This window comes from Anser cygnoides, chromosome 1 (assembly GCF_040182565.1).
Source record: "Anser cygnoides isolate HZ-2024a breed goose chromosome 1, Taihu_goose_T2T_genome, whole genome shotgun sequence".
Taxonomy (NCBI): Eukaryota; Metazoa; Chordata; class Aves; order Anseriformes; family Anatidae; genus Anser; species Anser cygnoides.
In genome coordinates, this window is record NC_089873.1 from 34461994 (window position 1) to 34534082 (window position 72089).

Consider the following 72089-nt stretch of genomic DNA (forward strand, 5'->3'; position numbering starts at 1 on the left):
AATATATGCAGTTGCAATTTTTTTGTTTGTTTGTTTTTATTTTTGTTACAACTTGATTCTATTGCCTCTTACCCTATTAGGCAAGGACACTTATTTGTACATCCATGAGAAGAGTATGGCTCTACTTTTTTCTTTGAGGCAGCTGAAGGCAGCGATTAGGTGCCCCCCATGCCACCTCTCCTCTGTGCTGAACCAGCTCAGGTCATTCAACCTCTCCTCATGGAGCAAGTGCTCTAGCCCCAAACAGCTTGGAGGCCTCTAGTGAACTTGTTCCAGTTTGTTCATGCCTTTCTTGTGCTTAGCAGCCCCAAACTGAACCCAGTAGGACAGATGGAACCCTACAACTAGTAAATAGAGAGGAAAAGTTATTCCCGTGACCTACCGGCTGCACTTTTGCTAATCCCTTATGAGGCTGACCTTCTTCACCACAAGGACATGCTGTCCACTCTTGTCCATCAAGACAACTTGGAGGTTTTTTTCTTCAAAGGTGTTTTCTAGCCAAGCACTGCATAGTCTGTGTTGTTGCACAGGGTTATTTCATTCCAGGAGCAGGAATCTACATAGGTTGTTGTTAAAGTTCATGAGGTTCCTGCCAGTCCATTCTTCCAGCTTGTTGAAATCTCTTTGAATAGCAGCTCTGCCCTTAAGTGTGTCAACTGCTATTCTCATTTCATGTAATCCACTGTCTTTTTGATGGTAGATTCTACCACATTGTCCAGGCGAAGACACTAAATAGTATTAGCCCCAGTATTAACCAGTCATGGCCAACTATCAGGCAGACTTCAAATGATTGATCATTACCCTTGAAATCTGAAGGTCTATGCAGCCACCTGTCTTGTAGCTTACCCTTCTAGTGTACGCGTCGTGAGTTTGGCTACAAGGAATTTTGCATCCTTTCACATAAAGAAGCCTGGCTTCAAGGGGAGGAATGGAAATTTCCTCCTTCCTCCTTTATTTCTCCTGTTCCTTTGTCTTTTCTGCAGATCTCTCACTGTGTGTGTGTTGTAGCCTCCTTTGCTTACATAAAAGGTGAGTGGCAACATAGATTTTTGTTATAATTTTTGAATGAAAAAGACTGTTATTCTAGGCTGTCGCTGCAAATCCAGGGAGGTCTAAGTATGCTTGGTGTAGTAAAGACATCTGCTTGCTGTGCTATATTTGAGCTGGCATTGAGGCTCTCCCACGCATTGAACATGGCATTGATGCTGAGGCTTTTTCTCTCTCTGATAATTTATGTCTGTGCATGGATTCCTACTGCCTAAAAACAGATTGGACATCACATATTCCTGTTCCCAGCACACTGTCTGTTTTCCATCACCACTCTTCCTTCTCTGCTGTCAGAGATAGATGGGGGAATCTACCCTTGATTGACCATCCAGACTGGAGAACTGTCTGGAAGCTACTGTCTGTTCCTTTTGCCCATGAATCTGACCTGAGTTTCCTTTCCACAGGAAGAATAAGAATTGAGATGGGAAGAGAAGAGGGTGTGATACAAGCACAAGCCAGGAAGGCAGCGTGTACACCAAGACAGACTGCTACAGGTACACTTAATATCGGTCAAGGTGACGTTCTGCAGGTAACACTGCAGATTGTTTTCCATCTGCAGTCTCAGTATTAGCACAAGACTTCACATATACCTGGTCTACGTGCTGGAGACTGCAGCTCTAGCAATCAATCCAGTATTTATGCAGTTAACTATGAAGTAGTCATGAAACTTGCTCTCAGCAAGTGGTGAGAGATCAAGTTTTGAATCTTTGTATTCTGTCACTTTTTTCCACAGCTTTTCATAGTAAACAAACACCTATGCCAGCAAGTGCTTGAGGTGACTAGTGTTTCCATCTTCTTGTAAGTGTTCATTGTAATGCACGATTTCCCCATGCAGACAGTGTTTTCTGTGCTGTTTATTAGTTGAGTATACACTGGTGTGTGTCATGTCTGGGAAGCATGAAGAGAAAAACTTCTAAAATGATTATTAAAAAGCGTAGAATGAGGCACATGTTAAGTGGCACTCCCTTGAAGAAAGCACCACCCACCATTTTGCTTGGCTGAACTTTCTGTCTCTGCCTGGGATTTGCAATCAGTTCCCTGCTAAAACTCAGTGCCTTTAAAAACCCTTTATAGGTACTGTTTCTCTTTCTAAAAAGAAGGCTATGAGAGTAAGACATCTCCTTTTGATGTGGTAAATAAGACAACAGTCAGGGCAAACATACTTGGGATAGTATAAATCTGAATACAAGTTTTCCACCTGTCAAAGTTTACTCCTGCTGTACCCAACAGACAAGAGTAATCTTCAGGTGGCATGAGAAGGGTGGCTCTAACAGTATGTTTTGTTGAAGGTGCTGCCCTTTGCATGCAAAAATATGAGTGAAATAAATTCCTATTATCCTATAGCAGAGGAAATTTGGGGCATCTCAGTTCCTGTCTTAATATAAAACAGGAATTTTATTTTGAAAAAAAAAAAAAAAAAGACCTTTAACTAGATTATACAAAGAGGATTTTTCAGAGGGATTTAAGAGCCTCAGTCCTAGGATGCTCTAAGGCACTGGCTTGAGCTATAAGGATGGAGAAAGAAACTTTAATCAGGACTTCCTATTTGGATTCTTATCCATTGGGGTCTTAGGGAGCACACAGGGTCTCCAAGTTTTTCCCCCGAGGTATGGTTAAACTAAACAATCAGGCCCTATTGAAAGGAGAGACAAATATCCCCAACTAGTTTCAGTGCAATTAGGTCGCACAGATCTACACTGTCTAGGTTTTGGTGGCTCTGTACATACCCAGTGCAAGGAACTAAAACACTCTGGGCTTTTGGCCCTCCAAAAAACCTCTCTCCCCATAATTGCTATGTGTGGAGGAGCCAACATGTCTTATGACTGTTTATGCTTCCTCCACCACTGAGAATACACATATATCACAACCTTCACATCACCTACACACTGCTGAACTTACTGAATGTACAACAAAATTATTTCAATAATTAAACTGCAAAATTATTAAATTACTTGAGAGACTCCAGCAGGAATATTAGAATTTTTATATCTTAGAATATCAAGTCCTCTTAAATAAGAACATATAACAGCAATAGCTGTTGAGTACATCGTGTCTCACAAGCGCAAGTTGTACCAGTAAAGAAAGCCAAGGGTAGAACTGTCTGAAAAGTAAAAATACAGGTTTTGTTTTTAACCAAGTTTACTTTCAAGGCCTGGGCTTTTGGGCACACTTCACTATGCTCAGCCTAATTTACTTTTATTATTTTTGTTGCTATTTTTGTGTTGTCGGGTTTTTGGTTTTTGTTTTTTCTTATGGTCATTTTTCGCCCCATTTTATTTGTTATAAAAGTGTTTGTATATTTCTTACTCTTAAAGATGATTTAGAAAGAAAACAAACAAACAAACAAACAAAACCCTACAGACTACAAATGTAATCATGAGGCTGGCAATCAGGTTCTCCTGACTAGAAATTCCTGACTGTGTTTTTCTTTTCTATATCAGTTTTAATGCTGGCTTTTGCAGCACAGCCTAGAAATCAAGCAGAAAGTCACCATGTACTTTTTGGTGTGAACACACGTTCTATTAACCTCATCTTTTAACCATCAACCTTTTTTCTTTGGCATGAAGACCCCTTTGGTGGAAGCTATTTTAAAAAGCAATTTATTGCTTTGCTTTTTGTCCATTTATGATCACAAATAAAAGAACATTTTGAGGAATAGCAGTACTGCTTTTGCTTCATGTCATGAACAAGAAGACTGTTGCGTGAAGTCCAAAGAAGCACGGAAGAATCATGAAAGATTCATACTTGTCATGTTTTCACAAGGTGGATTTAACTGAGGAAAAGCCATTCCGAAACCACAGAAGGGAAACGTGTGTTGCATATGCTATTGGATACACTCAGATGGTGAGAGGAATGTGTGACATGCTGCTCTGTGCTTGAAAGCGGTGTTTTTCATTCATTCTTTTTGTTTAGCAAGCTCGGCTTTCCACAGGAAGAATTACTGTGAATTCAACAAGTGTGGAGGTGGACAAAGTCAGACACTAGTCTGGCAGCCAGAGAGGATGGTGGGCTCCTGGTGCTCCCTTGTACCCCACCAGTATCCCCTTCCCTCTTTGCTGCAGCTTGCCATGGCTGCTGCTCGCCATGCACAAGGCTCTACCCTCTGAGAAGTGATGCTGCTGGGTTTCCTCCAGGCCCTCTTCTTTGGGCAAGGTGGAATAGGGAAATTTATGAAAGGCATTTTTCAGCCCCCGTGCAGCTTCCTTCCTGCAGCTTTCTCTCAACCTGTGCCTATTTTACATAACATTCATTCTTGCGGCATGTCTCATTTAGCCTCTGGGCTAAGTGGAGTGCGTAATGGTTCAAGCCAGTTGAAGATTGTTCCTTCATGCAATGAAACTGTGTTTGCTTCATTTGCCATTAATGATAAGCAAGAAGTTCTGTAAATCAAACAGCCTTTCTTTTACTCTGCTACAGAATTATTCATAACAACAATTTCATTTGGCATTCTATTAAAAGATTTTAATTTCTCCAGATGGAAGTCGATTTCTATTCTCTCTTTCCCATTACTTTTATTTATGTTAATATTGTAAGGGCAGTCTGACACGGGGTCTTTCATTTAAAATGCATAAAAAATAAGGAAACTGTGAACAAAATGATTTCTTACCAGTGCCATTTTCTAGCTATTATGTTGCAGAATGTAAAAACTCTGAAGAGCATGATGTAATTTTGTTTTTGACTCTGCTTATAAAAGAAGGGATGGAAATACAGAGCCATCTTATTTGCTGTCATTGCGGAGGCGGTGAGCCAACCCATTTCTCCCGTTGTGTCTTTTCCTAGAAAAGGACTCATCCTTCCTCTCCATTTAAATGCTCCTTCATCTGAAGGCACTCACACACACCTCCAATTACACTAACTCCACATGTTCCTGCTGTGCTGGCTGTTCCCTGCAACGTTTTCCTTTCGCTCTGCCCTCAGACATTACTCTCTTCTTGGAAGTGGTGTATTTTCAGGCAAGACCCAAAGTCTGCAGAGCCTCAGTGGTTTCACCTATGCAGCTCACAGCAAGACACTCACCCCATGCTGCTGCTGCAGCCAAGCACCGATGCTCTCACTGCTTGCAGGCTTTCTTTTAACCCCCAGCATTGGTGATTCTCAAAAAGGCTGTTAAACAGAGCTCCTCTCTCCCCGTCTGACTGACACCAGATGTGCTGGGTTTGGCTCAGCTGGAAGCAGTTCTTCCCATGTCTTTTGAGGTGCTCCCACAAAGCCCGTGGCTTGTTCATTAGCAAAGCGTTACAGCTCATAGGCACACTTAATTAGTACTTATGAATAAAAGAAAAGTAAGGAGGAAAATCAGGGGAGAAGGAACAACAAAAATGAACTGGAAGAAAAATAATGTAAATCCATAAGAGCAACTCACCCCAAATGTTAATAAAATGTATATTGATGCTGTAGGTTTTATAATGATTTTTCATTCCCAGCCTCTCCAACATAAAGCAAATGTTGTGTGGCATGAAGTCCAGCCAAACCAGCACACACACACACATGCATATCGGTCATACAGGCACCTCTCTGGTGCCAAATAGCCAGGAAACAGAAGACTACTTCAACAAGGAGAACAGAATAACTGTGTGCGTGGTTGTCATTAATGCCATCATGAATTTTTTAACAACCAGCTGAACTGGAGCTACCAGGCTCACTTTACTTGCCTTCCTATGGCTGCAACTCATTGTTAAGATTTATTTTTTTTTCACAACTATATTATAAAAAGCTTAAAAACATGTACTGTGCTGCAGAAGTGACACTTTACTCTCTCAACAGCTAACTACAGGCACCAAAAGTCTTCCTGGAAAAAAGCTATAGTCTCAAAAAATCCATTGACTACAGGAGAATAAATATATTCAGAGCCTCGCTGTTAGAAGTAAGTAATTTGGTGTAGCATGTAACTAAAGATTATACCCTGGTATAGAAAATACACATATAGGCTGAACAGAGGTTAAGTATCACTTTGGGCATAATTAATGTCCCAAGCCTTTTGGTTGCTTGACAGTGTGATTCTACTCCAACTCTTTTAAGATGGAGAGCTGTTTCTGTGGTTGTATTCAAAAGTGGTCCAGTGGGCTTAGCACAGCCAGTGAATCCTACTTATCCACTAAGCAATACGCACACTTTACATTTTCTAAGAGAATGAATCAGTGAGCAGAAGAAATCTTTTCATCAGCTATCAAGGCGTCTCAACTCTTCCAGGATAAATAAGCCCAGAAAAAGCAAGGAGTTGTAGCAAAATTTGCTATTCCTGTCGGAGCAGAAGGTCGTGACTCAAACTTTTTTATTTCCTTTGACTCCGAATAGCGCCAGTGAGTCATTTCAGGGGAGAGAGGCTGCCCGTGAGCCAAGGGTTGGCCACCACTGTCTCCTTCTATCTGTCTGTTTATTCTGGGTTTTCACACCCTCTCCGTGTGCTACTCTTTTTAATAGCAACAGCAATGTCCCAAAACACGTTAGCCTGGAAGACCTATTTCCAGTTTGTGCCCTAGCTGTCAGCAGTGATCATTTTCCACCAGAAATTTGATTTTATGGCAATTCTGTGTAGCTCCAAAACTTCCTGTCAAAACTCGCCTTATCAGCAGGCTGTCGGGTAAGGAGGGGAACCGAGCTTCTCATTTTTAGCATTAGGCTGAAGAGAGAAAAACAACCATGACAGGTCAGATGATCCAGGTCTGGGTAATAGGAAACAAACATTGGGTTGGGACTGAAATAATTGAAGAGCCAAAGGATTTATTTGCCAGCAGAAATAATTCAGTGAAGATAAAGGCCTTGTGCTCTCTTTCCCTTCCAGCATATCTTTGCCCCCAAGCTGGGTCAGACTCAAAGCTTGTCAAATAAATTAAACAAATCAAATACAGTCCATAGCTTTCCCTTCACAAAATTCACTTTATGAATAGTCTGTGGATATTCTCAAATCATTATGCCAGCTCTGTAATTATAAAGGGAAAAAGGATATTTCATGGAAATTTCATCTAACACAATCTTTAATGAGTAGCACTCAGCACATGAGCCCTAGAGTTGCTGTAAGGCTTTTTCCTTCCTAATTTGCAGTTTTCATCTAGCTTTTTCAAGAACCTCCTGCCATCTCAAGAGGTGCAGCGCACTCCTGCACCAGGGAGTTTGCCCCCACTCCCCTGCAAACAGAGCTGACTTCCCCATCAGGAGAAAGCAGTTTTACTTTCTCCTGCAAATGTTGAGGCATAGGGCAATTCTCAGCATGGGGCAATTCATTATAATCATGGAAAACAATCATGGAGAGGCTTGAGCACATCCCTTGCTTTGTTGCCTTGTTCCTTTTTCCCCTTCTTTCCTGAGCAGTCATTAGTCCAAGTGTCCCTGCAGTCAGCAGTAAAGCTGGACCTAGTGCTACTCCAGTAGGCTGCATCACGCTGATGCTTTGTTTCATGAGATTCAGAGCCATTTGGGCACCTTGTGTCTTTGGAAAACTCCCAGAAGATGCTCATCAGTTTGGAATAACCATCTTGTTAACTTTTGAAATTTTTCAGTGTACAGTACTATACCTGAGGGCGTTCTGTACACATGGAGGTGGAAGACACAGAGGCACCTGAAAACACTGCTTTAGTCTATTGTTCAGATTTAATTTGCTCCATTCAAAATGTCCTTCAGGTCTTGTTCTGACAGACACATGGGCTATACCCAGGCAAGAATTGGCAATGAGAGCAAGCACAGGCAGACTGAAGGATGGCAAGTATCAGCCCAGAGGGAATCAGCAGGGGAGAAAGAAATACGGATTAAAACAAGTTCTGTTTCATGCATTAGGCAACTGGAAATGATAAGCTTTTTTTCTCAAGTTCTAAGGTTTGACTGACTTAGGATGAAGAGCCCTACATTGTTATCCTCAGTGGCTGACTAGAAACAAACAAGACCCCTAGTCTGAACACAACGGACTTTAAAGCTGATCCCTACAACGCTATTTTGCATCAGCATTACAGTAACTAGAGAATGAAGCCTTATTAAATGCCTTGAGACTAGATCTCTGGCTGTATGGTACCATAGCTTCCTGTTTCTATTAGTGCAAACCCTATAGGAAGACAGCTGAAAACTTCTCTGGGTGTTTTGTATGCAGTATGTGGGTATCCTGATCAAGCCAAATTTCTTCTTCACTTCTGCACCAGCAAACTTGTTCCGACCACGGCTGATAATGGGAACACAGACTGCAGGAATCTGTCCTTAGTACAGCTTGCTTCATAAAAACCTCATATGTAACAGACAAGAGAACAAAAGGACAAAGTCAAGGACAAAATGTAATTCTTAGAGAGGAAAGCAAGTTGAAGTTATTAAGACAGACTGAGGGCTCAAAGTGTGCTAGTGGGGTTCATTCGGTTCCTACCTTCTCCAGATTTCATGTTAAAAATGTTCATGAAAGTTTAGATTCTATTGAAATAGATGTGTTGAATACTGAAGTTGAGACTGAAATATCAAAAGCATTAAAAATGCTGATTTTGAATCTTGTGAAATGGAAATTCATGTCTCCTATTCTTCATCCCTGTCGCTGAGTTCCTGCATTACACGGGAAGGAGGGAGCTGACACTCACCCTGGTACAAACACATCTCTCCTGCACCCCACGTGACATGCTGTGCCAGCTGGCAGCCCTGCCTCCACGGCAGCTCAGAGATGTACCACCTCTCCTCCCTCGTAGCTGAGCAGCCGAGTCCTTCCCCGTCCACTTCAGGGAAGAGGCATCAGCTTCACCTGGCTGTAAATGCCAAAAAGACAACAGGAAAGCAGGCTCTGTATTTCAAAGTACACAATGCAGTTTGTTTGAGCACAGCATGCAAACAGCTGATCAAGCTACAAAGCATTTGTTTAAGCCAGAAGTTGTACTTAAAATTGAAGACAGAATGAAAGAAATGAAACAGAAATTTTGCCTCTCAGCTCCTCAGAAAGTCTCCAGCCAAGGAAGTCCCCTCTTGCTGTCATCAGTACCCATTTTCAGGCAGTATCAAGTCACTTGCAGCAGTTTTTCAAATGCAGCTGAGGTGGGACATGGGATGTCTCAGAGGGCAGAGCCAGTTTGACAGCTTCAAAACAGCGTAAGGGGTCAATCTACTTCTAGCTGCTGCTTTTAACTTTAGGGTTCAAACAAATTCATTGTGGCCTATCATCATCACTGCTGAAAGAAATAATTCAGGTTTCAAAAGCTACCTGAATCCCGGTGCTGCAGATACATAAGATCATTTGATACAGCCTGAATCCAGGTCAGGAGGAAATGAAAGCACATAGGCCAGGCAATGAACGTGCTCCTGAGGGCACAGCACTGCTGCCGCACTGTGCCGTTTCCCTTGTTTCAGATGAGCTTTACCATCTCTGCTGCTCAGGTGTCCTGTGCTCCAGCCTCAGGTGTGCCACTGAGCTGAATGAGGCACGCAGAGTCTGGGACCCAGAGAAAGTGCAGAGACAGAACTGGAGTCCTCAAGGCTTGTGTGCTACATGGTGTAACACACAGGCTTCGGTGTACAGCAGTACCTCATTACTTTACATTTCAACAAAGTGAACTTCAGACTCTTCCAGAAAAAAACTTGCAGCATTTCCACCTCCCAACCAAAACTCCACAGTATGCTTTTCTAAAGAGAAAGTGTGATTTTTCCAAAAGTAATAGCAATTCATTACAAATCAAGTTGAAGCATCACTTATCAAACTGAGTACTACGCCTGGTACGGTCACAAAGACATTGGATTTTGACTTAAGAAATACAAGTACTATTCTCACATCAGAACCACAGCTGGGCAAGCCAGCCATTGCCAGTTGTTCCTTTCCTAATCTTTAGTAATATTGATTCTTTAGGGAGGAAGCTGTCTCTGTGTACGTGTCCTTGCAACCTGGAGTACAAGCAGTCATTCTTGCAATATATATTATATATACACATTTTCTTTTTGGCTGTTTTCCTCACAGAGACTGATTTACTGCTCAGATCCTTGGGTCAGACCTGTCCAAGAACGTAGTTACAAGGCAGGAATTTGACAATATATATACAGAATATCAATTTGTCCTATCTCATCAGGTATCAGGACAAAGACTTTTGCATACTCAGTTGTTTGTTATCATAATTAGTATTTGTGCCTAATGGTTCACTTCTTGCTTTAAAGCCCAGGTAGAGGTTTTGTTTGTTTGTTTTTTGTTACAAATGGACAAGAAATCAAATTTATCTTTTCCCCTGTCACAATAAACTTTATAAATTTAACAGCTGCTGGAAGAGAACAATAGCTTGAAGATAAAAAGAAGTCTGAAAAGCAAACATTGCTTTCTAAATACTAGCAGAAAGTAAAGGATTCCAGTGTATCCAACCACAACTGAATTTGGCAACCACTTGAATAGGAAGCAAGAAAAAAATAAATAGAAGGAATTTCCTTAGTTTCTGTGCTGTACCTCCTTCACTTTATAAAGCCAGACACTAGAGAGAGATTCCTACAAAATGGAGTCTGTAAGCAGAGCTATTGAAAGCTTTCAGAAACAAGACTTGAGCCAAAATTTTTAGAAAACTAAAAGGAGACTTCAAATGATACTTGTAGGGGCTAAGCTGTTTGCAACTAATTGCAGGAAAGAAAAGGCAGTGGAGAAGAATGTTTGAACCTGATTGAAAACAGGAAGGACGCAGTGAAAACAGACTGAAATTTGGAGAGAGGGATTCAGAACAAGGTGTCACATAACTAAAAAGATCTCATACAGAGAGTTTAGGTGAAATAGGACAAAAAGGGAACAGACGTATAAAAACACATGCATCTTCAGCGCTGCAATCAGGCTGAACAGTATGCTCAAAAGATGCTACAACAACGAAAAACAATTTCACCTTTTATTCTAAAATTCTTATTTTCCCTTTTCCTAATCAGAAAAGCTGGTAAGGCCAGACTAAGCACTAATGTAATTCCAGGGTCTTCAGCTGTGGTGGTTTTACTCAGGTGGGCAGCTGAGCTCCACAACTGCTCTCTCACTCCCCCTTTTCAAAGGGAAAGGGGGAGAAAATGTGATGGAAAGGGGTCAAGGGTTGAGAAGGACAAGGAGATTGCTCAACAACTATCATCATGGGCAAAACAGACCTACCACAGGGAGATTAGAGAAATTTATTACCTATTACTAACAAGGTAGAGAAGTGAGAAAAAAAGGAAAGAAACTAAAAATACCTTCACCCAATCCACCCTCTTCCACCTCCTCCCTCCGAGCAGCACAGGGGAACAGGGAATGGGGGCTGTAGTCAGTCCCTGAAACTTCATCTCTGCCGCTCCCTCACGGTCCCTCTCTGCCCCTGCTCCACGTGGGGTCCCTCCCACGGGATGCCGTCCTTCCCGAACTGAGCCTGCGGGGGCTGCCCACAGGCAGCAGCTCTTCAAGAACTGCTCCCACACGGCTCCGTACCACGGGGTCCATCCCCCAGGAGCAAACTGCTCCAGCACGGGTCCCCCACGGGCGGCAGCTCCCCCCAGACCCCCTGCTCCTGCGTGGGCTCCTCTCCACGGGCTGCAGCTCCGGCCCGGGGCCTGCTCCTGCGGGGGCTCTCCATGGGCCGCAGCCTCCTCCAGGCCACATCCACCTGCTCCACCGGGGGCTCCTCCACGGGCTGCAGCGTGGAGATCTGCTCCGTGTGGGACCCATGGGCTGCAGGGGGACAGCCTGCTCCACCAGGGGCCTCACCACAGGCCGCAGGGGAACTGCTGCTGCGTGCCTGGAGCACCTCCTGCCCTCCTGCTGCACTGGCCTTGGGGGCTGTATGGCTGGTTCTCTCACATTTTCTCACTCCTTGCTCTCCAAGCTGCTGTTGTACAGCATTTTTTTTTCCTTTTCTTAAATCTGCTCTCCCAGAGGCACAAACAACATCACTTATTGGTTCAGCTCTGGCCAGCTGTGGGTCCCTTTGGAGCCAGCTGAAACTGGCTCTTATGGAACAATGGGGCAGCTTCTGGACTCTTCTGACACAGGACACCCCTGCAGCCCCCCAATACCAAAACCTTGCCACGTAAACCCACTACATTAGCAGACTTGCATCTGCGAATGTTAAACGAAGACTAGATTCAAACACAGGATGCGTTCCTGAGGGGTCAGGCTAGTTTTCTGCTCTCTCAAGGATAATCATCAAGACCAATCAATCACTTTTGCAAGGTAACTCTGTACTTTGAATAACATAACCCTAAGAAATACATGTTAAGGAAGTTCCCAGAAGATCATGCAAAGGCAGCAGTTATTCAAGTGCAGCTCAGAACACCATTGGTTCTGTAGGATCAGAGAAGGAAAAATAGCGTGATTGATAGCTGCTATGAAAAAATCTACAGGGCGAGTTTTGCCTGAGGAGAAGTGAGAATCAACAAATATGCGGCGCTGTATTAAGGCCCTTGTTGCTCTTCTTAGAAAAGCACTAATTTGCTGAAAGAAATCTAATGACAGAAGACTCACATAGTCCCCCTCTTTGCTAACATTTGTTACAGTTGTCATCATATAGGACAGCAGGAGAGGAAGAGGGGAACGTATATTTAATACCCTGAATTCTAATAGTGATGGTAAAGTGATTTCAAGCTGCCTAGACATCACAGCACCCGAGCACAACTTCAAAAACTTTATACACTTAGTCTGCCTCTTCTTCTGTTTTAACGCTGCTCAGTAAGTTTTCATGGGAGGAAATATCTCTCATAAGATACCCAGCAGTTCCCAAATAAATATCAAGATAACAAGCTTAGATTATGTCAATGGAAAGAAGTGATAGCAAGTGTAAAAAGGGACAAGCCTAACCAACAAAGAGCTCTTCACCAATCTCAGAAGAGAAAAGCATTCAAGTAATGGAAATTAGGACAAATTATTTAAGAATTAAGAGCAACAAGAAAACACAGGCACAGTAACAGAACCAAAAAAAAAAAAAGGAAAAAATAAAAAGCAGTAGACAAGAGATTGCTCTGTAAGTGCATTTGCATAAAAATAAAAAAACAAAAACACCATCAAGGGAAGTGTTAGTTATGCAAGACGAATGAAAATGAATGAACAGTTTGATGGCTGTTTCCATTTCAGTTTTCCCTAGTGATGGCAACTACAAGCCACTGTATCATTGACAAAAAAAGGTCTAGTAAAAGAAAAGAACATAGAAGAACAAATGTAAGTTTCCTGAAGTTAGATTTTTGCAGATTGTCTAGGCCCCAAAAGACTTCACTATAAGACAGGCTAAAAATTGGCTGAGGCAGCATCAAAAGCAGTAGCAATAGCTATATTTGAGAACTGGCACACTGACATCATCTGTTTTTAAACAGAAAGGCAATGGAGAAGAGAAGCAGTGAGGACTTTTTGACCAGAGTCAAGACCATTAATTCTTAATTCTAAAAAAATATTTTGGAACAAATATCCAGACTATATTAATTTATGCCTTCCACAGTAACTGACGTAAGTTGGCCAAGAATAAGTTATGTTAAAACCCTCTTTTTCACATTAGTCTAATGACAAATAGTAGATGAAGTATCTTGATGTCTGATTATCACAGGACATCCTTATAAACAAGACAGAGAAACATGGCTCACATGAAAATACTACCGTATGAATGCAGATAGCTAGAATTATCAGAAAGAATTAAAAAAACAGTCTACTGTGAAAACAGAGAGCTGTAAGAATGTTTTGCAGAAATGTCCTAGGATCAGTTCCACTGACATTCTCGCTCTTCACCTAGGTGATAAATAGAAAATAATGAATTTGGATATCTTCCAGATCTACTGGACGACAATATTCAGAGTAAAAATGATAATAGCAAGTGGTCTAGAAAACTGTAACATTTAATACTGAGAAGAAAAACGAATGATCAGCTGTACAGATTCACCTCACACAACGAGATTCAAAAGTTAAGTCTGAATCAGCCAGGGCAATAAATATGACCTCAATTTTTAACGCCTTAAATGCCACAGCATTCAAGCATAGCACTGGGACATAGCTATTCCATGGTTAAGTTTCTATAAACTGTTGACCTTAGACTTTTTCCCCCCCGATATGACAGAAATACAGCCACTAAGAGGGTGTTGAATTAAAAAATAATAAAATCTTGCTCCCTCCAAAAATAATTATTTACTTGATTTACTTCAGATTTTTGAATTTCCTCCATTTTTCATTAAACTCTTCAGTTCAGAGACTTAGTAATACCTATAGCAATTTAGAAGGGAAAAATACTGCCATCTCCTGGAGGAAGTGAAGCTTGCAGCTCTCTTAACGTGTTCATCTTGCATGCTTTCTATGCATGGAAAAGCAACCATCAGATCTTGCATTTAGAGATATAAGCAGAAAGCTAGGGTAGAGTGCAATACGCAAGGTAAATCTTGGTGGCCTAAATTCAGTAGTGGCATGAACCAGGTCCACCCATCCACCCCAACAAATTCTACATGTGTGAACAGCTTCCTTTCAACCAGCCTTCTTCTTCCTCATGTACAAATCCTGAAGATGAAACTATATAAAAGTAGGAGTGGGACCAGAAACCAAACGTTGCAGTTTGTTTTCATTAAAAGCACAGCAGACTGGATGAGGTAGAGTTAAGCGACTCCTGACCTACAGTTTTCATATCTTTCTGTTATCATCTTGCTTTTACTGATCTGCATTTGAATCACCTGTTTTTCTCCAACAGCCTTTAAGCAGCAGCTTCTGAGAACATACCAAATGCTCTGAGTATAACCTAGTCAGGTATACAACTGTGTTCTTGGGTCACTGAACAGATTACACAACAAAAATAACAGTCCATTAGAGGCTATTTTATATCTACAAAGGTGTATAAAATTACTTTGGTAACTACTTTTTTTAAAAAAACACATCTATTAGCTACAGAAGTATCTCTGATACATTATCAAAAGTGATTTACAACAGGGAGTGTGGGGGGGGGGGGGAAGCCAGTTATCTAGTAACTTGGGACACACCTAGTAATAACAGTTCACGTGGTAGGTAAGCTGCAAACAGCATTATATAAAGGCTCATTCATTTCCCTAACAACACTGGCTGTTGTCCTAGTGCTAATTCTGTTCCAGGGCTAATTCAGAGCTACATTAGGAATCTACTGCTCTATTCATGTCAGCTACTTCGAGCCAGCCTGAGAATGTAGCTCAGTTATGTTTCTTCCCTGGATTATATCTGAAACGTTACACAGCTGTGAATGTTTTAAAATTAGTTTTCTAACACCAACTACACAGCATGTAATATTCATACCTTCTCCCATTGATCCCTCTTTGAAGTTTGAACTCTCTTTTTAATGCTATGTTTAATTATTCCTCTGGAAAAGACCACAACTATACCAAACAAAAGCAGTAATGTCAGAAGGCTTCCACAGGCAGAGAAGTATTAGGAAAGCACAAGGTTTGAATGAAAATAAGCTGACAGAATGTATCAACAGGATGAAAAATACTGGTCAAGTCTACAACACAGACCAATTTTTGGCAGCCATTACTTGAATAATACAATTATGTCTTAAAGTGTATTTATAAGTGCTGTTACTTCCTTCTTCTGGTCATGGGAACAGTTTATTACGCATTTGCCTGATGCTATTTCATATCTAAGAAAATGATGTGATTTCATGCCTTTGTCTTCTTTATACTGGAAAGATATTCTGCTCAGCTTTCTGACACTTCTTAAGAACTGTACGCGGATAGGAAAAAAAGACCCTAAAAATAAATTTGGTAAGATTATTGTAAAAGTACTCTCCAAAGACAAAAGTGTTTTTCTCTATACTTTTTAATTTCATAGTATTTGACTTTCTTCTATTCTGCAGTTACAGTTGAGGTTTACAGGAATATCTCAGCTGTTAATGCTTTTGGATAAGCTGAAGTAAAGGAATTCTGGAATTTTTTGTTCATTGTAACTCAGGTTCTCTGCATATTATGCGTTATGGCGTGGTCTGTCTTGGAGAAGAGTGATTTAGGCACTGGAGTTAAAAAACTGACATATTTGGTATTTTCAACTCAAAGTTTAGTTTATTTTCTAAAAAAAAAAGAAAGAAAGAACAAAACATGCAAGTTTGTAATATACACCGTTTGATTCTTACCAAAAAAAGATGTTTATAAATATACTTTTTCTTTCTAATAGAGATCTCCATCTGTAGTCGTAATCCTGAATGCCAATCCATCCAATTGTTTTTTTAGGCAAACTGATTCCACTGAAGTATGTAGATCTGTATTGTCTCAGGTGCTGGAAAGCAAACATGCCAGCAGAACCCGGTCATTCTTTCTCCAGCTACTTGCCATTCGGTGAATCAAGTTTAAGAATTTCATCACTTATACAAAAGCAACAGAACTCCAGTCCTTATAGGCCTCTTCAGCTGATTTCCAAATGACACAAGTGTGGAAACAGAGCAATTTACATGCGTAATGTCAGTGAACTCACTAAGAGAAAATGCCGTACTTCTTCTCCAATTCTTCAACCTGAGTATCTTTCAATCCCATGTGTTTCACATGACTGAACAATACCTGTGTAACTGTAAAAGAAAATCCCAACAGAAACCATTATTTTTGCAATTAACAGTCAGAATGTAAATTAGTCCAACTCTTTCCTCTGTAAGGGTTTTCAGCGTTGTACAGCTGAAATATGAGTAAGTTTTTAGAATTACTCAGAGGATAAAGAAAAGTAGCAAAGTGAAGCCCTCTGTTTTGATGCTCCTGAATTGCCTAACAACATTTCCTTAAATGTATATACAATACTGACAACGTAAACAGACAGATTTTATTTTGTTTACTATCTTGGCACTACACCATTAAATGCGGGAGATAAAAGTTAATGCCAGATGGCAGATAAAACTTACATCAGGTTATGGTGTGAAGGCAATTCCTGAGTGGAACTGACTTGCACTTCAGTAAGTCAAACAAGTAATTTTATTTTAAGGAGATTCACATAAAATTTTCAAATTATAATGGTTATTAGTGAAACTCAGTTGTAGATTTACTCTCTAACATTACTTGTTCCTAAAGAAAAGTTTAGCTTGTGAGTGTCTCACTGTTACATAGTCTGTCTGGTGTGGTAAATCAAGAAATGTTTGACATGAAAACCACAGTTTTATAAACCTGCAATTCAAGCCAGTGTCAGCCTGGATTGCAAACTAATCTAAGTGACGCCTCAAGAACAGGACAGAGGCAAACAGGATCAGAGGTTTAGAAACACTTGCCTTCTTTTTGCCAACACTAAAATCATAATTGCTGAAATGGTCATAGTTGTGAAAATGCTGAAGTGGTCATAGCTATGAAAACTGTAATTGGTATACCTTGACCTGAGATATAAGCCTTCATACAAATTCATAAATTTGTAGCATTGCCAGCTACAAGCTGAAATGGTAATGAGAAGTTATTTTATCAGAATAAAAATGTGGTGGTATTACTGACAAAACCAGAAGGATTTAGCTGTATTTTTTCAAGTTTTTATAAATGATCAAAAGATTAAGAAAAATAACATTTTCATATTGGCTTCTAAAGCAATCAAAAATCATTGAAATAGACAAGTAACTAATTTTAAATTATTATTTTATGGAATAAACAAGAGTAGCACTCTTTTGCACCTTTCTTGCAAAATACAGTATCAACAAACCAAGTTTTAGAAGATGGTACTGAACTACTTACTTTTTTTCTCTGAGCCTGACATAAACATTACTGCCATATCAAATCTTTTTAATTCAGATAGCCTCTGGAGGACTTCAAGGATGAGTGATGGCTCCTCTTTCCTGGAGAAGATTATTAGAAACATAAAAATAACTACTGTTGATTAGAAAGATTCAATAGCTGCAAGCAATATTAAAGACTTCAGGAAATGAAAGGACCAATGGAACTCCTTTCCCATTCTCATCTTTCTTGTTCATTCTTCCACTGACTTAGCAGAGAACCAAAAACACAAATATTTATCCAAGCATCCTTTTAATACAGATCAAGAGCAGAGAAGTACAAAAAATGGACTGATGCAAAATGATTGCTGTTAATGTACAGAATAGCTATTAAATGATTTAATGCTTTCACCTTGCCATAACAAGCACCTCATTACAGCTACTAACGTTTTTATCTGTATAGGCCAAAATCCCAGATTTTGTTCATTTTACATTCTTCTGGACAAGAGGCAGTAGTAAGCAGGCACCATCTTTACTACAAATACTAATAACTAGAAGTGTTTTTCTTTCGTAACTTTTTCTGTCACCCTCCAGAACAAATGTCTTTTACCTTACTGCAAATAATTTAAGCTTCCTAGCCTTTGTAAGTCATACCACAAATATAGGACCATACCTCCTCACACAAATGATGTGTATTTACAGAAACTGAGAAAAAGCCTAGTATTCATTTACATTTACCTTTCTCCATAAAACAAGGACTTATCAGCATTTTGAATGCATGCTCGCAGCGTAATCCATGTAAGTAACAAACTGCCTCCAACAGGTAAATGATCTTTAAGAATCAAATGGTAGCACAGATAGAAATTTCAGAACAAATTGTCACTGCTTTCATATTAGAGCTTCTAGCTCCTATACATTTACTACAATCTACTGTAAAATTCTAGCAGATAGTTAAGAATTCAGAGTGTATCACAATAGGCATGGCATAGAAGAATTAAACCTCATGCATTTCTTAGCTTCAGGAACTTAATAATAGACAAAGTTAATATCGTGCAACCATATGTGATAATGGGACATACATAGTAACATGAACGAAAATTATTTCATTCTAACTGAATGTTACTAATAGGTAACTAGGTCTAGGTAGAGGCTATTTATTTCCTCACTTTTCTGACTTTTCAAGATATGTTTAATTTCTTAATAAGGAAGAATTAAATCATTCCAAGTATTGTACCCTGACTCATGTAATGCTACATATTCTAAATAATTTTGTAAGCCTAAAGGTGAGGGGAAGGAGGGGAATAGCAACAAGCAATATACAACAAAAGAGGAGCTTAACTTACGTAATGTAGAAGTCATGTAGAATTTTCAGTATCTGGTTAAACAAGTCTGGATCTAAGGATTTCTGGAACAGTTTCGGATAAAACGAAGGCTCTATTTGCTTTGGGAGAATTAAGAAAGGTATTTTATTTAGGCAAAAGAAATACATTTGAGTCATAAGAATTATAAATAAATATTTAAGATGTTTTGGGCAATGCTGGAAGTGCATGAAAACAAAGACAAATTACTGTTTATGACTTCTGTCTGGTTTTAATTTTTTCTTGAGAAGATTATTGCTACATTCTTTTAAAAAAGAATTCTAAACAATTTTTGGCAATATATATGTGTGTATATATATATATTTATACACACACACATATCAGCAGAAGCAGATATTAAGTAGATTGATGTGTTTCAAGTATTTTTTCAATTTAAAGAGAGAAGAATTTTGCTATGTCTGATTACCCTAGAAGCATTCACTTGAAAAAAATAGAATTTCACTTTGCTACTGACATATTCACGTGTTTACAGACTTAGGGCCTATGCTTAAAAGAAGACAGATTATAGAGGGACTGTACTCTACATGAGGTAAGTGAAAAGTCAGACACAAGAGGAGAACTATTCAGATGCAGATCACACTACTTATAATTATGTGAAGGCAATTAAAGAAAGGGAGTATTTCACACTGCTAAGACAATCTAACATAGCTACCCTTTTCACCTAAGTTGATGCTATCAAAGCACTGTCAGACAACACTACATTTCATACCTTCAGGTACAAATACAGTTTTTCTGGGCAGTCTTTCAGCTTCCTGAAATCAGATTCAAGCTGGAAAGAGTTTGCAGGAATGGCAGGGACTGGAGAAGCAGATCTATATGATGTTTTGATTTCTTTTTCTGCCTGCTTGTTCATAGTGAAAGATGGATGCAACACTGAAGAAATTCCTTTCACACTAGCAGGAAGCCTGCAGAGAGATTTCAAAATATGTAATCTAGAAAACATTTAAGGAAATCTTGCACTAAGACCTAACAGGAGACCTTTAAAATCCTAAAAGATCTAAAATACCATCAAAATTTTACACATTAATGTATTTTAGTTTAACCAAGTATCTAAAGAAACAAAAAAAAAATCAAAAAATAATGCAGCATACAAAAGATACTTGATTAATCCTTTCTGAAAAACTACAAGTACTTATAAATACACTCAGCAGTTCTCTCTTCCTGGGAATAAAGAAAGAACTTTCTGCATTTTATGGTACAGATTTCCACCATATGCAGCTACAAAAAATACTACATTTTCTGCAATTTTATAATGCAAAACAATAACCGCATGTCCTGGGTTTGGCTGGGATGGGGTCTATTTTCCTCACAGTTGTTTGTATGATGCTAAAACACATTTAGGTTGAAAATTATGTTGATAACACACTGAAGTTCTAGTTGTTGCTGATCAGTAATTGTAGAGTCAAGAACATTTCTGCATCTCATGCTAACCTGACAGTGAGAAGGCATAAGGAGATGGAAAGGGACACAACCAGAACAGCTAACCCAAATGGGCGGCATTCTCAGCAATAAAACTGAGGGGCGCTGGCCAAGGAGGCAGACATTGCTTGGCTACTGTATGGGCACTGGTCAGCTGGTGGTGAGCATCACTTGTGTTTTTATATTTTATTTTCTTCTGTCTTACTAAACTGTCTTTATTTCAACTTATGAGTTTTACCTTTTTCAATTTTCTTCCCCATCCCATGGAGGGGGACAAGCAGCTGGGTGGCGCTTAGCTGCCTGACAGGTTCATAGAATCATAGAATGGTTTGGGTTGGAAGAAACCTTAAAGACCATCCAGTTCCAACCCTGCTGCCATGGGCAGCCACCCACTAGGGATGCCACCCACTAGATCAGGTTGCCCAAAGCCCCAGCCAGCCTGGCCTTGAACACCTCCAGGGATGGGGCATCCACAGTTTCTCTGGGCAACCTGTTTCAGTGCCTTACCACCCTTTGAGTGACGAATTTCCTCCAAGCCTCTAACCTAAATCTCCCCTCTTTTACATTAAAAAAATTCCCCCTTGTTCTGTCATTATCTGACTGAGCTGAAGGTTCATCTGAGGTTAAACCACAGTCCCATGGCAAGTGAGCGAACTGTTTCAATTTCAATACTGGTTACAGTGGAGCTATTTTTGTCCTATAATTTGTCAGTTAAGTCCATTTATTTTTTCAGAAATTATAAAATGACTAAGAAATTTACTTTTTTCTTCAACACCTCATAGTAAATCCATCTGACTGAGCTGAAAAAGGAAAGTGGAAACGGTCCTCACAAAGTCTTCAATTAGGATTCCATAAAAGGTACCAACTATTAACACAATGGGATTAACAATGGTGCATACACACCTTTCCTAAGCAGAAAACAAGTAGAGTTGTGACACAGTTGGAGAAAGCTGGGCTAGCTGCTTCTATACTTCAGCCAGACTTCAGTTTATCCAGCTAACATAGTGGAACTCAGGAACCCTGAGCAAACCTAAAGTTATCAGCTATCTGCTCAGGAGAGTTGTGACACTCTTGTGACACTGTTGTGACCTGTTCCTTTTCTCTCACATAACTGGTGTCCAAAGAATGTTTGAATTCTGCTTAAGAATCTATTCTAAAATATTAAAATACAAGCCACAGAAAGGAAAGATACAGTGCACAAGGAAGTGAACATGGCATATGGGAAAATATTTCAAGTTTCTTCCTTTCTGAAATGTAAGAGCAACTACGAGTTTTCCATATGACACTAATAAACCATACTTGTTCCTACCACTACTTGATCAAAGAGACAGACGTATAAGAACTGCATGTTTCTTTGCACATTTTTTTAAATTCGAATTCCCCAAATTATGTTATATATCTCATCACATGCAGAAATTTGAGAATGAAGATTATATTTCAACTACATCTACCTTTCTAAAAGAGGATCAGAATTTTCATACTTACTTTAATGGTGAGGTATCAGTGATTTCTTCTATTTTCAATTGCTTTGCTTTTGGAATGTCCATTGTAGTTAAGTGATCATCCTGATCCAGATTCTCTGTTGCTTCAATACTTGTCAGATTTGTACAGTTATTAACGAAAGAAGTAGTGCTGGGGAAATCGCTATTTGGCATGTCATCATCAACTTCTTCAATGGGTATTGTTCGCAAAGGCTTCTAAACAGAACACAAACCTGATGTCATGCATGTAAGCCTTTGTTTCAGTGTAAATATACACTGTATTGGAACTAGATAAACTGCTGTTTATAATTAAACGATCTCATCATAACCAGTTTCATGTTTGTTGGAACACATAGAAGACGCTTTCAGTAAAGACAAATGGCAAAAAAAAGGAAGCTTCATGACATTCTACGGGAAGTCTTATATGATCATTTGCCCAATTTGTCATAAACCAGCGTACCCCTACAGTATCTCAGAATCTGTATTTTTTTTTCCAGTAAACAAAAAAAACACAAACAAAATTTTTTGAGGGTTTTCCCCCCATCTAAAAAGCTTGAGTGGGCAAGGGTACCATATATTTTGACCAATGACCTGATCAAGCTTTGTAATTTAGCTAAACAAAGAAGTACCCATAAACATATGCCTTATCTCTCAACTTCATATTTTGAGATGATAAATATTTGTAACTCAGGCCTCCTGGCTGACCAAGTTACATACAACACAAGGTAATTAATCCTACTACTGGAGAACATGCTGAGTAATTAAAATGCTTCAGCTTGTTTGTTTCATCTCTGCATGATCACCATTATTTCTGATCATCACCTACCACCACCTTCCTAGGTCTTATGAGGCACCAGTTAGTGGAACTTTGGAATTCTTTGCTGAACATGAATAGAATCTAAATTGCTCTACGAATATCGATGCAAATATACATGGTTAAACTAAACATATTCAACAATTTAAACTTTTAGAGATGGCAGATTTCTCTGCCCAGCTCTAACATAATCCCTCTGCAAGTCTTCAAAACAATTTGCAAGCTGCTTTAAATTATGCCCCAAAAACCCTGTATGGTTGGTACGAACAGACAATATATGGTTTGCTTTGACAATATGCCATCTCATCATTGTGCTAAGAGTGCCTACTGGATATGAGACACAGTTACAGTTCTCCCTTGGGCAGTACAAAGAACACAGATACTTAATCTGTACTTGTTCTACCTTTACAGAATTACACAAAAAAAAGCCACGTAGTATCTCAACTTAGCAGCCAAACTGAAAACTGAATATAATCAGTTGTCTTATTTCAGCTACTTCACAATAAATTAATTTAGGTTTTTAAAGATAGTAATAGTATATGTATTTAATATAGTATCTGGTTATAGAAAGCATATAATACTTTAAAGAAAGGTATCAAAATAATCACATATTTCCTACTAAAACTAGCCACACATTTTGAACACACTTTGTATTTACACAAGAATGCATACTCTGTATCATCATATTTTATCATATGTAACCCATCAGTGGTTATAGTCAGAATGATAATTCAGACTTTAAAAATGTTGCTTCTTGACCAAAAATAATCCAGCTATTTCCCAGCATACATGGATGAAACTGTACGCTCGAAGCTATTGCAGTAGCCCTGAGTGATACCAACATATGAAATAGGTATGCAACATGCCTTGTTACTACAGTAGTTGCTATAGGAACTGGAAACAGCTGATAAAAGAAAGGGGACCGTTACCCAGAGCTTTCTCAAGTCTGCAGTCAAACATGAGAGACTGACCTGTCACCCATTTACTCTCAACTATAATGTTAGGACTCAGGAGAGGGTTGTGGAGTTGTCTCCTCATTTCATACTATTGATATATACATATACTATGTTTCCTGTATAGCACTGTTTACACTATGGATACTGTTGAACACACACAGAAACGCAGAAGTTACATTCTTGAAAAAATATCACAAAAGTGAATCTCTGAACTTTTGATATTTCCACATGCAGGATATATCTATCAGAAGACGCAAGAAGCAGATTGTAACTTAAACTCTACTTTTTCCATCATTATAGATAGCAGTTCACAAAGTTTTTTAAAAAAAACTCACCGTTGATTTCAGGAGTAATGGATCATCAATGAGTTTCACTATATTCTTTATTTCTGCTTCTTTTATCAATACTGCAGGATATTCTTTATATTCTTGAGCTAACTGTTCTTTCTCAGCTAATTCCTGGAAAAAAAAAAAGTAATTTTCCCAGAAAGACTGTAAGTTTCAGAAATAATTGCTAAAATGTACATAATAAAGAATGAAAAAACTATTACTGTAGGTTTACATAAAAAAATCATTGGTGTACATACATTTCTTATTTTAGTGAGTTCATTTATTGCTTGTTTATTTCCAGGTTCCAGCTTCAGAACAGCTTCAAAATCTGAATGAAAAACAACATATGGAAAATGTACGCATTTCAAGTTACAAATTGAAATTTGTGAATTCAATTTTTCCAATGGCAAATCTTTATACCTCCCATCTGTTTTCATAGCTATAAAATAATTAAAGACAGGTAAGTCATCCTAATATCTATCCTAATCTAGTTTTAAATTAATTTTTCAAGCTATTACTATTAAGTAGCAATTGTTGTAGTTTCACACAAACCTGTCTTGCTATCATATGAATATCAATATAAAAGGTTTTATACATATTCAATGAAAAACAAAGCCCATTCATCTTAACTTTTGCACTGAAACCTCAGTTAGTTAGCACATTATTTAATTGCTATTTGAAGATTAAAAACAAAAATCAGGACCTCCTTTTACTTATCTACTTATTTTCTACTTACATCCTTCTACCCATCACACATACTAATTCAGAGTCATACCTTGCATAGCTTCTGTTAGCTTTCCAAGAGCAACTCTTGCAGCCCCTCTTCTGGCAAAAGCTTTAGAATAGGAGGCATCTAACAGCAGAGCTTGCGTACAGTCGTTTTCTGCCTCTTCATATCTCAGCAAAAGAATAATACAAAATTAATAATCTGTTTCAAAATAAGTAGTTTCAACTTAAAAGGCAAATCTACACAAAAGTTAAAATATGAAGACCTTAATTACCTATATACAGATAAATATCTACCACTGAGCCAAAACATAAAATAAAAAATATAAAATAAAAAGTGAGCATATGATTTCTGATATCATTAAGAACAAGTCAGCATATTCTTGTATTAAGGTCATTTGCTTTCACTGTAAGATCAAATTTCGTCATTCCAGTTATGTTTGATCATGACTCTACTGTGTGCATATTAAAGTATTTTCGTTCATTCCTCTTCTCTCCTCCTTCAATCTATCATTAAATTTACAGAAACAGTACTTTTTGCAGCTCTCACAAACCTATAAAATTGATGAGAATACCAATGAGCTTTTCTTGCATTTCATGTTTGGGTCCTCTTTGAAGTGTAAACAACACACCGATTTATCTCACACTCTGTTTTCTTTGTGGCCATTCAAGTACAGTATCACTTCCTCTGATTCTCTGACATTACTCGCATTATGGTATCCTCTATAGCTTCAACAGAAATAGTACCCATGCAGCCTACTTTATAATTGCATAATTTGAGATCAGTGCATTGTCTGTACATGGTCAGCCACAACACATTAGAAAAGGTGACTGATAAAACGTTCAGCTCTCTGCTTCTCATACTATCATCAATTTAAAAGGTTTAAACTCCCATACCAAGAGCGAGTCAAAACAAAAAAAAAAAAGCAAAATTCAAAGACTACAAAAATGGTCATATGGAATTTTGCTCATTTGGTAGAAAGTATGCATTTCCTACTGGTTACTGGACTATGTGAGAAAAGTTTAATGAAAATTAAAGAAATTACATGTACACATCATTAGAGAAATATTTTTATAGATGACTTTTTTTAGAAGCGAAAGCTCCTACCCAATCCTTTTCAATTTAGTAGTTGCAATCCACTTTTTCATACTGGGCAACACTTCAGTAGCTGACTGTTTTTACAATCACAAAAGACAAAGGGGTAGGTCCTTTGAAAGAGGTAAATATGTAGAATTTTACACATGTGAAAGAATGAAAAGTCAAACTTCAAAAAAAATTCACTTAGGTTTCACTATAATTTCAAACTGGTGTTATTTTATTCTCTCAGAACTTCTTTCCTATGAAATACGTTGTAAGATCCCACATATTCAGTTGGTTTTAACTCCCATATTGTATGATTTATTCTATACTGAATCCTAGAAAAAATTAGAACAAGTGACTACTGAAACTTGGGTGAAAACCCACTGGATCATCCTTCCTTCTAGTTCAGAACCAGATAGAGAATTTCTTATATTAGAAATAAAGAAACAGTATAGTACATGCAATCCTACTTACTTTTGAATCTTGAGATAGGCCATGGCTCTGTTTGCTGGCAGAAGTGCATTGGTGCCATCTGCTGCTATACCACGTGTATAACATTCTATTGCAGCCTCATACTTCCCTTCTTTGAAATAACCATTACCCTGTTATATTTAGGTTAGGAAAAAAGGTAATGTTGAGAAAAACCTAGTGCAATTAGCTGTTTTTACTTTTTAGTAGACAAGGTCACAATATCAAGAAGATGGATCACAAAGAACACACATTTCAAGATAGGTATTTATGACTTTTTTTTTGTATCTAAGCTTTTTGAAGGCAGACCACAAAAATCTCTTAATTTTTCTCCAGTACTTCAAGGATTAAAAAAAAAAAAAATGCTATCTGTACAGTTTAAGGTGATTGGTAGGAAAAGAATGAAAGGATAGATAAAGTAGGCAAAAGGAACAAAAAGGTGCCACAGTAAAGAAATTTTAGACTAGTACAGTGTGTTGTTGACAGCAGAGTTGAATGACTGTGGGGCTGTTCCTGGCAACACTGTTCCTGTTGAGTCCAAATTGCAGACTTTGATTTTTTTTTTTTTTGCCAATGAGGAAAGTAGTAGCAGAGAAGATGACAAAACTATATTATTTCTTTACTCTTGATGTGCACTATAAGCCACACTGTACCCAAAGTTAATAGCTCTGTAGCCAAAACTAATAGCATTTTATTACTGTGGCCCCTTTTTGTTCCTTTTACCTACCTAATGTATCCTTTCATTCTTTTCATACTAACCTCTTACAACCAGTAAAGGAAAACTGAAAACTGATAAAAAGTCAGAAGTTAAGCAGATAAGAGAATAGTAAGAAAATTATAGTTTAGTAGGTAAAGTTATTTCTTAATGGCAGTGGTGGGGAAGGACAGAAATCAACAAGCCAACTATGAGTCAAGATAATATACCCAGAAATAATGTTAATTGTCATTGTTGCCTGTACTCCTTGAAGTTCTTCTTATAACTATGTTTCACCATGTCATCAGTGGTTTGAAAAAAATATTCTACAACCCTAGTTGGACAAGAGTCAAGATGCACATAATACTGGACAAATGGGCTATTTGTAAAATATAGTTCTGGTTTTATCTTATCATATATGTGAGATGTACCAATTATCATGTACAAATCAGGCTCTAAAAGCAACCTTGTATAATTATTCCCCCGGAAGATTCCAAACAGAACTGAACCCTGCTCCCCCTGCCCACCACCACCAATAGAGCTTGAAACAGCAATTAGGGGTATATCAAGCACACACTATTTATGATGTTCAGGACAGAATCAAGTTTAATCTGAGCTTTTTGCATAGCTAACAGCACAAGACAATGCTCTAGCTTGCTAGTTCTCCTCTTCCATTGGAAGTTGCAACTTACGAGATCTTTTTCTGTAACAGCCTTTTGCTTGAGCTGCTCGTCTTCAATGCACCTCTTCTCTTTGTCTGTTAATTCTGGTTTAACTGCATTTTCAGACTCCTTCTGTCCTGAGCTTTCTTTTGATGATAGAGCCTGCAAAGATGTTGTTTCTCAGTAGGTATTTCCCTCACACATTTTCAGAACAGAAGTTACAATAAATTCTAAACTTTTAAGAAGTAAAAATCTGCCAAGCATTTTAACAGAAATGTTCCTACCGTAAGCTGAACACAAATTGAAGAGATCATTCTAAGCTGTTCTCAAGAACATATTTCTGTGAGGGACTGCGAGTCAGAATATTACTTGGGAAATAGAAAATATGTAATTTTTGCAGCACAGTGTAAAATGATCCATGAAAACTGTCTATGTAATCCTGATTCACAGATTCTTCAGTTACTTTCAGTTTCTTCAATTATCAAAGACTTGGGGTCTTCATTTGAAAATAAGCTTTATCAAGCATTTTCAAAGCTACAGTTGAAGAGGTAATGCTAGATACTCTTACATTTTAGTAAGGTCATAATAATAAGCATTCTTTCCCTGTCATGAAAAAGGTCAGACTTGCAGCAGAGTTTCTGTTCTGCTAGGCTTAAACTGACTTTCTGGTCTGGCATAGCACAGCAAGCAGTGGAACCACAAGCAGGCTAGTAGTTTCGCTTTACTCTGCTACCAAGAGAATATATCAGTTTTCTCAGATGTACTGCTACCTTGTACCAAAATACTAGATGTGACTTAAAAAAAAAAAAAATTAACACAAGAAATTGAAAAAACACTTGATGGAAGAAGATAAAGCCAGAGAGGCTGGTGTACACATCCAGTCATAACCTGCCAACCCACCATTACACTGATGTATGCATACTCTCCAAAACTAGAAGACATTAAATTGCAGATTTTGACTTCAGAGAACTTCAAGTGCCAGAAAAAGCCTATGAGATTGTGTTGAATTCAGTTCTTGTTATAAGTTGATACAAACTAAACAGGATGTATTAATTTATGTTGGGGCTTATCAACCTTATTACCTGATTAATTTTCTTCAGTTCATTTTTTGCTTCAAAGTTGTTTGCATCCAACTCTAAAACTTTTTCATAATCTATGAGAAGATCAGAAAACAACGTTTTAGGTATGAATTACAGGCCTGTAACCGCAGTATAAAATAAGAGCATTCTTTTGGAGATAACCCTTTTCTGTAGTTACCTGAAAATCATGATATTACAAACAACACATTACGATATTTAATACTAAATTATTCTTTAACTATGGACACCTAGGGTAATCATTTAGGCTTGCTGCTTGAATTTCACCTTCACAGAAGAATATGCAATATGGTATTTCATTATTTTTGTTTACAGAATATGAAAATTAAATTCCTATGCCAAATACACCAATCACACAAGCTTTAGGCAAGCCCACAGGTAAACAGTGTGAACGTTTTTTAAGGAATGATTAAAGACAACCCACCTTCTTTAGCACCTTGAAGATTTTTCAAAGCAAAGCGAGCAGCCCCTCTTCTGGAATAAGCCTTTATGTAATTTTTATCTAAAGCAAGTGCTAAATTACAATCAGATTCTGCAACAGAAAACCTATTAAAAAAAAGAGTGAGTTAGTTTGAACACATCTAGAAAACAAAAGCCAAAACCTCAGCAAGTTACTCTAAAACTTTATAGGTCCTTCCTAAAGTGAAAATTTTTCAGGCTTCACAAGGGGTATAGGAACAAGTGTTTAAACAACTCTTGATTCAGAACACATGAGGAAAGGAAATGAAAACAGATGTCAGCAATCTCTACTGCAACAAAAAGAATAACCAACTCCCCCATACCCTTTCTTCCCCCAAAAGAAATTAAAGCCTTAAAAACAGAGATCATAGAACCAGAAAGGCAAATTGGATGGTAAACTTCTCTTTTTCCTTTTTTTGAAGTCTTGTGCTGTAACACAGAAGGTGGCGAACTTCAAGCATGAAAGGACAGAACGAAAACAGATGACAGAGACTACCAGATTCCTTGTCACAGCAATTCCTATTATACTTTGAAACTGCAAAGCAAGTTTGAAACCAGCCTTACATAGACCTACATATTACAGTATGATACGTAAGATAATCAAAAGTTAAAAACACACACACATTAAGAAAACTGAAGGTAGCATGTCAAAGAAAAAAGTATTAAGGATTTAACAATACAGGTCTTACTTTTTCATTCTATAAAAAGCAGATGCTCTGTTTGTGGGCAATACTGGATTGTACGGATCGTAATGCATCCCTCTAGTGTAGCATTTTATAGCTTCATCAAAGTTTCCTTGTTTAAAGTAGTTGTTACCCTGTAAATAGGAATAAAATAGTAATTTTAACAAATTACTGTGTAGATACATTTTTGTTCTTTTTTAACCAAAAATCAGTAATCAAAGCTTGTATTTTAGAATGCTCAAATGTTTTTTTAACATCTCTCACAAATTACTGCTTTACTGTGAAACTTCTTGTAACTAAAATACTAAATAGTCTATCCTAAATATTTACCATCATTTATACAGTAAGTTGTTCTTATTATGCTAATTTTCAGTATCTGTAGGTCATTTCTACAAACATAGAAGCAGCACATACAAAGCTGCTTGAACTGCCACAGAAATTTACTGAAGTTTTTTTTTTTTTTCACATTTTAGAGATTAGATTTGGCATCCTCCCTTTCCTAGGTAAATAGTCTAATTTGCATCTCTTTTTGGACACAACTTTTATCTCAAATACCCTCATCTCCTTCACTGCTGCCAAAATGATAACAGTCACAGATATCTCAATTTCTCCTCTGTGTAGAATGAAGATTGTACATCTGGGAATTTCACAGCAGTAGGGAAAGTAGGCAGATGTCTTGCATGCAGACAATTTAAAAACAAAACAAAACCACTAAGAAATTCTACTGAAGAAGAGTATGGACTGGCAGATGGTATCAGATGGTTGTTTTTAAATACACTTTCTCAGAACCTCATAAATTTCTACATAACTATCTTAGACTATCTACCTCACACGTTGATGGAGCTCAGGTGATCTGATGCTCATTATTCATTCCACCTAGTATTATTACAATTCAGATTTCTCCTAGTTACTAACTATTTGGGGAAAGTCCTGAAAAGACTTCCACAACGGTATCAGGTCACAGATATGAAGCATTCAGCATGCAACAGGATTTAATAGAACCTTCTAATATTATATTGGGCTCCTAGCAGGCTCAAGACTGGGAGGAAGGAACTCTCATACAAATGAAACTCTTCGTAACACTAGAAACCAAAGCAGCATTAACACAGAACAAACAGGTAAAGCTTTCACTAGTCACACAACACCAAAGCATGTTTTTGTTATTTTCCTATGCCAACAAGGAGTGTTACTTGGTCATTTGGTACTGTTGGTACTGCTCCTGTTTGATTTTGGGGTATCCCTGTCTTAGATAAAGAGATATTTGCAAGAAAGCATCTAAAAGACACAAGGCAATAAATTATTACTTTCACTCTGAAGAGGAAATTATTAGGGCTGAAGTTATTATCCTGGCTTGACTACATGTCTCTGCTGCTTGAATCTGTCACGTAGGACAAAAACATGATGTGGGAACCTTAGGGAATTCGTTCGTTTTTCTTGCAAAGAAACACTGCTGAGTCCAAGATCTACTATGTGTCTGTAACAAGTTCCAACAGGCCCTTGATGATGAGCACGACATGCCTAATAAGCATCCTGTATACCAAGAAAACCTAAAGACCAGAATTTATTCAGTTTTCCTTCCAGAAATGCTATCAGAGGTGGCAAATTGTTTGCCACACATCTTAAATGTTGTCCAGATGACCAGCATATATTATTTCTTCCTCCCAGATTTGAACAATCACGATGAGAAGAGCTGTTTTGTATACTTATAATCTTGCCCAAAGGCAAAGTTTGATCAACATCTTGTTGAAAGCAACCAAAGAATTTGTACTTTTTATCCAAAGAAATCCTTGCTACGCCCATTAAAAAGGTGAATCATAAGATAGGTCTCATTGTATTTTATTTGCAAAATAGGGTACAACTTAACTGGTACCAACTTCCTATTACCAAGCCAGTGGAGACATATGAGTTTCTCCATCATTCAGAGAGACAGTGGCCTCACAAAGAGAGAGTTATCTTAAATTCTTGGGGATTTCACTTGGGGCATTTATACCTTGTGCTCCAGTAAGCATATTTGGTCCATACAGCAATTCTATAGAGCAGTCCAATTTTTTAATGAAGAAAAAAAAAATCCATCAATACATTGATCATTACAAGCATACATTAAGTAGAATGACAGCCTTTGCTGCAATCAGTGATGATGAGAAACAGAGATGCAGTCAGAATTTTATATGTTGGAATAATGGTCAGGAACACAGACATTAAAAAAATCTGAAGAGTAGGCACATTCCAGCAGAACTCTTATCTCAGCAGACAATCTTTTAAAACAAATCACAGATGCTCCTACATCCAAGTTACTATTTTGTAGATAATAAACATTTATAATGCTATTACCTTTTCCTTCTCTGCAAGAGCCTTTTCTGCATCTATACGAATTCCGTCTTCTTCAGAGTCTGATTCTGGAGACACAGAATCATGAGTACTGTCATCTTTATCAAGTTCTTCCAGTATTTTATCCTGAAAACAGACAAAATAATTTATTATCTTCATTATAACTTAACAATACAAAATAAATCAAGTAAGACTAAGAAAATGAGTTGTCTGTTTAAAAACCTCTACTGCTCAAGTCCTCTTCATTCTGCATTCTAAATTTCACAAACAAGACTTATGTTCTAATACTGACAGCCATATTTAATCTTGTATTCTACAAGATTTATCACCTTTTAACAGGCCTATTGATAAAAGATTGCATTTGACTTTAAGTGAAAAGAAATCTGCTGGATGAAAACACAATCAATAGGAAGCTATAGTATTTATTTCTCATTATTCCACATTTTAAACAGTTAACCCCTTTTGGGGAAAAAGCTACTTTCTACGTTCATACAGTATCCAGCACAGTAAGTAAATCTGATTTCAAAACAGAAGCACCTAGGGAGAAAACTAAGTTAATAAGAAAATATCCTGACTCACCACATCAAGTTTTCCCCATGCTTCATAATCATAAGACTTGATTTTGTTTTTCTTGTTTTCCTCAGTGGTTGTCTTTGATGGGACTTTACTTTTGCTCTTCTTCTTTTTCTTGAAAGCCTTGTTTCGAATTGGTGGTAAATTCTAGATTGAAATAAGTAATTTATTACGAAACAGACACACAATATTCACTTGTGCTGAATATTCTACAGTATTTATTTCTAATAATATTTCTATAATATCTATAGATTTATATTTCTAAATATGAATAGAAATATATAGAAATATTTCTATTTCTATAATATCTATATCTGCTGCCTAGTTTAACTTTAGAAATCCATTAAGCAAGTTGTTCTCAGGAATTTCTGCAAAACCACTAAAGACAAGCATAAATCTTTCAATATATAGTACTAACAAGTATTATATACATGATATAAAGTTAAGTTTTAGAACACAACTTTCTGCAGAGTATCACTGAAAAAATAGCATTAATATATTAAAAGGCCACAATAAATAAATAACAGTGATGCTACAGATAGAAATATTCTCCTAGGTCTACCTGGAACTGATTAAACATTTATTGTCACCAAGCATTCATGACCTCCAGAAGCTACAACCCCAAAGCTCTGTTGGTGGAACAGTTTTGCAGTGGAATCCTTGATCTACTTCAGATAAGGAACAAGTCTGCTGGGATCGTACAATCTACCCAAATATTATAAGCTAACACATGTAATTTTGCTGAAGTTAACTGGATTCTCTGAAATAAGCCATCTGCAAAATGAGTATCTTTCTGTAGCTTGACTCTTCATTAGACATGGGGGGTGAGAAAGAACTGATCAAGAAGTTATTAAAAACACTATCATATAATGAATAGCTGAGTTAATAAAAATCTAAGTCCATCAATTTTTACCTCTTCTGGAACACCACTTTGTTTCCTTAATTCAGAATCAACTTCCTTAATATCCTTTTCCCAACTCTCCAGTTCTCTCATAAAATCCTGCAGCTCTTCGGCATTTTGCTTTATCTGCAGCTGTAGCTCCAGTGCTTTATTTGGTGCAGTCATTGTAACCTGCCAAATTTCAAGGAAAAAAACTTCCTAAAGAGAATTTGAAAGTACATACTGAAGGAAGCTAGCTCCTTCAAAATGAAGAAACCTGACTTACATGCAAGACGGGCTTCTAATATAATGCAGTAAAAACATTAGATAGCAAGAGACTATAAAGAAACACAAGTTAAATGTCTTGGGGGTGGGAGGGAAACAAAGAGAAGACATAATTTAGATAAAATATATCAGAACAAATAATAAGTCATGCTCTAATTTAGTGTAAGTTATAGGACTTAACAAGTCAATGGAAGTCCTGAAGGCGATAATGGATAACTAAGATTATCATAGTTTAAAGCAATTTCTGTAGTATTTCCCAGAAGACAGAATGAAGAAAACTTCACGTTAAGTCTCAACTAAAGAGTAAGATATACAAAGCTTCTGACAAACCAACCCCCAAAGCACTTTCTGCCCTTAGAAATTACGTATGCTTAGATATGCATGCATTTTTAGGACAAGAAAGAGTAAATGCATGAGGGTAATACATAATATAGATGAAGACTAATGAATGGTAACTCGGTATATTATTTAAATGTGCTCTTTCTACACACCCACAGCCCTTTAAGTCCTGAAAATATTGTTTAATAGCTTTTAATGCTTAGATGTCTTTGTGAATTTTGTCGTCTTCATTTTCATTTCTTTAAGTGAAAGGCATTTTATTATCATAGATACGACAAATCATGAGTAACAAGTAACCTTAAAAAATGATTGGTTGTAGTTTAAAAAAAATGGATCAACAGCACACAGCAACAAAAAAAAATTGATAAGTGAAAGGATGAAGCAAACATACATTGAAAACAACCGCGATTCATTAGTTCATGATGAAACTACATACAAACTTTATCAAAAGCACTATGAATAGTTGCTAATAACTTCTTGACTGAAAGAGCTTCAGGATCCTTTGCAATCCTCACATGTAAACAGAAGCTATTTATGGAGATACTGCACGCAAAGTTATTATGACAGAAAAAGGAATAAAGTTATTTTCATTTGTTTATATATATTCATATATACACACACAACTGTGGAAGTCAATAACATAATAGCATGGAAATATAAGAATGTACGGGCCCAAGGTAATGACTTCTGCAACACAATGCACTGCCCATAATTATAGCTAGCAGTCTCATAAAAGATGCCTAAGACATACCACGTGGTTAGCAACGATTTAATGCTACCTGAACAGAAATAGTTTTCCATCCTCAGGAGTACGCAGCCGAGCGCATACGCTGATGCATCAGTTGTGCTGCTCACTAATACGCGCACAGATGGTAACACGCTTAGCCTTAGCAATATACTTGTCCTAATCTCTTCTGTTTATTTGGTCTATTTTAAACTGAGTGGAAAGAAACTTCAGATGATGCCAAAAACATGCGTTTTTGAATGTATTTTCAAGTATAACGGGTGTTTTAGCTTTTCCACCTACTGTTGCTGTGTACTGAACTGTCTCCACAGCACTCAGGCAGTTCTGGGGAACCCTACCACACCTGGCGCGGGCACACCAGGCTCTGCGGGCAGCGCTACCTAGAGGAAGATGCTTTTTCTCTGTTACCAGTGACTAAAATAACATTCTTTCACATCTAAAAATCTAATGGTACGTTAAACCTTGCTATTTTCTGGGCTTCTGAAGGGTCTCAGACTAACGGATAACGTAAGGCCGGCACGGCTGAGGCTGGCAGGCCCTCAGGAGCCCACCTGCCCCAGCCCCTGCCCAAGCAGGGACACCCAGAGCAGGCTGCCCTAGGACCACGTCCAGGTGGGTTCTGAGGATCCCCCAGGAGGAGACCCCACAGCCTCTCTGGGCAGCCTGTGGCAGGGCTCAGGCACCTCCCGGCACAGCAGTGCTGCCTGGTGCCCAGGGGGAGCCTCCTGCGCTCCACATTATGCCCGGATTCTGAACCCCACCGCCCAGGGCCCCTCACTGACCCCCCCGCGGGCACCACTCGGCGGCAGGCACCGAGCGGCCGCCACCACGGGGAGACCCCCGCCCCGGCCGCGTCCCACCTGCGCCGCGCCGCGCCGCGCCCCGCCTCTTTCGGCCGCCGCCGGCCGCCGTCGCCGCACGGCCCGGCCTCCTCCCACGATGCACCGCGCGGGCACGCTGCCGGCCGGAGCCCGCCCCGCGGCGGCCCCGCAGCGGGAGGGGGAGGAGGAAGAGCAGGGGAGTGCGGCGCATGCGCCTTTACCCTGCCGCCGGGGACGGTGGCCGGGAAGGGGGGGGGGGGGGGGGCGGCCATGGCGGCAGAGGGGGACGCTCCGCCGCCGGGCCGGGGGGAGGAGGAGGAGGATGACCTCGGGTACCGGCTCTTCCCGGACCGCAAGAAGAAGCCGCAGAGCTTCCTGGTGCGCAGCCTCTTCACCTTCCACAACCGCTGCCAGCTGATGCTGCGGATGAGCCTGGAGACGAGTAAGGGCCCTGAACGTGCCGCTGGTTGGGGGTAGACCGGAGGGAGCGGCCGCAGGTTGCGCCAGGGGGAGGTTCAGGCTGGGAATGAGGAGACATTTGTTGTCAGGAAGAGCAGCCAGGCGTTGGGACGGGCTGCCCAGGGAGGTGGTGGCGTCACCGTCCCTGGGGGTGTTCAAGGAAAGGCTGGACGTGGTGCTTGGCGACGTGGTTCAGTGGGTGACATTGGTGGTAGGGGGGTGGTTGGAGGATTTGTATCACGTTCAGGTTGAATACTAGCAAGCATGAGTTTGCATACATAGCACTTCTTTCCTTTCCTGACTGTCACCGTATTTTAATTATAGATGACTTTCAAAACTTTTCTCTAGAGAAATTGATTGCGGCAATGTTTTTCTAGATCCATATGCTCAACTGCTTCTTGCGGCTATGAAGCAATCTGGTTGGTATGTAAACTAATTCATCCTCTTTTGTGTAGTAACATCTGTATGACACGGAGTTAGCAGGTTTTCTCGACTTTCTCCCAAACTTTGTTCATTTGAACCTTTCAGCACTGTCTTCAATGACCGGCACTTTTCTTGCGAAAACTGCGATGGCTGTGTCAGTGGAGGTTTTGATTCTGCCACATCTCAGGTAGGCACCAAGCCAGATACTGTCATCTTACAGAAGGCTACAGTTTTTTGAGTGTTCTGTTCCCAGATGAAAAAAAAAGAACTGGATTTATTCATGCTGATACCTGAGTTAGTCATGAAAATAAGATGTGAAAGGTGTCCTATGGTATTGAACTGGCACTACTGGTACATTGAAGAATGGTGGGGCTGCTGATATTAAAAAACATTGATCTAAAGAGTCTAATTGCTGTAGGTGTTCTGCATTGGGTCTCTAAGAAACTTGGTGAAAAGACTACCTGTATCTCTTCTACAGATTGTTCTGTGTCAGAACAATATTCGCCAGCAATCCCATATGAACCGGGTGGTTGCGCATGAATTGATACATGCTTTTGATCACTGCCGTGCACATGTTGACTGGTTTAAAAACGTCAAACACTTAGCCTGTTCAGAGGTAAGTTAAAATGCTCCTAACATTGTCATTGAATTCATTGCTGCTGGTTATTAGGGATGCTTCATGTTTAATTAGGTATCCTGTTATACAAACTTCATTTGATTAATTCTCTTAACACGCTTTGTCCTTTCTGTCTGATCAACTTAAACAGTTTCAATCAGAGAACAAATATTTTGTTTTCACAAATAGTAATATGTCAGTGTCATACTAAGTAGAATGTGGTCCCTGTGCGTGGAAGCATAACAAGAAGTGGTTATTACCAAATGAGAATAGTTGGAGATTAGAACACATTCACATCTTAATTGAATTTTTATAGTGTTCCTTTTCTCTCCTACAATCTGTTTGTTGAGTAGATTTTTGTTTATACTTTTTTGTTAACAATAACCATGTCTTCTCACATTTTTTTTGATTGTGATGTTGCTAATAATACTTTTAGTTATGACTCCATGTCCGTTTCAGAGGATGTGGGGATATGCATGTTGAAAGGCCTCAGAAATTTGATGCATTAGGAGGTGAAATTAAACAGTGAACACAGGCTAGTAAGGATTTTTGTTATGTACACAACTTGTGTATTCATGTGCCTGTAGCTGATTTCTGATGTAATTCCTGTTGTTTGACCACAGAAAAGTTTCGCATTATGATTAATATTGTGAAACTACATTTCTGTCAGTGTGTGAATTAGATGGCTTAACTATACTTTTTAAAAATAAAATGATATAAAGGTGTTTTACAGAGTTGGTGTGTATTTTTTTGAGAACATATTTGATTCCAGGCTTAACATATGCCCTGGTTTCATCTATAAATAGGATTTAAGAGAATTGACATGACAAGTTTGATACAGAACAGATCAGATTTCATAAAAATGAATTTTATTCATATATGCTCTGGAAAAGTTTCACATCATCATGTATCGTCTTTATATTTTTTATAGATAAAAAGTTATCTCACTTTTTTAATTCTTATGGTATCAGTAAAGCCATTCTCTATAATTGCTGGATTACTGCTCTTCTGGGTATCGCAGGTGGTACTCTTTGAAAAGTACCTGTGTTTCTTCCAGACTCTTGTATCAGTTTTTAATCTAGATGGTTTTAGGAGAATCTTAATTTGTATGTTTTTTTAATATTCCATATATATAAGTATTATCTTTTCTGCTCCTTCATTTAAGCATTGAGAATACGTGAGCCTTTGGCCCTGTAGGCACCTACTGGCCTACAGGTTGAACAGTAACACTTTGTGTTCATTGGGGTTGAGTGGGTGGTTAAAAAGGGTATTACGTACGTAGTAAGTACAAGTGGAATGGGAATATTCTTTATCAGCAGCCAACAGAAAGATACTGAGAAAAAAAGTTATCTTTATTTTTTTAACTTTGTATTTCCACATGTTTCTCTGATCTTGTATTTCATTGTGTTTTTTTCCCTCAATAGATTCGAGCTGCTAATCTCAGTGGAGACTGTACGCTGATGAATGAAATAGCCAGGTTTAAATTTGGACTGAAAGCACACCATCAGGTAAAGACCGTAGATATTAATGTCTACTGATTTGTTATGAGCCTCCTTTACATATTTGATCTCTGCCTTTTACGCTTTCTGTGATATTTTCATTGCAGAAAGAAGTAGATGTCTGAGAATCCATAATACTGTTGTACAACTTTTATCTGCCCTGCATTTCTCCCACTTCATTTTGTTCTGATGTTACTAAGCCCCACTGAGCTCTTGTTTGCTTTACGTCTCAATTTCCTCAAGGCCCCTCACCTTTTCTTTCTTATGTTTTTGTTCGGATGTGTACTAGGTCCAGTTTGTACATTTTGTTACTTTGCTGTTGAGGATGTTTGTCTTTTTCCCTACTGCCTCTTTCTTGGCTCCTCTCACTCAGTTTTTCTATATGTATTTACCATTGCTGGATTCTTTCTTAAATCTCTCTACTAATGAGAAGAGAACAGAACTGCAGCTGCATGAAACATTGATTGCTGCTGAGTAATCTGCATCTTCCTCACATTGCTCTGACAGGAGTATATTCTTAACAGGCGAGGGGAGGGGGGGGCGTGGAAATGTGTAAGGAGCCTGATCTTGTCTGGTTTGGCCAGGAAACTGCATTGAGGTTCCTGTTCTGTCCTGCAGTTGTAGCAGCTGACTGAATACTTCACTGAAAAGCAGAAGCCTCCTAATATTGAATTTTCTGCATTATTTTTGCCTATTCCTCCTCCTTACTCCCACCTTCATATTTCCTTTACACTATTAGCTCCTTCTGTTGTTTTACAGACTCAGGGTACAGGCCACTCCTGTAACTTTAGTCTATAATTTAATTTCATAATTTTCATAATCACTTATATCTGAAAAGTGTGTCTGTAATAGCATTCCTTCTTGATGGTTTTTGATATTTATTATCATCAGTTTGTTACTGTTCATCTCTTCCGTGTTCCCCAGCAATTCCGTTTTTGCAGAGCAGTAGTGTGACAGAACCATTGCTTGTGAATAAGCCATGGACCTGCTACTCAATCAACCTTTGCTTAATTAACCTTTAATGGTTCATAGTGTTTTTTTATTATTTTTTCTAAAGACCTTTATTATTTTTGTTGAAGTGAAATGCCAGAGTACTTAGTCATGTCCTATAGCATTACCACTGACAATGGATGGTCAATAAGAACCAAACAAAAACAGGGTTTGCGAGAAACGTAGCAAGAATACTCTAAGGCAGTAAAACTCTTAAGCGTTTGAAAACTGGATTACAAGCGGTCTAAATAGCCATTTGTCACCCAACACTACAGAGGACAGGCAGGTTGTTTTAGAGATCCTTGAAAGAATGACAACTGGCCATGGGGTTTTGGTTATAATTAGATATTATTTTTGCACTTTATTGTTGCATAATATGTTTGCAATCAGCATAGGTTATTATCTACAATTTCTGCTACTTAGTGTAGCTTACAGTTACATAGAATTTCTAGAATTCTTAGTTACACGGACTTGTCAGTCTCCTGGACCCTCTGCAGATCGGGTCAAATTCTGATTAATAAGCAGTGTACTAATTATAACCCAGACTCAGACTTGACCCAAAAGAACATGAGCCACTCACTCAGTCCTCCAGGAAGATGACAGTGGAGGTACCAGAGGACTCACGGGTTTTGCTGTCCAGCAGCAGTGCTGGTCTGGCTTCCACTTAGTGCTCACTGTTGCATGATCTTGTAGACAGTTTCCTGTTCTGTGTGTCCCGGTTCCCAATGCTGCATGTGCTTGTGCAGTTACCTCATGTGTGTAACCACATGCTGACGACCCAGTACCTGGGTCTTAATAATGCTAATGGCCTTAATAACCCTGCGAATGGGTGCCCCCATACCTTGGCAGCAGAGAGGTGGGGAGAAAGGGGGAAGAGTGATTTGTGGCCAGCACACTTGCATATTGTGCATGTGTGCCTTACCGTTGGTTATGCTAACCATATTACCAGGTGTCAAGAACAGAGGGTACCAGTCACACCACGTGTATCTTGGAGGAGTTGCTTCTTTTTATCTGTAGTGAAGACTACAGGTTGAGCCCCAAATAATTGTTTTTGTTTATTCTAGAGCAGCAGTCAGCTTGTAGCTGGAGGTGCTAACGTTGTTTTTATCTTTTAGTAGACAAACTGCGTAAGCAAAAGTAGTCATAAAGAGAGGTATCAAAATAAAGACTATTAGAGGAGTCATTCCTTTATGTTTTACAGCATTTCAATTGGAAAAGTACTAACTGGGATTTATGTATGTTTCTTTTTGACATATTTTCTCTTGTGTGCAAGTCGAGTTGTACAAATATTTGGTACCCACAACAAATCTCAAGTTTTATTTTTTTTCCTGTTGAGAGGAATATCCTTTTCTTACCTGGAGGTTTATGTATTCAATGGAAAACTAAAACACATACTTAAAACAAATTTGAACAGAAATGTCTTTTAATGCTTATTGTAGATGTTATTTTACTCTTCTGTGACCCAAAATTATTGCACATGTAGTAGGAGTTGATACTTGACAAAATCTTTTTTAAAAGGGAAAAAAATGGGTTTATTCTATCTTTTTCAAATAACGACATTTTCTTTTTCTAATCCCCACTTTAGACTTGTGTACGAGACAGAGCAATTCGTTCCATTCTGGCTGTTCGAAAAGTTAGCAGAGAGACTGCGGAAAAAGCTGTGGATGAAGTATTTGATGCCTGCTTCAATGATCTGGAACCATTTGGAAGAATCCCGCACAGTAAAGCAGATGCAAGACGTGCTTATAAAGACTTTCTGAACAGAGATCGCTACAATGCTAATTTGTAGAGGAAAAAAATGTGAAAAACTATCTTAATAGCTGGTTGTTCTATAGTATCTGGAATTACAATCTACCCCCACAATGCTGGTGGAAAGGGGCAATTCTTTCAAATGCATCAGTTCATTTTGTAAACTTTTTCATGGAGCCAATTTCCATCGAGGTAAATGAAGTAAATGAACTTGACTAAAAACTGTGTTTCTTCACCTGTTATTCCAACAAGCTCGTTTATTACACCAAATGACTTAGCAGATAATGATCTGCACATTTCAATGCACATTTAATTCTGTTAGGTCTGACTAGGAATTGGTTTCTAAAAATTTTGTTGTTATTGAACAAATCTTTTCATAAAATCTTTAAATTTCCACCATCTTTGATACATAGTCATAAATTTGATTATCTTCATCAGCCCATTTTAAAAGCTCCTGGACCTGTATTTAACAACTGGGGCTAATTCCCAAATGTAGTGAACTGCCCCACTTGTCTCTGAAGTCAGTCTTTGAGCACCTCTGAATTCCACCTCATCTAATGTTAACTGTACAGGTACATAAAGCCCTTTTGCTTGTTAGAAACTTGACTGACAATTCTCCTGCTTACAGGATCAAACCTACAGGCTGGATAAGCATTGTCAGAGTGTCCACCAGACTGAGTCTTGCACAAATAGCGTATGGAACTTACCTGCCTGACAGTGTAGGAAAAAGACTGGAAGTTCAACTCTTCCTCTGAGGGAAGGGAGAAGCTGCCAACTCCGTAATAAGTCTTAGAGAAACTGTCTGTTATTCCCAAATACAAAGTATTATAATGATTGTCTTGGACACAAGAAAGCCACATTTTCCTCTTTTTCTTGAAGGTATGATTCTACCACAGGTACAGTTCACTGACAAAACGGACATGTGGCTCCTCAGTCAAAGGGTTTGTAAGTATAGCTGCTATAACAGTTACCGGGTTAAGACTCAAATGGCATACCTAGATCCACAAAGGAGCAAATAGTCCTCTGATTTTTATTGTTTCATACTGAATGCCAAACAAACTTAATGGGACCTCAAGGTCTGAGTGGATTTTTCTTTACTGGTGGTGTCAGTTCTCCTGTGCAGAATTTGCTGATGTTGGAAGTGACCTCTGGAGGCGATTTCAACCACATTGCACAGAATAGGGTCAACTAGAGCAGGTTTTTCAGGAGCAAGTCTAGTTGAGTTTGAATATCTGCAAGGTTGAAGACTCTTACAACCTCTCAGTAATCTGGTTCAGCGTTTGATCACACATGCAGATACATACAAACATACTAAGTGTCTAGATGGAATTTCCAGTATTTCTGTTTGTGCCCATTTCCTCTTGTCCTTTCCTTGGCACCCTGGCTCAGTCTTTGCTTCCACCCTTGCCCCATCAGATATTTATGCACGTTGATAAGGTCTGCCTCCAGACAACAGTCCTAGCTCTCAGTCTCTCCTTGTATACTGGGTCTGGCTGGGATGGAGTTAACTTTCCGTGCAGCAGCCATACAGTGCTGTGCTCTGTACCTGTAGGTAGAACAGCACTGGTATCACACCAGTGTTTTGTCTATTGCTGAGCTGTGCTGGCACAGCATCAAGACTCCCTCCAATCCCCCTGCCAAGAGCTAGCAGGCTGGGGCTGGACAAGAGATGGGAAGGGGACATCGCTAGGGCAGCTGACCTAAACCAACCAAAGGGATCTTCCATACCAATTGGACCTGTTAGAGTGGGTCTAGAGGAGGGCCAAAAAAATGATCAGAGGCTGGAGCACCTGTCCTATGAAGAAAGTCTGAGGGAGCAGGGGATGTTCAACGTAGAGTAAAGAAGGCTCTGGGGAGACCTAATTGCAGCTTTTCAGTACTTAAAGGGGGCTTATAAAAAGATGGTGAGCACTATTTTACATGGCAGATAGTGGTAGAAAAGGGGGAATGGTTTTAAAATAAAGGGAGAGAGATTTAGATTAGATGCTAGGAGGAAGTTCTTTTCTGTGAGGGTGGTGAGGCACTGGATCAGGTTGCCCACAGAAGCTGTGGATGCCCCAACCCTGGAGGTGTTCAAGGCCAGGCTGGATGGGGCCCTGGGCAACCTGATCTAGTGGTAGTGGGTGCCATCCCTGCCCATGGCAGGGGGGTTGGAACTGGGTGGTCTTTAAGGTCCCTTCCCACCCAAGCTGTTCCATGATTCTATTGTTCTATCAAATGTACATGCAAGCGGGGTCTAAATTAGCCTATAAAAGATACCAGAAAGGGATGGATCTGAAATCCAGCCAAGATGTAGAGGTTGGGCTAACACTCGGTGTGTGAAATTAACCCATGGACTTAGAGACTAAGGCATTCCTTTGGTGACAGGCAATCCAGTCACTTCTACGTATAAGTCCTAGACACGGTTAAAGAGACAACACAAACTGGGGAACATTTTTGCCAGACAGTTTGCATGCGTATCCTCTGGAGATTTAAAAAGTTGTAAAATATCAATGTGAATTGCCTTAACTGTCAGAAAATCATTCAAGGCATGTTTAATTTACCTCTCTATGTACAGCAATAGATAAAGTACCTGGAACTTGGGCCCTGAGCACAAGAATTTGCCAATCATATTTTGTTCACGCTGAATTCAGTCAGGCAAAACAAAACAAAGCAAAAGAAAAGCAACTCTCTGTCCTGCTGTTTGTTGAGTTAAAACTATATGGAAATAGTGGTAGAATGCCACCTGCTTCCTGGATGTGCTCAGACAACATATAATATCGCCATGCAAATTTGCACCTTGAGCCCAGAACTCAGCCTTCATTACTTGGAAGAATAGCTGCATACATACAGACATTTTGTTTGTTTTCCGTTTAATGTAAAATGTAAAAGCAGCCCTGGGAGACCTGGTCCCACAGCCCAGGTTCTCACTCTCCTACTCCCAGGAGAATGTTTCCACCAGGGAGTCACAATTTTGTGGCTCTACTCATTATTTCTTTGGCCCTGTGCATTTTGTTTTCTTCATTTCTCTCTCCCAACAATGTCTGGAATGAAAGCAAGAAAAACTGTGTGAGAGTGGAAGTGATGACTCCATAAATATATCGGGGGAGGGAATGTAAGTCATGGTAGAAGGTCAAATAGTTATGAAATGGACAGTGCAAATTTAATTAGGAAATTAGAAGCTGGAGATTAAAGGTGTTTTAAATAGGATAAAGGACAAGGAACGTGCATTATTTATACTGAGGATGGAAAATTTAGGGAAAGGGTTGAGCCCAGAATGAGAAACATTAAGTTCTTGAATATTCAAAAAAGGCTGAAGTAAAACTGTGGTTGTTTTTTTTTGTTGTTTTTTTTTTTTGTTGTTGTTGTTGTTTTTGTTTTTTTCATTTTCACATTTATTTGTATCTTATTTCTGATGCACCAATCCTATATTTTAGGATTTCTGCTTGTCGTTGGCAAAATTTGTAAAGGAAACAACTACCCTTTGACCTTTTCTTCCTCTCAACCCTGCAAAATATATAACTTTGGTATCCAGTTCTTCATTGTCCTCCCCTGCAGCACCAGGGAGGCTGCAGTAATACTCATTACTCATGTTAACAAGTATGTGAGTTAGGACAAGCTGATGGGTTCGAGATCTTCAATCCTTTTATTGCCACTTGGGCATATTTTACTCACATGGTCAAGGTTAAAGTAATCACCAAATCTGGGATCAGAAAGAAATTTTTCCTTGATTAATTTGATAGGGATGACTTTATTTCTTTATTCTGCAGTATGGAGGCTGAAGCAGTACTCTGAAGGCTTAAAAAATAGGTATTGTAGTTACTGTAGCTGTTCTACTGAAAGAATGAGATGCTAAACAGTGTGTAGAAAGGGATGCATCTAGACGCTGGGCTAGGAACAAGACTGTCTATAATCTACTAAAAGACCAGCTAAAGTCTACACCAGGCACCCGTGACACTAAATGGAGGAAGACGTTCAGATATAACAATACGTAGCACGAGGAGAACAAACAGAGCTGTTAATGGCTGGCATCTGCATGCATACTTAGTGTGGGAGCAGAGCAGAATTGCTTGAGAGGCAACCATAAACAGTAGGATAAACGGTATGATATAATATATAAGGACCTAATTAAATGCACATAATAGAGCTGTTGCTTGCTTTGATTTAAGCAGATGAGCAGCTGGACCCCATTTCATGCTGTTCAGTCACCAGTGCACAGCTTTATGTTTTCTGGCTGCTATTGCTGCTCTAAATCGAGATGCCTGTGTGATATAACCAGCGCTGAACTGAGCTGTGACTGGCAAGGCTGGGTGAGTCTGTCCCTCAGAAATGAGCTCTGGTATTGGCTCTGAAGCAGGTAATTATGCCTCAGCAGTAAGAGCTACCCTGCACACTGGGGTTTTAGCAAGGAGTTAGGCTTCCTGGGCAAGGAGTAACCACTGGAACAGCACGGTGCTGGGAAAGGCAGACCTAGAAGGAGCTGCAGTTGGTAATCACAGAACAGCCGGAGAATTTCATGTTAAATGATGTTCCTTCTTGTTGCAGGGATGAAACTCATTGGCATGACCTTTAATGTTTTCTCTTTCACTGCTGTGGCTATTGTCAGAGTATGAAGCTTTTTCAGGCAATACGTAACTGCTAGATCTGGCTGCTGTGGGGCACAAGACTCACATCCTTTGGATCTGAATGTAATTCTGTGATTCCTCATTAAAAAGGATTCAGTCATGTAATTAGCCTCGAGCCCAGTGGGCCCTCTCCTCATCTGTCACTCAAGAACGAGCTGCATGAAGAAGATGATGGCAAAGTTAGCCACTTCCCCTGCCCCCTGAGCAGGGCCAGTGATCTGCCACCATTTCCTGAACAGCAATAAAACACTGTGGAAAAATTTATATGTAAGCACTGCCCTCACAAAGGACAAAGCAACACATCCAAACAGTGCCTGGGAGATTTGATCGAGCCTGAGTTGCCTGAGTTGTTCTGTTCGTGGTGAATTATGTGTGAATTACACCTATTCCCAGGCGTAGCATAATACACACCCACAGGTAGCATTGCTTCTGGGGCTAAGCATTAATGCATATCCCTCAGAAAGTCATCCTAGTTGTCCTGGAGAAAGTAACGTCTTGCCCAAGATTCCCCAAACCTGTATTTTCAATAGTTTTGCAGAATTTCACATGGAGATTTCATAATCTTATTTTCTCAAGGTAATTCCATCAGTGACTGACATAATCACACAGCTGAATATCCAAACAGAAAAAAATGGGTATAATACCCTACATACCTATGGAGAAAATTGCACATTGAATTCTAAGCTTCCCATCTTTGATATAATCTAGCTAGACCTTCTGGGTTTTCTAAAATCCCCTGCAGATCAGAGATGCCTTGGAACAGCATAATCTTGTATGTTAATATTCCCTTAACCTTTACTGTTTTTCAGATCCCCATTTTAGTCAGTATGATACTGAGTTTTTCATAATACTTCTAACGTATATTCTGCCAGATAATTCCTTCCCTTCATTATACCTTATTAAGCAAAGGTCTATTTCAATGAATGTGTGTGTGTGTGTGTGTGTGTTTTGTATTTATATTGCTTTTTGTCCAACACGATGGTTGAATATTTACAGTTATCTGTAAATCTGGTATAAGCTATCTGGTACAAGCTCTGTCAAGTCTGTCTAGAAATGAAAAAACAGCAATAAAGACAGGAATACAAGAATACAAACTGCAGCTTCTTTTCTTTAGCATTTTTGATAGATGAACACCATAAAAATCTGGGGAAGAAAGTATTCCAGAAATGCCTGAAAGAGACATTGGTAATAAAGAGTACACTTAGCTATATGAAGGCATAATTATTTAAATAAATGATCAGTATGATATAAAATTGCATAACCGGGATATGTCAGCTTAAGCAGCAGATAGATTACAGTTACACCGAGTTACCGGAAAGCAATCAGAAGAGTCTGATGGGCTTCTTGTCATTCCCCAAGAAAATGAGGGACAGTAATTATAAGAAACTTTTTGCATGCTGTTTATCAATTCAGCAATCATTTCATTGCTTTAGGTGCAATTTTAATCTGCATCATTTTTTCTCATCTAAACAGAGTTTTTTAAAAAAATGAGTAAAAGCTCATTACAATTATGAAAAATAGGGGATGGACTAGCCAGCAGAGGGAGCTGAAGGAGCGTGGAAGAACGTGTTCCTGCAGAAAGCCACCTGCAGACCATACACTGCCGTTGCTCAGTGTGCAGATCGGTTTTTGTGGAAATCTCTGTTTTAATCAAATTTGCATTACTCTAATGTTAAAGTAGATTAAAAAGTATACATATTTCAATCACAGTTTCTGCTTCTACAGAATATATCCTTCCTTTAGAAGATCACCTCAAGACATATATGGAAATAATTTTGCTATCTGTGATGCTTTGGACTGTGGCTATGTTTGCAGGGGCAGTTAGATAAATGCTGTGGTGCATGTTGCAGACCTAAACTTCAAGCTGTGAAGACCCATCATCAGTAATCAGAACCATACAAATCACATTGTCTCAATTCATTATTTTTCATGCCTGAATTCCCATTATATTTTAATTTTGTTCTCTTATTTATGAAATATTTGGAAGCTTTGACTCAAAGCTGTACTTTTTCTGGTTCTGCATTAATTCCACAAGTCCAGTGCCATCCCGATACCTCTGTTTGTGGAAGTATCAAATGCCAGCTGAGCATCCAAGTCTTCTAAAGCATTAGAAGTGCTGGTTCTTTCTGCTTATGCCCTGTCTCTGTCTGAAGCTGCTTTTCAATGCTAACTGGGAAAAAATAAAAAATAAAAAAAAAATAAATAAAAAGAGACATTATCCAAATAGTAAAGAGACATAATATTACAAAGGAGAGTAATTTTTTAAAAAACTGTTTTTTTTGTTTGTTTGTTTGTTTTTTCCTGGAGAAGAAGTGCTAGCCATGACATATCTCACCGAATACTTCCTTGGGCAGACGTATTTTTAGTTTTTAGTACCTGCTCCTCAGCTGCATGGACACGTGCCAGAATTAGAACTGTAGCCTGCATGTGTTGACTGCAGTTTTGCAAAACTGCATTGGAGAATTTTAGCAATTATAAGGGACAAAAACAGAAATCATAAGCAAGAAGGAAAATCCAACCATGATATAAAATGCAATTGAGGTGTCCATAAGTTTTCAGGGCACGTGCAGGAAGTTCTTGCTAGAGCTGAGGAGTTCAGCACTGAGTTTATTATCCACCAGAACTCCACCCAAATTCACTAACAAGCATTCCTTCTGTACCTTGTCTGTAAGCCTGATCAAAAAGAAAACTAGAAAACTAAGCTTTCTATCATCTTTTTTATTCAATAGTTTTCTGTAACATAGTTTTTAAATGGGACATGAGAAATCCATTCAGAGTTTGGGAGAGTGAAACCATTATTCTCACTTTGCTTGAAAAGAAGATGGCAAGAAGGAAAAGGAAGAGAGGAAAGGCATGCACAAAGGACTCTGTGTGCTAGTGTTTAAGGAACAAATAAATGAAGAGAGATCTTGGTTTCATCTCCTGCTCCACTGAATGTTAAGTAAAAAACATTGAAGGATTTGCTGGATTTATAACCATGTTCCCCACTTGCAGGCGTCAGCTGGGGAAAAGGCTGTAAACAAATCCGTGCTGGGTGACAAGCTGGGCAGAGCGATGGCTGCAGGGGGAGCAGCGGCCTTTGCTACCCAAAAGTTTGGTTTCCCCTCTCTCCCTCCCAGAGCAAAGTGGAGCTGCCTCAGCAAGAGGGACACCTTTTTCTCTCCCCAAAACACTTCACATTTGACTGGTTTTCCTTCATCTCTGTTTTCGTCCTCCTGTTTTCTCCTTGTTCAAGAAAGGTTCTTCTCAATGAACACATTGCGCTCACCCCACTTCCCTCCTCAACTTCCTCCCATGCGTGTGTTTTTTTCTTCTCTTCCTGCTACGAGTTACCTCCTTCTGCTCCCACTGTGCATCTCCAGTGCACACAGGAGAATGGAAAGGAAATGATATTTGGCAAACCTATCCACTATGTTATATGTGTGAGCATGAGGGGTATCTCATCCCAATAGCCTCTGTTGATTTCCATCTCCTAATCCCAACAGTGGATTTATCTCTGATCACTTAGACCTGGACTGTCTTTATTCCCTCTTCTGCCCTTATGCTTCTGCCTTCCTTGCTGAGCCATTGTTGGTGCTGGTTGATGGTCTGCTTGGCTTTGCTCTCTGCTGGTTCGACACTGCTGGAATCCATTTGGGAATCCATTTGGGAATATGTTTCTTCAGCAAAGAAACAAGGGCAGGGATTAAGGATTACCAGTTTGGCCTTATGCTGATACTGGACTAAGCTTGTGGCAGGGCTGAATATTCATCTGTGGGATCTGAGAAGCATTCCTGGGTATCAGAGAATGTGTATTACCCTCAGCTATCATTCCTGCTGCCTGACATCTGATTTAAAGAGGAGACTAATTACCTATAGGGCTGGGCATACAAGAAAAGAAGCTCACAGGGACACATTTTCATCTCAATTGCTTTTTCTGACTGCTGGCTAAGAGCAGAGGTAAAAGGACAGCTTTAACATAACAACCCTTTCCTTCTGATCTTTGAATGCCTCTGGTGGAGTGAATTTGTCTGCCAGCCACTAACTGAAGAGGACTGGCTATTATATCTACTTTTTTTCTGGCTCCTATACACTTTTACTGACTCTATGCAAAATCATACCAAGGGTGTCCCTTCCTTGTTTTCCAAGTACCAATAGTGACATAGTCAGGACATTCTTGAGCAGTGAGAAATTTGGGTTCAAATACTCTCTAACTTTTGCTTAAAAAGAAAGAAATGCTGCATATTTCAGAAATAAGGGCTCAGGAAGCCTTCCTATGTTCAGTCAATGAATCCAGGATGCAGAGTAGCTGAGTCCTTGTCAAGGGAAGGTTTTTAGAAATCATACTACTCACAATCATTTTTGATTGCCTAGCTTGGGTAGAAAATCTGAAGACATTTTCTTGTCACCCACTAACACGTCTCAGAGAGGCCAGAAATGTAACTTGCACACTGTGTATCACCTTGAAGTACAGCACCTACTACATGTGCAGTGCTACTGCAATAATCCCTCCTGTGACATTTAGACTTTTGTAACTTGATCTTTACATGACATTTTGCTCCTTTCAGCACCTAAATACCAGAAAACTGTTGCTGATATACTCAGGACTAGTGATCATTTGCCATAAAATCCTTTGCTTGTGGTTGCAACATCAAAACATTTTCTAGAGTTTGAAGGGTTTGAAGTCACATTAAGCCTCCCTTTCTGTTGGGTTCACTCAGACAGGCTTTCCTGGGGACAGCTAGCTGGCTTGACTGAACCTTTGGGATTTTCTCTTCAATAGTTTGAAAGCTTATTGATAATGTGGATCTACTATGGAAAACTGAAGTACTCACCATACTGCAGCTGATGTTCAAAAAGAAAAAAAAAAAAAAGGCAGATCTTTCCTTCTCAGGATAAACTGCAGAGAGTCCTTCCCCTTGCCTTGGGTCAGTCAATAATGAATTGCAGTATGGCATAGCCTCATTAGGCTGTAACCTGTTGGCTGGGGCATCCCCTGGAGAAGTGGAAGATGAAAGTCCATTACCCTTAGGTAAGCAGGTACTTGAACCTAGCCATCTGCTATGTAAATGAGTTATCTAACAACTTTTTTTTTTTTTTTTTTTTAATGTGCCTTCTACTTCAGTTTTAGGTTGCTTTGTTTTGCCATGCTGGCCTTTCTGTATGCTTTTTGAAACACATAACTGTCACCTTTCAAGACATGTTTAACATAAGGAACCTAACTCTAACCCAAACACAGATGTAACATGCAGCAGATTTGGTCCCAGAGGTAGTGGTGTCTGAGTATCAACAGTCTGAGGTTGTCCAAAGATGGCTGAGGAACCTGTGCGTGAACTTTAGGAGAAGACTAGGGCAACAGACTTCCTTACCAAAATCACCCTTCCCTCTGGCAGCTCTCCCTCTTGCTTCTTTGAGACCCTAAGACATGCTTCTCATCTCATGAGAGTCTCCTTAGATTTCTGCTGCTTTCTCCATAAACACATACCTTCAGCAGCTGTGGCTGCAGCAGATATCAGTCTTTAAGTACATTTGTCTCCACCTGAGATGCCTCTTAAAGCAGTGCTTACAGTAGACCTCCCTCTTGTACAATCTTTGGTAGAGCTCTGGAGGAGTATATTGAAATAAGTATCTCTACAGTTAGGTTAACATCTACATAGATATTTTTTTTTTGAGATGTAGGTATTGTCTAAATTTCTTCCTGTATGTTTTAGTCCTTTTATTTACTTATTTATTTATTTTAACAGAACGCTTTTTGTCCTCTTCAGCTGTAACCCCATAAAGCAAATTCTTATGGAATAGGTGAGAGAAAGGATTTTGAGGGGAACTACCTCCTTCTGTCTTTGTGAACCAAGCAAGCAAAAAATACTGACACCTCTGTCACATTATCAGAGTAAAATATGTCTGTTTCAGAGCCCTGCCAAGGACTTTCACTGAGACAGTTTTGCAAAGGTAAAAGTTTTTAATAAAGCAACAGATAAAAATGGATTCTGAATCGCCATTGATAAATAACACTTCCTGCAATGGTGCTAATATATGATAATAGCAAAATACTACCCTGAGTATTCCTCACCAAAGGGCGAAGGTGCAGAGCTTACCAAGAAGGTTTCCCTGTCCTGGTGGTGGAGAATGGAGCACAGCCCATTGACTGCCTCTTCCAGGTCTCCAATATCTTTTTATTCTCCCCCCAGTCTTCCTTTTCCTGAGTGTAATGCTTTTTCCTAACACTCTCTCTTTCTACACTTTCCTCTTTTCCTTTATATCCTAACCTTATCTGTCCGCCCCTCCCTGGGATGACGTTTAGCATGATTTGAGTCGAGTACAATAGTCACATATGTTTAGCATGTACTTCATTAAGCTCATTATCATATTTGGTGTGTGTGTAATTTTAATATTCGTTTTACAAATAATCAAGCAAAAGATTTCACTCCAGGCACTGCTGCCTTCAGGGGCATATACATAAACAGGGCCATACCGCCACCACAGTTCTCTTTCCTTTGGCAACCTCTCTCACCAAGCTCGCAGACCTCCACCCACAAAGTCTGTATAACAGATAAGCAGAAGCAAGCTGCCGAAATTCCCCCTTGCCCAAGGCCTATGCCTGCCAGCGGCACTAAGTCGAACTGTTCTCCACAACCCCTGTCACTCTTTCTGTTCCTCTCCTTCAGGAGTCCTGGTTTCAAGACACGAACGCCAGGCTCTCAGGGACACAGACTCCTAGAGCTCTGCAAGTTCTGAGCAGCAGAGCACTCAGGCACTTACTTACCTTTAATCATGTCATATTTACAGACTTACCATTTGTTGTCTTGTGAACCACTGTGCTCAGCACCTTGAAGAACTGTGCTCTAAGTGCATCAAGTGCACTTGGACTCACTCAGTGAGTTATTGGATGTACAGTCCTCTCAAAACACAAAAGGAAGGTCATTTAATCAATGTGCCACACTTCCTAAGTAGTATATCAACTTCAGTGGTCTCCACATTTCCATTTGAAGCACTATTGTCAGCCTGCTGAGACTCTTCCTGCTTATAGCAGTCATATCTTGTCCTAAAGTGAAGGAGACATTACTGTACAGTCTTAAAAACCTTTCGCAACAGAGGCTGCTGAACTTCAGGGGTGAATGGAAAGATTTTTATATATCATCTGTCACTTTTTAAAAGCATTTGGGGGTTCTTTGGCTTGAAAAACCCTCTACAAATGTAAGATCATTATGATTGCAGCCTGTCTCCTTGGAGAGAAATGGCATAATGTTCTCACGGCTCCAACAAATCTTAGCAGCATCTTCATCCCATCTCAGCCTTAGGTTTTATTCATTCAAGTCACAAATTACTGAACAGAAGTCGAAATAATAGGATACTGATAGCAATTTATTTTTTCCATATCATGACTATAAATAAGTTACCTAAGCGAACTTTTCTAATCCATTTTCAGTATAAATTTTTACACAAATTTAGTGGAAGGAAAGATGCAGATATCATGCAGATTAGAAGTTACTTGTACCTTAATGCTGCTTGTTGATTAATGCTTGGATCCTATGTCTTAAATAATGGACATGTCATAAAGATTCAGAGTTATAAAGAAGGCAAACAACATAAACTTTAGACTGTGAAACCTACAGCAAAGAAAAAAAAATCACTACTATGACAAGCTATGTGGATAGTAAAATACTGTATTTGTAGAATTTTTTTGTATTCTAAGCAATTTTTTGCCTCTGATATATTCATACCCATTCTTATTTTATTTTATTTTTGTTTGCAAAATAAAAATCTTATTTATGATGCTATATTTGTGAAGATATACCGTAAGGAAGCAAGAGAGATTTTTGGTGAGGTAGTTATGGAAGATTAGGTTAGCCAAAGACAGAACTGAAAGAACTAAATAACAAAATGTGCTTTTGGTGGACCATCACACAAGTTCAGGCACCGAAGCATGCCCATGAAGCACAAGCAAAAAGTGTTCATGAACAACCCAGTAATGAAAGGTTGTTTTTTTTTTTTTTTTTTTTGCATAAGGCATTTCTTGATGAATTTCAAACAGAAAACTTTTTTTTTTTTTGAAAGTTGCTGTCTGTTTGCCAAAGCACATCTTTTATGACTTGTGATAGTAGAGTGCTATTTACTTACATGCAAGTAATGACAGGGTGCTGTGGACTCTGGTCTTGTAATGAAATACTCACAGTAAGACCTAGCTTATTCCCATGGGCAAAAGATATGGTGGAACTTCTGAAGCTATTCACCACATCTGCTGTCAGTCTTGTCCTACCCATGTTGCTTCCATTAAGGGGAGAATGGGTGGCACAGTTTTGATTCTTCACCTTAACATTTTTCTATTCCTAGTTATTTTGTAAATTTGAGGTACATAGATTAGCTGGGGATTTGGCCTGGCATATGATTTAATAACTACTGACAGAGAATTCCCTTTTGAAAAGCATAATGCGTATTTATTGTTATTTACTAGAGTTCACAACACAGATAAGCTTTGTCTGGAAAACGACATTACTTCTCTTTTAGAAAAGTATATATTTAAAATGCATCGTTTTTTCCTTTTTCTTTATCAGTCCTGCAGCTGAATGGTTAAAGATGCAGAGCTGTTAAATTTCTCCCAATTCCTAAGCATTAGTAAGATCAAGCTTGTAGCGTGATGAAATCCAAATGGAAAACCAAAGAACTTCATGTACTAATGAAAAATGTACCTCATGTTTGTATATTTTCTAAAATCAAAATTATACAGCAGCGATATAGCTAATTGAATGTCACAATATCAGTAATTGTGCTGTCTGTGAAAGAAATTTGTTCCAAAGTCACAGTGTCACCTTGCTGTCAAATAATCCCATAGATTACCATAAACAGAGCTAGCAAAATTGTACTGTGACTGAAAAGATATGTGATGTGAATCCTAGTCATTACTGAAGACATGACTTCCATTGTAATTATCTGCCTATCACAATAGCTTCCTTCTGCCAACTCTTGCTTACCTGCTGCCACACATACTCATTAACATTTTTGTCAATACCATACCATTTGTACAGGTAACCTTTGTGCAAAGTGGGGTCATTTCTTCATTATGATGGATTCTATAATACCACAACAACTTGCATTGAGGATTAATATTTCTCTTTTCTTCATTTATGGTTAAATTAGAAATTAGTCTAACACCTGGGTTCCATTATACTGAGTTGCCTTGTTATGTGTGAAAAATGCAATTTGTTTTACAGGTACCTTCAGTGTTTGCCATCTAAGAAGGGATTAAACTGCCATTGGTGAAAGCTACTTTTAAAGGCAGATAAATTCTTGCACATTACAGCTGTTTTCTAGTGGAAAATAAATATATTGTTCAAAGTAAATTAAAGACTTATGGTTTTCACTTTCAGATGTCAAACTGTAGGAAGTGTGGAAAACCTGCTATTTCTAGTCTTGGTAATAAAAATGTTACAATCACTTTTCTAGATGATGCTAGGCTCAAGATTGGCTTGATATTTCAAATTCATAGTAGCAATCTTAGTTTTTTACTCAATTTTTTTATGGTCTGCAAACATAGCATCCTGTTGCATTTGCTATACCATTGTGAACTGAACTGTTTCTGCAAAGCCTATAGAATACTTTCCAGAAGTAGTTACCTGATCCTTGTAAGTCTAGATTGGAATTATTATTACCTGATACTTTTATTAAATTCACCAGTACTGAGAAATATAAAAAAGAGAGTTAGTGTTAGCCAGAGGAAATCTATTATGTTTCAGATCTTGGATAGATCTGTAGAGCTTGTTTCAGACAATAAATCTGACATTTCATCTAGAAATTTCATGAAGATTATTAGGCACCCGGTATTTAAATTAACTCTACACTTATCTCAGTGATGTGATTTGTCAAAATGAAGGTAAATGTGTTGATAATTCTACACTTATGAATTCTCTCTCTGATATGTAACAACTACATCAGTTCCTTCTCAATTCTTTTCTAAGGTTGCCTGGAATACCTGTCTTCACATTCCTGTGCTAATTTCTCGTCCCAGCTGATGCAGCAGCAGGGAGGCAGTTCTCCTACAGACTGCATATTGGAGATAGAAGAGGACTCTTGGCAGCAACAGGGTTTGTTAGGTCGGGATACGTTTTGCACACTGATTAGAAGAGCTCTGTTAAAATCTAAAGCATGCAAGTTTGCCAGACAGTTCAGCAGAGGAATTTGATACAATGCACAGTGATCTGAGACAACTGCCATGATACAAAATGAAAATAAACTCTGGTGGTTTTTCTTGAGATAGTGTTATAATTACAAAACATGCACAACTCTGTGACCCTGTTGACCTGTAATGCCGTATTGATACTGCTAGTATCTGGCTATAGGTTTTGAACTGAGCTTTCAAGGCCTCCGAACAGAGTTGTCAGGCTTGTCCTGTGTGAACTGTTCATGTTTTGCTTGGATTAGCTTTAACAACAATTCTAAAGATCAGGAGGTTGTAGCTAGTGTTTTACTTTTCTTTATCTTTGTACAATCATAGTTTTACTGAAATAAAAACAATAAGCAGTAATTTCATGTATAGTGAGGTATTTATGACTGCCATAATGATGTAGTATAGAGAAATACAGACGGGTAGGATAGCAAGAGCATTGAGAAGTAGAGGGGAAGGGTGCAGCGCATTAAGGTACAGGCACAGGGTGATAAAGATGGGCACAGACTGGCACTGGAGACCCCATGGCAATAAACAACATACCCTTGTTCTGCTAAAGAAATGCAGACCTGGAGCTGCACAAAACTGCTTTTAAGGGTAACAGTTAGAATAAGTGATAAATACTGCACGTATATCATAGAGCGAGGAGGAAAAAAACATCAGCATTAGCATCATTCTCCTGGCAAAAAAACTCCGGATACTGACACTCACCCTAACACATACCACTGCAACCAGGCTGAAACCATTGACCTCAGATCGTGGAGAAACAGAGGGAGGGTAAGCATAAGACCGGGAAAAAAGGGGTAGAAATTAATGTATAAAAATGTTAGCTGTATTATCATAAATACAGAGACTTTTTCCAATACATTGGGGTTTTTTTCTGCAATAATTAGATCTACAACCAATAACCATTCTTAGATTAGAATTCTTAATAAATTCTGATTAAGGAAAAAAAAAGTATACTAACCAAAAAGAAAGACATACAAACATTTTATTGCATAGACAGTTTGAAACACTTTATAATTATGGGTGCAAGGGTTAAACCAGAGAGCATACATTTTAAATAAGCACTACAGCAACATGTCAGATATGTCCATATTTGCATATACTTTATTTTAAAAACAAGCTAGCACTTCGTCATATATTCAGAGTCTGGCAAGTAGAAGTCAAAGAGGTCACCTGTACAGCTGGTGCAGGTAATGGAATTCCCATCAGGCAGATTTAGAAACTCTGAAGAAATGTGCTGAACACAACACTCCATCTGTTTGTAGCCTTTTGAGACAAACATGCAATTTGCATGGTTTAAAAAATAGATACTGCATCTTTTAGTATATTACCATATTTTGTGTGTACTCTATTGCATTTCAATGTGTCATTTATTTGGAGAATATATTAATCTGTACCTATATGCTAGCATGTTACAGGGTTTGCCATCCCAGTTCTGCTTGTGATAACGAAAATAGGAAGTGTCATAATGATCTTAATGGTTAACCTAACACAACAAATGTTGAGAAATATTTTATAGCCATACTATACCAGGTGGTTGTTGCTAGGACCTCTCTAAGGATGAACACTAAATAAAATGATAAAATCAATCTGAAAAGGTGAAACACTAAGCATGGAGAGCATGAGAAAAATACTTGTGAGAGACATTACAGTCCAAACTCCTCTCTTTAGATAGCCATGAAGATCTTTAGTGACAGGCTGTGTAAGAATTTTGCCATAGAACAGAATTTATTACAATGTTTATACTACTTGCTTTAATCTAACTACTTTTTGACTCTATAATGAGAACTACTGTAGCTTAAGACAATGACTAAATATAAGAGTTTGTATCACACAGTAATTATTGCACTGCAATTTTATAGTCTGTCCTGCCTGTAACTTTACAGTTATCCTATCTAAATTTCCTCAGGAGATGATGAGGGAATATGCACCTGCTAAGGCTACTGCCTTTGGCAGTAGGTGATTGCTTTTATGTCTCACTGCCTGTTATCCTACCATCTTTAGCCATTTTCTCTGGGATTTCTGGGTGCCCAGCAGCCCACTCAAAACAGTAGCAGGACAAACAACAGCTGTCTGTGTTCAGGTCAACTATATTTTGCATGCTTGGTTAGTCCAATCTACTGTCCTTGGGTATGGACTGTGCATTGTGAATGTATTGATCACTATGTAGGGGCTGCAGAGCCATCTGCTCACACATTGTGGACCTGATAAAACTGTCCTTAACTAGACTAACTACACACGAGCTGCTTAGCTGCACAGAGGGCCCACATAGTACTCATGATGTCCCAGCATATTCATACTTTTCTTTGTGGTATAGGATCTGATGGTATCTGATATTATCAGGTTTCTGATGGCAACACCACATTTTATCACTTTTATCACATTTATCACATTTTATCACACACATTTTATCACCATACACTTATCTGAAAGATACCTATAGATCTACATGGAAAAAGGCTGTACCATGAGGTCCACAAGTTGCACACAATAAATTTTGAAGCCAATGGTTGAAGATGAAGAAGCTGTGAGTATTGTGATGAAGGGAGCAGATAGTAAAATGTTCATGGGAAATATGGGGAGGTGTAAATCTGTTGTTGTGTAGTGTAAAGGGCACAAAAAATTCGTTGGCAACCAGTCTTTGCTTTACAGACCTTTCAGTTTCACCATTTATGAATATAATATCTTGAGTAAATGAACACTTCGTTTAGTGTCATGTGGATATAGAAAGTGGTTATTACTTTAGTCCTTGTCAGTAATATCTTCTGATCATGCATCATCATTCAGCATTTGGATGAGTAAATTTGTCAGTGATGAGTAAAGTACTCCCATCAGTTTCTTTCTTCATGACATGAAGTTATGGATAAAAGAAATACAAAAAGAAATACTCACTTGGAATTTGTATTTGTTCATACATATTAAATCCCTTTTTCTTTTAAAAGACTATCCAAAATACTCATCAGTAATTTACTATTGAGATAAAAAGCACAAATTAATTAGATTGTTCATAATGAACCATTAACTGCCATTTACAGTGGTTTAAGTCATGTTAAAGTGCGGTATGGAACATTTAGATATGAACACAGCTCATTTGATGGTCTCAAAGCTTTGGGCTCAACACACAAAACAACACAGCTTGTGTTGTATTTAGCCTGTACTTAGCTCGTTTCTGAAGCAAAATTTACATCTCCTTTCGTACCACTACAGTAAGTGGGTGATGAGTGTTACTTCATTGAACTTATCAGGTGAATTAGGACATGATTCTGAGATCTTGCTTACCTTGGAACTCCCCTTAAAGAAAATCCACTGGCACTCACTGACTGATCATTTTCTCTTTTTTTTTTTTTTCTTAAAGGAAAACTGTGTTGCAAGAAAGATCAATATAAACAATCCTCTCATATACTGGCAGGCACTCTATATATTTTGCCCTCCAAAAATTGATTTCTGGGAGGCAGACTGTTTAATAACTAAGGTGTGAGGAACACTGTAAGCTAAGACAGCCTTGTCAGTGATACGGCCTGGCTCTGCAGGCTGACAATGGTTATGGTGTCCTCTCAGCACTTCTCACCAAAAGGAGAGCATAATCATGCTTAACTGCCTTTTAAACTGTAGATGAAATGTGCTGTGAAGTGTTCATTATTAGTAAAAAGAAAGTTATACCTGCAGAAACAGCTCTTCTTTTCTAAACTGGAAGTTTATTAAGTGAAAGAAAGAAACACTTTTGTCTGATTTCTTGGAGTGTTGCTATAGGCCTATTATTTTACTTATAAAATTTACAAAGAAATAAGATGGGATTTATACAATTTAGGTAATATGGAAAACATTTCTACTATTCAGTTAAGGATTCTCTAAATCTCAGTTTATAAAAACTAGTTACGAGGAAAACACATCCCAAGATATTTTAAAACGTACTGTTGGCATGAAAAATTCATTCAACAGCATTACTTCATTATAGTGTGATAATTAGATAAGTGGACTTGGAGAGAGGAAAATTTTAATTTATCTTACAAGAAGAAACTGTCGATAGACGCATAGATGTACATATATGTGTATGCATGCAGTTACGCATGTACGTTGCATATGGTAACATAATCAAAGAGCAAGCTGATCTTTTTCTGCCAAAAGGCAAGCAAGTGTTGTGGGGTTTGATTAGTCAATTTTCAAGAATTCACACTTAAATTCTCACTTAGGCTCAGCCATTCATACACCACATGGAACCTTTATAAATACAATTTCACAGAGTGTGAGATTTGAACAAAGATATGGTGGTTACAAAATGCTTTAAGATCTCTTTACAGATAAAGCAAAATGATAAATATCCTCACCATTTTCAAATATTTTTACTATTACTTTTAGGAGTATGTTAATATTTCTACTTCATGCAAATATCAGGTGACCTCACAAATCCCCAATTTACATTCATTGTTATGATGACATATTAAGAGTTTATTACCACCTTATCCCTTCTTAGATCCAAGAAATATTATACAAAACTCAGGGGCTTCAGCAGAGCACAATAAGACAGAAAAAAAGAAAGATGCTCATGTGTTACAGTACGTGTAGTTGTATTGGGTTTACGTGGCAAGGTTTATGTGAGCGACTGCAGGGGTGACCTCAGTGAGCAGAACCCAGCAGCTGCCCCATGTCAGATCAGAGCCAGCTCCAGACGGCTCCAAAAGGGACCCGCTGCTGGCCAAAGCCGAGCCAGTGAGCAATGCTGGGTGGGCCTCTGGGAGGGCAGGTTGGAGAAAGGGAAAAAAAATGCCGCACAGCAGCAGCTGGGAGAGAGGAGTGAGAAAACATGAGAGAACCAGCCCAGCAGACCCCCAGGTCAGTGAAGAAGGAGGGCAGGAGGTGCTCCAGGCAAGGAGCAGCAGTTCCCCTGCGGCCTGTGGAGAGGCCCCTGGTGAAGCAGGCTGTCCCCCTGCAGCCCATGGAGTACCATGGGGGAGCAGGGTTCCACGCTGCAGCCCTTGGAGGAGGACATATACATTTTTATTATTTTTTTTTTAAGGACTTTTTTTTTTTTTCCTCACTTCTCTAGCTTGTTAGTGAGAGGTAATAAATTACATTGATCTCCTTATGCTGAGTCTGTTTTGCCCATGATGATAATTGCTGAGTGGTCTCGCTGTCCTTATCTCAACCCCTGAGCCCTTTCCATCACATTTTCTCCCCCTTTCCCTTTGAGGAGGGGGAGTGAGAGAGCAGTTGTGGTGGAGCTCAGCTGCCCAGCTGGGTAAAACCAGCACAGTAGTATGATGAAACAAAAGTTTTTGAATGTCATAGAGGAGATGAGGGGAAGAGAACAATATGAACAATATTACACTGTTATATTCTATTAATTAACATATTAACATAAATAATAATTGAAAAGGGTATCACTTGTTAGAACTTTGTAGATCAGATGTATCAGTGAGAAAAGTCAAAGGTGAAGTGATGACCTTATTCAAGTTAGCAATAAAAATTCTCAAGGACTTCAGTGAAGCCCAATAATTCAGTTTAGAAACTATACTAACAGTATACTAATCTCATATTAGAAAATAATCACAGCTCTCATATGTTAGAATAATATGTAAGATAACTCCCCTCCTAAAAATAAATAAATAAATAAATAAATATCCTACAGCCTTTACCTCACATTCTCTCAACAAATTGATTTTTATATCCTCTATAAATCCATATCTTAATCTGTGGATAATTAATGACTTTAATACCTTTCAATCTCACTGTGAAAAAAATCTTCAAAAATATCATTTGCAAACTGCATTGCTACGCTATCTTCAAATATACTCCTCAGGCGGGAAAAAAAAAATCTCTTGGGGTAGAGAGAGAATATAATTCACATGTAAATGAAATGTCTTGTTACTGGCATTGCTGTATGTGTCTTTTTGGTCTAGAATAAAATATTCGTACTCCTGTGGTATCAAAGAGATATTTATATTTTATATTTATTTCAGTTTCAAATCAACAGCTCAATGTCACTGTTTTTTAAACTGCCCTTTACTATCTTCTATGTACCTTTTATTTTATATGCAGCCGCAAACACACACACTCTTTCTCTCTCCTTTTCTTTCTCCTTCTCTCTCTCCCACACAGATACAAAAATATGCATACCCACATAAGGTCCTTAGAATATCAAATGGGAGTTGGATTGAAGCTTTATCTTGTAATACTGATGCTGCAAGACTTTGAACAAGCGTTGTGTGTTTTGTTTTTGTTTTTGTTTTTTGTATATATATATGAAACAAGTTTTTGTTAATAGTTTTTATTGGGAAACAAACAAACAAACAAACAAACAATGCTAGGTCAGTGTCTACCACAGGATTCTGGTCTGAGTAAATTGTTAACACAGTATAAGCATCTGCCGAAACACTCAGTGAAGCTGACACCAGCTTCTTGAAATCTGAATATATCCAGGCAATATGCCTAGAACATTCACACCTTGGCTCTATCCCAGTTGTTGTCATGCACTGTATCTTACTTCTTGAAGTTAATTTTGCCTTTGGAGGAGAGTAACATGGGGAAATCAGCCAAGTGCTCTTCAAGACTACTAACTGACTACTGAGTGGAAAGAAAAAAAGAAAGTATCACCCACCAACACGATCATCCATAATAATAAAATTAATTACTAGCTGCAAAATATTTCCATAATTTTATTCCATTCATTCCTTTATGGTCATAACACTGTAATATTTAGCATTGTTGACATAATTCTTAGTCACCTGATTTATATACACTAAAATAGCTAAATTCTGAATCCAAGGTGGCTAGCACTGTACCAATTAAATAGTGGATAGAATGGAACTAAACCACCATTTATAGTAGAAGTATAAAAAGAAACAAGTGTTCTGATTTTTTTTTTTGGGGGGGGGGGGGAACAAACAGGTGTCGTGATACATACTACCTTGATCTGCCACTTATACAAGAAAGCAAATGTTAGGTCTATGTTCAGGGTAGTGGTGACTTTCGCTTTTTGGATCGTAAAACCTGTTATGCGCAGAGGTGACACATGCAAAATGCATGCCAAATGTATAGTCTTTTAATCCTCAGATATTTTTCTCATCCTAGGAAATTGAATTTTAGATCAATGTCTAGTCTGTATTTGCTCAAGTATTGTTTAGTTCACCTTTCTTTCACACATTACTTATCTGAAGATTAAGCTGAATGTATGTTCTTGACAAGGAGTTGCAACAGAGACACTTAAAATGGCCAGATATCACAGATATCTTGTTATTTTCCACATAAAACACAAAAATCAAGCAAACATTGAGGCAGAACTACCTTTCTGTATTTACTGTGATATTTCAAGGTCAGAAAAAAAGTCATGTTAATGAGGCAATTTAGCATGTAATAAATAGTGCATTGCCAGTGCATGTGTTATATTTCTTCTACTATCTGGATTTCAGCTTGCTGTATTTTCAGTCCCACTTTTCCATGAATAGTATTGCTCAGGTTTTTAAAATGAAGTAAGATGACAGTATAATTGTGTTTTCACTTCAATACTACCAATCATGTGAAGTGTAATGTTAGGCTTCTCATGGTGTTTCTTCATTTCTTGTTATAACATCTGAAAACAGAATATATCAAGGTAGCCTTTCAAACATTGACAAAAATCTATATATTGACAACGTTTTAAGATGTAGAAATTTTGTGAGGCAGCTACACAACATTTGATAGCAAAAACATTGCTGTTTGAAACACAGAGGACTAAACCTTGCAAGTCTCGAGGCTGTTCTGGGGAGCAATGGTGGCTGGAGGAATGATGCAGGGCTAGCCTCTGTAAGCAGAGCCCAGCAGCTGCCCTATGTCAGAGTAGAGCCTGCTTCAGATGGCTCCAAAAAGGGACCCACCATTGGCGAGAGCCAAGCCAGTGAGTGATGCTGGCTGGGCCTCTGGGAGAGCAGGAAAAAAAATGCCGCACAGCAGCAGCTGGGAGAGAGAAGCAGCCCTGCAGACCCCAGGGTCAGTGCAGAAGGAGAGCAGGAGGTGCTCCAGGCATGCAGCAGCAGTTCCCCCGCGGCCTGTGGAGGGGCCCCTGGTGGAGCAGGCTGTCCCCCTGCAGCCCATGGGTCCCACACGGAGCAGATCTCCACGCTGCAGCCCGTGGAGGAGCCCCCGGTGGAGCAGGTGGATGTGGCCTGGAGGAGGCTGCGGCCCATGGAGAGCCCCCGCAGGAGCAGGCCCCGTGCCGGAGCTGCAGCCCGCGGAGAGGAGCCCACGCAGGAGCAGGGGGTCTGGGGGGAGCTGCCGCCCGTGGGGGACCCGTGCTGGAGCAGTTTGCTCCTGGGGGATGGACCCCGTGGTACGGAGCCGTGTGGGAGCAGTTCCTGAAGAGCTGCTGCCTGTGGGCAGCCCCCGCAGGCTCAGTTCGGGAAGGACGGCATCCCGTGGGAGGGACCCCACAGGGAGCAGGGGCAGAGAGGGACCGTGAAGGAGCAGCACGGACTGAAGAAGCATTGGGGACTGACCACAGCCCCCATTTCCCATTCTGTTCCCCTGTGCTGCTGGGGGTAGGAGGTAGGGGAGGGTCATTGGAGGGAAGGAGTTTTTAGTTTGCTTTTAGTTCTCACTTCTCTAGGCTGCTGGTGATAGGTAATAAATTATATTAATCTCCCTAAGTCTGTTTGGCCTATGAGGGTAATTGTTGAGTGATCTTCCCATCCTTATCTCAATTCTTGAGCCCTGTATCATCATATTTCCTCACCCTGTTCCTTTGAGGAGGGGGAGTGAAAGAGTGGTGCGGTAGAGTTTAGCTGCCCGTCAGTGTGAAACCACTACACAAATTCATTAGGGATGGAGCAGAACTGGGAACTCTGCCTGGGACTGTTATTTTTTATCCATGGTCTATTGTAAAAATAATCTCTCCTCCAAGAGCCCCGGCCCTAACAGATTAAGATTTTAGGTATGATGAAGAGCTGCATGGAGGTGATTAGCTCTAGTTAGTGATCATAGCAAACACTGGAGACACTCATTCCTGAGTTAAGTGGGATGACTGTGCAATTAGAAATTCTGCTTGCAGCTTGAGATCCTAACCGTCAGCTTCTGGTGTAACAACTTCCCCTGTTTCAGCTAGATTAGTTACTATTAGCCTCTGTAAGGTGCTTTGGTGGGTCTCATCAATTATTTACATTTGTAGCTCTTTGTGCAATTTTTGGAACCAGGCTTGTTCCCCATATTTCAAAAAGCATGTGGTCAACTCTGCCATCCTCAGCACTGCTTCTTTGTGTCTGGATAACATCAAAGGAAAAGTGTGATGTAGTTTGTATAGTAGGTGTGTGAGAGGAGGGCAGAAGGCAATGCACTCTTGCAGGTGCTGATACCTTATGGATTTTGAGACCTTTGCATACCATAGACTACTCTCATCTGCACGAGGCACTACCCATTAATCCCTGCTTTGCCTTAGTGTCTTGTGTTATCTTTCACTCAGTGTTCAGTAGATCTTTGATCAGGACTCTCTTTTGCATCCACTTGTACAACAACTGATAGTTCCTGGAGGCTCTATAGTCAATTCAAGGGTGGATATACTTCTCTCTTTTTTTTTTTCTATTAACAAATGACTTTTGAGTCATTTATGATGTTTGAACATCATTTTTATTTTCTTACAGTTTGCAATTTTATACCTGTTGATCACTCTGTCACATTCCAAAGCAATACTGTTTCTATCTATCTAAAGAAATACTTGGTCCAAAATTTGAACGGCAAAATGAAAAGTTACTCTTAACCACACTAACACATTACTTCCCATCTTGCCTGAGATTTTTTGCATTTGCTATTGCAAAGACTTTCCAAAACACTTTAGTTAAATGGAGCTGAAAATCATTCATGCATATTTTATGGAAAAAATTACAGATATATCTCCAGTTTTGGATTATAAAATATGTCTTTTCTTGGACTATTAAAATATTCTGCCCCATTTAAAATAAGCTACATAATGAAACTGATGTGCAGTAATACTTTTACAATTCTTAATAACATAACACACTTTATCACAAAGTGCATTTTCAGAATTTTTATGCATAAAGTCAGGTATGTTTGTTCCATTCTGCTCAGCAAATAAAGTAAGAAAGTGATAAGCAATTCCTGTCTAAAACTGGGGAAAAAAAGAGAGAAATTTAATGAAGATTTTTGCCACACTTGCAAAAATTAAAGAGGATAAGTTAGGTTGTCTGGAGCTGAAGGAAGCAAGACAGAAAATCTACCTATCCTTCTATCAGAAGTCTACCTAACACAGATTTTTCAATTTTCTGTTACAGAAAGAGTAAAGGAAGATTTTAGTTTATTTAATTCTTAAACTGTAAGTTTATGTGATTCAGAAAAGTTTACTGACACTTAAGAGAAGCTTATTGATCAACAAGTCTTGTATCAGTACTGTTCTTTAACATGCAAATTTACCAAGCGATTTGGTGTGTCCTATAATCATAAGCAAACTCAAAGCACCTAACAACAGATTACACACATTCTGATAGTGTTGCCCCTACACTGTTAATAATTAGGAGAAAAGAAAATGGAGTTGGAAACTCAAAATGTGTTTACTCCTGAAAAGTGCGTTATAAATCAGTGTTTCAGATTATAAAAGGTAAGAGTTTAGCATGAGTTAAAAAGTAAAATTCTAACATGGGAGATCAACCTTAAATAAACAAGATATTTATTAAATTAAATTGGAACTGAAAAGCAGGATCTAGTAAGATGTGAAATAAATAAAATAAGTACAGCTATAGCAAGATACTAAGAATTAGAAATGCACCATTAACCACCAAGAAACTCCTATTTTAGCTGTTGGTCAGCATTTCAAAGAATTTATGTACATGAGAAAACCTCCCTTTTTTATGTCATATTTGACAACTTTTATTAAGCTGCAGAGATTTCTAAGAGATATATTAAGATTAGCATGAATGAAGTGTAAATGGGAGTTGGAAAGTGCGTGCAAGCACCAGAAGGAAAGATTAGAAAGGTTGAATGAATGGCCTGTGTTGATATGGCCCCAGGCCCCGATTGCCAGCACCCCATTCCCAGCAATAAGATTGAGGAGTGAGATGCTTATGTCAAAATCACAGGCCTTGCACTCTGATAAGATCCCAGTACAGAAGTCTTGCCAACAGGAGGCCTTGTACCCTTACACCAGGAGGATGGCACCAAGTATGCAGCATAACTCATTTAGAATTTCCTTTCCCTCTGCCCCAATATCAAAATAAACTACAGGCCTACATTCCAAACAAGGGAAAGCAGACAATGGGTATAATCAACATGTTCCAAGAGTTAAAGAACAAGCAAAAATTTGAACTAAGGAAGACCCCATCAGACCTGACAGCTCCTGAAAGAAATGAAAGGTCTGTCCAAAGACTAGCTCATCGTTGCCAATCAAGAAGAGCCCCAGACATTTCTTGACAGCCATCATCCCCTGCTCTTCTGTGGGCTAACTACCTGGGAGTACATGCATTGTGCTTGTGCATAAGTGGATATGAGTGTGTGAGTGAATAAAACCTACGAGCAAATGAGTGAGTGAGCGTGCACATAAAATCAACTTGCTTAAAGATTTTGGAAGTAAACATTCTTTTGTTCCTTGAGAACAAGACTCTCTCACACTAAGTTTTATCATGTTAACTGTTCCATGTAGTGGAATCAGAAAAATTGCAGCTGAGTAGTATGGTCATGGATGGAAATCATGAATTCATAGGTAGAATTCTGCTCAACTTTCAAATCAAAAACTTTGGATGTATTCCACATGAACCAACTGAATTCACCAGGCTTTTGGTCAGGATACATCTATGCACGTAGTGCTTATTGAATATGCATATAATTTTCTTCAAGTTTAGCACTAAAAAATTAGACGTATTTCAAAATGTATTTACATTTTTATTATTTTTTTCCCCATGTGTTTGATTAATGAGTATCTATCAAAGAGCAGTGCTTTCTTCCTACACAAGGAATTGGGGTCATCCTTTAAATTCTTTTGAGTGCTGAAAATACCCACAGAGCAAGTTGAGCACCATCATTCTAATACTACAGATCCAGAGTAGTTGCTTCTTTTGGGCAAGTAGTTGCTTAAAATGAGTACTGACTTTGAAGCTGTCCTCTCAACAGATGAAATTTCTCTTGCACAGGAGAAATATGCTCTCTGAAAACTGACTTTGTTATATGTACATCCTGAGGGAACATTGGAGGAGTTGCCCATTGACAACCAAAAATTCACTCTTAGGTTTTGAGTATTTCCCTAAGATAGATGCTATTCATGTAAACAATTTTTTAAAAGTATTTAGATGGGGGAAGCTGAAGGTGAGAAGCAGTCAGAACAATAAGAGCAATAAGCATTGGTGAAATGGGTGTGTCCATGCAATCAGTCTAAGGGGGCTTTAGCTGAGAAAGCGATTCACATGCACCCTTCAGGGCAGAACATGAAATGCAGCAAGTCCTGGTTTTGTAGATGTCTGCTGAATTCACTCAACTCTTTCAAAGCATCTTTCACTAACCCACTGGTTACAATAACTTGCTTTGCTGAGTCCTTCCTGTTGCTGCACCAGTGCTGGAGCCTTTTGAACCTTCTCATACTGTATACATAGAGCAGATGGTCCTTGAAAGATACAGTCTGGACATTACTCACGATTCTGTTTCATTTTCATCCTGTGTTGACTAGCCTTCACAGATTTTATACTAAAATATCTTCATAGAAACTTGTCTATTAAAACAGGATTTGAACAGAGTTTGAAAAAGATTATTATTTTTTTAATCATAAAATGTTAAACTGCATCTTTGGCTTCTTTCCCAGCCTTGCCATTTAGTATGGCATAGAGTTTTTACAGCCTGAATTTAAAATAATTTCTGAAAACCTGGAAATCATATGGTTTCAAGTCATATGTCTTGCAAATTGAAGCTGAACTAATTATGTTATTAAACAATTGTTATTGTCTAGTGACTAGTAAATATGTGTGTTGAAAATGTGCTGTAAAATGAGCTTAAAATCCATTAATAGAACCAAACAATGAATGATAAAGTAAAAACTGACTTTTTTAGCTAGTTGCTGTGAATAATATTCCAAAGCTGGTTTATAGGCCAGGAGGCAAGTGTGCTAGCTGGGGATGGCCACATAAAAACAGCACTCAGGCAAAACCCTTTCCTCAGGACTAGTTTTGCTTTCAAACAAGAATTTCAAATAGATGTAAATAAGTTCCAAATACTGAAGACCACCTGTTACAGGGTGATAGATAAAGCTACAGCAAGAAGCAGTTTATGGTGCCTGCGACTGGATTAGTATTTATTAGTGTATACACACACACACACACACACATACACACACTTAAGGAAACCATGTTTCTCAGTGCCCATCCTTATAAAAGCAGATTTTAATGGTCCATCATGGTTACAACAAAGAGACCCACATGAAATGTAAATCTATGTCTCTCTTATCAGGCAGGTTTTCCTGACTAGCTTCCTACAAATGAAAAAAGATTTCCTAGGCCTATGGCTTGTGAACATAAACCTTCATTTCAGAGGACTCTGACATGCATATACACTTATCCAAAGGCAGTGTGGCATATTGCAAAAAAATGTCATTGTAGAAAAATGTACAAAAATGTTCTGTACACTTAGAGAACCCTGACTCAGGCTTACCAGTCTGAAGAAACTGTTCAGATACACATCATTAACATGGCAAATTAATATGATTTTTTTTTAATAAGATTTCATCTGCCCTTCTATGTGACTTTCTTAGCTGTCTGGGCTCTTAATATGGCACTATGATTGCTGGCTAGGAAAGACATATTAACTCCTTTAAATACTGCCTTTAGAAATTCCATCTTTTATATTTTTCCTTATTATTAATTAGAGTGGTTGGTAAGAAGCCAGGACTTTAGCTTAAATTTTGATTGGAAATTCCCTTCTTTCTCCCCCAGCTATTATTAAGCATTTAAATGTTTGCATTGGATAAAGAGACTGAGGGTGGAGGAGTTCTGACACAGCATAGAAATGAAGCAGTCTGGTGAGCAGTGCCCTGTGTGCTTGGTCACCAGATGGGAGGAAATGGGGGAAAGAGAAGGGTCTTAGAACCATAAAAGATTGTAGTACTGTATAAAAGAGATACCTGCTTTCTGCAGAAATATATGGGTGAGGTGCCATTTTCTGATCTTCCATTAAATTTCTCTTACCAATATAAATTCCTGTGTTTTCCAGAATTCCCTCTGAAACAGAGCAACATTGTAAGACTCCTGGTTCTAACCAATGCTGTGAAAACACAGCCAGCCCCTGAATACTTAACAGTATACTACTATTTCTTTGCATGCATCTGCTGAGTGGTGTATAATCTTGAGAAGGAGAAAGTATTGCTTCCAGGACTGAAGGTCACTTAGTGCCATGTGTCATGCTATGTCCTGAGGAACAAAGACACTGTTTGTGGGTTCTGTCCCTGACATCTTGCATATCAAATGGAATTGCAGAATTTTAGGGAAATGGGACATGAAAGTACTCTTAGGAAATGTGTCCATTATGTGGGATGGCTTTCCTAGTACTTCAGAGGCATATGACCTCCACGAGTGTCATCAACACTTGTCAGGTTGCTTTCATCCACATTTCATTGCATCACTCTTTGCTTACAGAGTTGCCATGTGCTTGGTAAGTGATGTACATGTGGGATGGTAAAGGTGTCTCACTGTGGTTCCCCAGTCACCAAGAAGAGCTTTTGTTCAGGGCTGGTACCAGAATTCCTCCATTCTGTTAATCCAGTATGTGTTGGTAAAATGTCTTAGTTGGAACAGGGCATCTTGACAAGTTAATTAAAACAGTAAAATGTGTAATTTCCTTCACATCTTTCACAGAATCACAGAATCGTCTAGGTTGGAAGAGACCTCCAAGATCACCTAGTCCAACCTCTGACCTAACACTAACAAGTCCTCCACTAAACCATATCACTAAGCTCAACATCTAAACATCTCTTAAAGACCTCCAGGGATGGTGACTCAACCACTTCCCTGGGCAGCCTATTCCAATGCCTAACAACCCTTTCAGTAAAGAAGTTCTTCCTAATATCCAACCTAAACCTCCCCTGGCGCAACTTTAGCCCATTCCCCCTTGTCCTGTCACCAGGCACGTGGGAGAATAGACCAACCCCCACCTCGCTACAGCCTCCTTTAAGGTACATATAGAGAGTGATAAGATGGCCCCTGAGCCTCCTCTTCTCCAGACTGAACAATCCCAGCTCCCTCAGCTGCTCCTCATAAGACTTGTTCTCCAGACCCCTCACCAGCTTCGTTGCCCTTCTCTGGACTCTCTCGAGCACCTCCATGTCCTTCTTGTAGCGAGGGGCCCAAAACTGAACACAGTACTCGAGGTGCGGCCTCACCAGAGCCGAGTACAGGGGGACAATCACTTCCCTAGACCTGCTGGCCACACTGTTTCTTATACAAGCCAGGATGCTGTTGGCCTTCTTGGCCACCTGAGCACACTGCTGGCTCATATTCAGCCGACTATCAACCAGTACTCCCAGGTCCTTCTCTGCCAGGCAGCTTTCCAGCCACTCATCTCCCAGCCTGTAGCGCTGCTTGGGGTTGTTGCGCCCCACGTGCAGGAGCCAGCACTTGGCCTTGTTGAACTTCATGCAGTTGACCTCAGCCCATCGGTCCAGCCTATCCAGATCCTCCTGCAGAGCCTTCCTACCCTTGAGCAGATCGACACACGCACCTAACTTGGTGTCATCTGAAAACTTACTGAGGGTGCACTCAATCCCCTCATCCAGATCATCGATAAAGATATTAAAGAGGACTGGCCCCAGTACTGAGCCCTGGGGAACTCCACTAGTGACCGGCCTCCAAATGGATTTGACTC

At 39.0% G+C, this 72089-nt stretch overlaps 2 protein-coding genes across 6 annotated transcripts; one reads left to right on the forward strand and one right to left on the reverse strand.

Annotated features, from left to right (window-relative positions):
* Positions 1-15709: 15709 nt before the first annotated feature.
* RPAP3 (RNA polymerase II associated protein 3) lies at positions 15710-35986 on the reverse strand. 3 transcript variants are annotated; one of them, XM_048065438.2, is made up of 17 exons: positions 35835-35986; positions 33639-33797; positions 32732-32872; positions 32156-32278; positions 29831-29958; positions 29107-29228; positions 28668-28738; positions 27616-27747; positions 26236-26363; positions 24730-24851; positions 24212-24282; positions 23961-24083; positions 21860-22071; positions 19665-19860; positions 18920-19017; positions 17599-17699; positions 15710-16466 (listed from the first exon to the last, which is right to left on the reverse strand). In XM_048065438.2, exons 2-17 carry the CDS (start codon positions 33789-33791, stop codon positions 16375-16377), a joined length of 2013 nt encoding a protein of 670 aa, XP_047921395.1. In that variant the 5' UTR covers positions 33792-33797; positions 35835-35986; the 3' UTR covers positions 15710-16374. The 3 variants fall into 3 exon arrangements, with proteins under 3 accessions (XP_047921395.1, XP_047921393.1, XP_047921394.1); XM_048065436.2 differs by lacking the exon at positions 35835-35986 and adding an exon at positions 35009-35804; XM_048065437.2 differs by lacking the exon at positions 35835-35986 and adding an exon at positions 34981-35804.
* Positions 35987-36048: 62 nt separating this feature from the next.
* On the forward strand, positions 36049-41925 carry ATP23 (ATP23 metallopeptidase and ATP synthase assembly factor homolog). Of its 3 annotated transcripts, none has more exons than XM_013196003.3 (6): positions 36049-36237; positions 36632-36677; positions 36783-36864; positions 37156-37293; positions 38718-38801; positions 41368-41925. In XM_013196003.3, the coding sequence occupies exons 1-6, from the start codon at positions 36066-36068 to the stop codon at positions 41569-41571; spliced, it is 726 nt and encodes a 241-aa protein (XP_013051457.2). In that variant the 5' UTR covers positions 36049-36065; the 3' UTR covers positions 41572-41925. The 3 variants fall into 3 exon arrangements, with proteins under 3 accessions (XP_013051457.2, XP_047921400.1, XP_047921401.1); XM_048065443.2 differs by having other exon boundaries at positions 36051-36237; positions 36579-36677; XM_048065444.2 differs by having other exon boundaries at positions 36099-36237; positions 36603-36677.
* Positions 41926-72089: the final 30164 nt, after the last annotated feature.

Excerpts from the sequence above, each read along its gene's own strand:
- RPAP3 (XM_048065438.2), bottom strand. The coding sequence starts at position 33,791 with ATGACTGCACCAAATAAAGCACTGGAGCTACAGCTGCAGATAAAGCAA. Across the intron at positions 24,852-26,235 it reads GCCTATCTCAAGATTCAAAA|ATATGAAGAGGCAGAAAACG; the intron begins GTAAGTAGGATT and ends TCTTTTGCTGAG. Across the intron at positions 16,467-17,598 it reads GTCAGGCTCAGAGAAAAAAA|TTACACAGGTATTGTTCAGT; the intron begins GTAAGTAGTTCA and ends TTTCTTTTACAG.
- ATP23 (XM_013196003.3), top strand. The coding sequence starts at position 36,066 with ATGGCGGCAGAGGGGGACGCTCCGCCGCCGGGCCGGGGGGAGGAGGAG. Across the intron at positions 36,678-36,782 it reads GCTATGAAGCAATCTGGTTG|CACTGTCTTCAATGACCGGC; the intron begins GTATGTAAACTA and ends TGAACCTTTCAG. Across the intron at positions 37,294-38,717 it reads AACACTTAGCCTGTTCAGAG|ATTCGAGCTGCTAATCTCAG; the intron begins GTAAGTTAAAAT and ends TTCCCTCAATAG.